General features: G+C 43.1%; 1 protein-coding gene across 1 annotated transcript; it reads left to right on the top strand.

Annotated features, from left to right (window-relative positions):
- Positions 1-498: 498 nt before the first annotated feature.
- LOC147442339 (nucleobase-ascorbate transporter 12-like) lies at positions 499-57,427 on the top strand. The gene is made up of 10 exons (XM_086528545.1): positions 499-1,595; positions 1,692-1,789; positions 1,870-2,040; positions 2,141-2,241; positions 2,403-2,538; positions 2,621-2,671; positions 3,434-3,721; positions 3,798-4,032; positions 56,314-56,597; positions 56,710-57,427. Exons 1-10 carry the CDS (start codon positions 1,022-1,024, stop codon positions 56,929-56,931), a joined length of 2,160 nt encoding a protein of 719 aa, XP_086384671.1. The 5' UTR covers positions 499-1,021; the 3' UTR covers positions 56,932-57,427.
- The last annotated feature ends 14,662 nt before the right edge of the window (positions 57,428-72,089 follow it).

A 72,089-nucleotide genomic window follows, 5' to 3' on the forward strand; every position in this document is an offset into this window, starting at 1 on the left:
AGGAAAGCCCCCCCCCCCCCCCCCGGCCCCGTCCTTTTCCGACAACCCCGACCTCCATTGCTGTGCACTTTTACAATGGGCTGCATAGAACGTCAACTTTCCGTTTAAGCCACCTATCGCTCATTGCATGGGAATGCCTAGCTTGCCGCCGTCCTTTTCTTTTAATATAGTGGCTCTTTAAGCGCTCCCCCCCCCCCCCCCCCCTCCCCAAAAAAAAAAAAAAAAAAAGGTGGCTCACTCAAGGGAATCTCTTTTAAACTGGCTCAGTAAGTCCCTATTTAAATTGCATCAACGTACCCTAATATTCAAAATCTCCAGTAAAATGGCTCATTTCTCCCTTACAAGGCCCAGCCCTAATTTTACTTGTCGCTTAAAAATAGAGGGTGACGCGGCAGTGTGTGTACGTTGAGTGCCTGTATAAAAGGATCCTTGGGGGGCGGGTATAACGGGCGCCAAGTAGAGAGAAGAGAGAGGTGTTACCGTGGTATCTGGGTTGTCTGCTACTTGCAACGGAAGTCTGGATGTGAAAAAGCGGGTCCCCTTTCACACCCTGGAGGACACTACTCTACACATCTAGCTCAGGACTTCTGTAATCTGCCTCATCAGTGTCATCACCCTCATCAGGTGGGGAGCCGTCTACCTTTCTCTCTCTACCCCTTTTATGGAAGTGAACAGAGAGAGGTAGCGGAGCTGTGTTAATGCTTGTGAGAGGGAAAGGCGTATCGGCAGAGAGAGAGAGAGAGAGAGAGAGAGAGAGAGAGAGAGGGGTTTGATTTCAAACATCCATAGTTGCTTCATGTGCGCGTCCCTGGACTGCCCACTTCTCTACGATGGTTGTTCTTACCGCAGGAGCTTCAAGTCCTAAGCAGGTCGGTAAGCCCTCTCGTAGGACGTACATTGCAGGTTTTTTGTGGAGTGGCATTGCAAACCGCCGCTCGGGCATGTGGATGGGGTCACCTGCACAGATATGTCGGTTTGAGTAGATCTGTTCATAGCCCTTGTACATTACTCTGGCGGACGGATGGCTACAAATGCAGGTTTAAAGCCACCCAGAGGGGGTCAGGCCTCTGATGCGGATCCAGAAAGTGCCGCCGCAGGGCGGAGACCTGGCCCGTGGCCTCCTCGCATTGAACCATTACCTCCTGACCATGGCCACAACCCCAAAGTTCTCAAATCATGGGCTCGTCGGACAGGTTACAAAAGCACAGTCTCTGGAGAGACTGCAGCTAGCTCAAATAGTGATGTAGAGATCAGCAATGCAGATAGCTCGTTGCCGAAACCTCTGAGCCAACTGCGACCCAAAGGTGCGGAGAAGGCAACAGTGCCTGCAAATGTGCCCAAAGGTAATCCTAAATCAAAGGCTACCAATGTGGTTAGTGTTGATGCACCCTCAGCTCTGCGGCCTCCAGCGGGTGCTGATAGAAAAGCTCCCGAACCTGATCAGCAGGTTGGAGCTCATCAAATCAGGATGGAACCTCATAGAGGATCCAAAGACTCCCAAGCAGACATGTTGTCCCAGTCATTAGATACAGAGGATGTGCTGTATGCTCGGCAATCTCATATGAAATATGAAATCAGGGAGAACCCAGGCATTGGTTAGTAGAGTTCATAAACTTATGCTTAAATGTTGAGATAAGCAAGGCTGTCTTTGGTCTTGGATGGATTGAACTTAGTTGACCAATGTCTTGCAGTGCCTCTGGTGTTTTATGGGCTTCAACATTACCTTTCCATAATTGGCTCAATTATCCTCATTCCTCTAGTGATAGTTCCAGCTATGGGTGGGAGTGATGTAAGTTTCTTTCACAGCTCTTTTGTGTTATTGCCTTGTGGAAGTAATTAAGAGCCCATATTTATTCTTATTGTGCCCAGGAAGATACTGCACGCGTTGTCTCCACGGTTCTTTTGATTACGGGGTTGGCAACTTTGATGCACACTTTTCTTGGGTCAAGGCTACCTTTGATCCAAGGACCTTCTTTTGTCTACCTTGCTCCAGCCTTAGCTATTATTAACTCTAAGGAATTTCAGAGCATATCTACTGATGTATGCATTTCTTTCCACCATATTCCTTTGGTTTCAGTTTAAATAAAAAAATGAAACAGGCTAAGTGATTTTCAATTTTTCTTTTCTATTTCGAATCTAGAGGTTCAAGCATACAATGCGTGAACTGCAAGGAGCAATTATCATTTCCTCAGGGTTTCAAGTCCTTTTGGGCTACAGTGGGCTTATGTCTGTACTGCTCAGGTTTGCGACAACTCATCACCCTTGATTTTCAAAGAGGTTTCAGCAAACTTCAGTACATTTGCTTGGCTTAGTTTTATTGCCTTTGTATGGTAGGCTGTTTGGATTTGGTAGTCTGTTTTGGTGTTGTAGCTCACGGTAACTCTGTGTAAATGCCTTTGCAGGCTTGTAAACCCTGTTGTAGTTACGCCAACAATTGCTGCAGTGGGGCTAGCCTTCTTTACCTATGGTTTTCCGGTTGTTGGGTCTTGTGTGGAGATTGGCATACCTCAGATTCTTGTAGTAGTTTTCTTTGCATTGGTATGACAATTTTGATATGTTTATTCCCTGCCATCATTGCTATTTTGCAATGTTTGAATAGATAGTTTTGTGTTTTCTGCAGTATATGCGAAAGATTTCAGTGTTTGGTCATCGCATATTTCAAGTTTATGCTGTGAGTATTCTTGACAATTACGTTTTGTCTGTCTAAACCAGACTAGGGCGTGCACATTTGTCTTGTATTTTTGGCCTCTTCTTTATTTCATCCTATCAAACTTAAAGAAAAAGCCTTTTAGATTTTGATGACTTCTAAACTTTGTCAGACAATTCTCTTAGCTTGTGAATTTGCTTTGACGTTGAGTCAAATAAGGTTTCATGAGTGACCTGAATATCTACATATTTTCACCTGTAACTTACTATTGAACTTCGATTAAAGATGGGTGCCAGTTACTCCAGATAAATTGTTGAAGCTACTTTGATATATTTGTTGTGTCCTTCCTGCAAGGACAAGCTCTTGCTCAGTAAGTGACACATATCGAAGACTTGGCAGCATCTTATTTGCTGTGTGGAGTTCAAAAATTGTGTGAAATCAATCAAGGGCTTGTAACTGTGCTTGACGGTGCCATAGGTGGTGGTAATGGCACCTGTCACAGCAGATGCATGCTCAACACTTTTAGTCGTGCTTAGTGACAGACATTCGGGTGAGGGTTAGGTTAATCAATAAGTGATTGTAGACTGCTCCTCTTTGCTGCATTTAGTGTTCTGTTGTTTTGTATTATCTAGTCATTTAATCAACAGCTTAAGCACAGTTGTCTGTTCTAGCTCGATTGCACATAGTTTTCTTTTCAATCTCCTGCATTTGACGTGCTCTACAACAGCACTTTCTTGTACCTTCCGAATTGATTTTGTTTTTTTATCTTCCTGCCCTTTTATCCAGGTGCCTTTAGGGCTTGGGATTGTGTGGGCTTATGCTTTCCTTCTCACAGAAGCTGGGGCTTATAACTACAAGGGGTGCAGTGTTCATGTGCCCTCATCAAACATCATCTCAGAAGAATGTAGAAGGCATGTTTTTACCATGATGCATTGCCGAACAGATGCCTCGGTAGCCATGAAAACAGCCGCATGGTTCAGGTTTCCATATCCTTTCCAATGGGGAATTCCTAGCTTTCACTGGAGGACTGCTTGCCTCATGATTGTAGCTTCTATTGTTGCAACTGTAGACTCGGTGAGTCTTTGAAACTCAGTGATATTTGTATAGTTAGTGTGAAGCTCACACATACTTGTCTTGGTTTTATCTCCAGGTTGGTTCATACCATGCCTCCTCTTTACTTGTGGCTGCAAGGGCTCCAACTCCTGGGGTTGTAAGCAGAGCCATTGGGCTTGAAGGTCTGACAAGCACTCTGGCCGGCATATGGGGTATTGGCACAGGTGCAAGTACCCTTACCGAGAACGTACACACTATTGCTGTTACAAAAATGGGAAGTCGACGAGCAGTGGAGTTTGGGGCTTGTGTACTTATATTAATGTCACTTGTAGGTAAGACTTCCATTTAATGAGCATTTGTTTTTTCACCAGTTTTGTAGCAATGGGGTGAACAAGATACTTGGACAAATTACATTGTCTCAGGATTAGGCTTCCAATGGCTTAGGGTGGCATTGCACGTATACCAAAGGTCCTCAATTGCTGAGCCTGCTCATGTGGTTGTGATCTGATTCTAGAAAAAAGACAAAGGGATAAATTGAGAATGCTCTGTCAATGCTTATTATCAACTGGATGAAATGTAAAGAAATCTCTTGTGTTGTATGAAGTCATCATTTGCTACTAGCTCGCCAAGGGTACCCAAAATTTGATTGTAGAGCTAGGAGACAAAGGGAAAAAATGAGAATGCTCTGTCAATGCTTATTAGCAATTGTTGACTTCATAAAAAAAGAGTTTCTTTACATTTCAACCAGTTCTTAAAATAGCTTGACAAGGGGACCCAAAATTTGTACCAAATTTTGTGATTGGTGGTAGCCGGTCAGATAAACACGGATTTTAATTTAAGGTTGAAGATTGAGACATAACTTTGAGCCCATGGAAGCTTGCAGCACACTCAGTTCCACCTCCCCGAGGGCTAGCTTTTAGATTAGAGAAAGAGAGGGAGAGAGCTTATAATCTCTCTTTAAAGCTAGAAAATAAAATTTTGTTCCGTTGAGAGAAACACTTTGTTTTATTGAGAATTCTTTTCTTAATTTCTAGAGAGAGAAAATCAGCAGATTCTAGAGGAGAGAGAGTCAGTATCTCAGGTTTACAAATAGAAAATCTTTGCTTTATAGAGAATCTAGAGAAATGCACAGCTTGAAAGGATTCTTACTTTGACAAAGAGTTCGGAATGGATCACCTCTCTAGAGAGAGTGTTTGTGTAGGCACAATGATCAGTTGTGTCTTCAACCTTGATGCTGAAATCGTAAGCGTAAAACGTGTCACATATTGCCCTCTAAAATCTAAGCATTCGTACTCCATAACAGGTTAATAACAAAAGACGAGAGAGAGAGAGAGATCGCCCTCCTTAATAAACATGTAGTCGTGGAGGCATGTGCAGTGGTGGCCACGTGGATAGAAAGATAAGCTAGCTACACATTACGGCTAGGTTCAAAAATCTTGTCTCGTATCTCAAACAAAGTGAAAGATGGCATCCACAATGCGGAAGTCAAGCTCATTCTTGAATCTTGACCTCGGCTCAAAGGTTACGAAATACGAAAACGTTCTGTCTTTGTGGCATAGCCGAAGTATACAAGCTATTTGATTGGCTCGAGCTTGGCGACCCTCTATCCTCCTCCACCACGCCCAGCTATTGGAGGAGGCCCTCGCTTAATACAATACCAGTCTATATATTGCGGTTGTGAGGACGAAGATAAGCTAGAGTCTCTATCCACTTCTTGGTTGTGTTTTGCATGGCTTTTAATTAAGCAATGAACGTCTTATTTAAGGTAACGATGATGCGTCATAAGTCAGATCTCTTGACTCCATATGTCTTGTTAAGAGAGACCTATTGGAATGAGGATGTGATCTCCATCACAAGAGGGGCAAGCAGTGCCTCCCTTGTGGTCAGGGGGATCGTCAAATTACTTGGGATGCCCTAGAAAACTAGATCCGTCCGCTCTACAAACCCCTCATGTTTCACAAAACCCTGTCTAGTCATAGGATTCTCTTGTTTTGAGGCTCATGCTGAAATTGCTGTTGATTGTGAATTGGACCTTGTTTGAGAATTATAGGCTGCTACTATTTTGAATCCTTATGTACCTTATGTAGGAGGTTAAAGATGTTTGGAATCTTTACCACAGTCGGTGCCTCCTCAACCCCAACTTTTGGTTGCTATATCTGTTCCAGTCGTTCTGTCGCGCTTGCAATGAACTTGAGCCACGTGGACAAGCTATTGCTTCAGGTTAGTGTTAGTCTTATTTAGCTTAAGATCTAGCCTAGCACCTCATGGGCCTCTAGAAGGACATGCATGATCAAACAAGCCATAGTTGCATACCCTCACTTGCACAATACAATCACTTACGCATATTGTCAGGTGCAGCGAAAGTGTTTTAAGGAAAGATTTAGTTTGGATCTAGTATTCACACAAGGCTACTTTACTTCACTTGAAAAGAGAAACTGAATTGAAGACAATGATAGAGATGACCTTGACAAATTCTGCTTAAAATGTCACTTATTAATAGTTCACAGGCTAGAGTTAGGTGATTGTTCTTATGCCTATATGCTGAACTGAATGTACTGTGCAAGAGAGGGTATGCAACTATGATCCGCCTGAGCGTGCTCGTCCTCCTAGAGGCTCACAAAGTGCCATGCTAGGTCCTAAGCTAAACTAAGACTGATGCTCGATTGTAGTAGAAGCTTGTCCACATGGCGCAACTACAGTGCGCACATGACACGTATAGGCATATGCACTATCACAAACTATTGACGTGTCAAGCCACTGAAGAACGGAGCTAACTTGCAGATCCCGACCAAGGTGCCTAAACCCTAGAAGCAGCAGAAGAAGTTGAAGTTCTCACCAACTTACAGACCCTCGTTGAGTGGGTCTATTTTTAAAGAAGTTCCCGCCAACTTATGGAACCCCGTTTGATAGGGCCTAAGTGATCTAAAGAGAATAAATAAAGCAGGACACACTTTTTTTTGTAAATCTATTTGATTAATTTACTAGTGGGAAACCTCAAAGCGAGGAAAACCCACCGAAAGGGTAATGTACAAGGGGAAGAACACAGAACTACTCAGCTGTACAGAGTAGCTAGAAACATTCATAGGAAAGCCAATGTATCTCTTCGGTGATGTCACCAACTTCCAAAGCAAACCGTAACGATGCCTAAGGGAAAGCTTGAAGAGTGGGAACGGGTCTGCATGAGTACGATGAAACATGTAAGCATTACGCCGACTCCACAGGGTCCAATAAGCCCAGTATCTGACCCACATAAAGAAGACCGCAAAACGCTGTAGTGTCGGTGAGAACATGCCAAATACCCAAAACCTTTTGTGAAAAAACCCGAGGAAAGCAGAGCCGCATATAGGCCGATACACGGCGAAGGAAGCCTCTAGTAATGCAACAATCCCACAGCAAGTGGCAAATATCCTCTTTTGCAATGGATCAACGGACGCAAGAGGAGGGGCAAATATGACGCGCCCTAAGAAAAGTGCCAGTAGGAAGCACTCCAAGCAAACTGCGCCAAAGAAACAGTCGCTCCTTCAAAGGCAAATGGCTTTTCCACAAGGCAGAGAGAAGCTTCCTCCACCAGAGATCTGCAGAAATATCTCGAAAAGGCGTTTCTCGAAGATCCCAATCAGACATGCGATCACCATCAGGTAAAGGTGAAACTTGCAAAAAGTCAAGCAGCATACTTTGAATTTTTCTCCAAAACTGACGATAATGCATGCCCAATCCAAAACGGTGAGCGGCGAAGGGAAACTCAAAAGTATATCCAGCCTCATTGACTACATCCTCAACCACACGAATACCACGACCAAAAAGAAAGCCTGCCTGGCGAGGGGAGCGGTCGACCAAAGTAAGAGAGAATGCTCGGCTCTAGTGGAGACTCTCCAAACGAATCGAATCACCTTTCTGTCGAGGATTCCATGAAAGATGAATCGTAATCTCTTTCCAGGCAGACACTAAAGTGGAAGCAAGAGGACATCCAAGAATAAAATTTTTGTAGCTAGCTGATGACATGGTAGGTTATACACACGTCCGCAATTTATGCCGCAAAACGTGTTGACAATGCTTATGTGGCATGGCGTACGGACAACCCATGGAGCGCTAGCTTTTGGGGCACTAGATGCTTTTAGAACCTCTGCTTTTCATGTAACTGCTTTTGAGTAAGGTCAAGAGCCTTTAAAAGTGTGCCATGGCTTGTTCTTTGGGTAGATTAGCTTGGGAGCTTGCCAAAGAGATGACCCTCAGACATTGTACCTACTGAATCTTAATAAATAAAGATATTCCGTGAAGGTGCGCCAATCTTTGAGGTCTACTGAATCTTAATAAATAAAGATATTCCGTGAAGGTGCGCCAATCTTTGAGGTCATTGCTGTGTCGAGTCGTCTCTCTCTCTCTCTCTCTCTCTCTCTCTCTCTCTCTCTCTCTCTCTCTCTCCCCCCCCCCCCCCCCCCCCCCCCCCCCCCCCCTAGTTCAGTTTCTCTAGCCCCCTCGGGAAGACTTTGCAAGTTTGTAAAACACTTTTTGTTGCTTCTAGGGTTGAGGCTTCTTGGTCGGGATTTGAAGGTTGCTCCGGTCTTTAGTGGCTTACACGTCGGTAGTTTGTGACAACAGGAGGGCCATGTTGTAGTTTATGAGAGTAGAATGTTCTTGCGATCAGAATGGGTTGCATAGATTTACGAAAAGGAGCTATTTGTAGTCATCCATGCTCTTACTCAACGGTGTCCTTTCTACTCGGAGCAGATTTTACATTGTTCATGGATCACCAAAGTTTGGGATACTTCTTGTCCTAGAGATAGCTCTCAGACAAACAAAAATGAGAGAGAAGAACTTGGTAAAGACGCATTGTCTCGCAAGCCTCAAATATCGCTATTTCGGCAATTCACCATCAGACCTTTAAAGATATGGTTGATCAATGATTGAGATTTTGTAGACATCTTTGACCATTTGCAGAGTTCGGAGACAATTGCAAGCTATTCTTTGAAGAAAGGTTATTTAATGCGGAAGACAATGTTGTGTGTTACTCAAGGGTTGTCACGTGACACATTGTCACAAAGTGATGACATGGCGGACAACAGAAACCCTAATTTCTGCCAAAAACCCTAAAATTCCTGCAAACCCTAATTTCTGCCAAAAACCCTAATTTCCGGAAATCGCGGAAGCGAACTATTAATTTTTTTTTTTTTTTGGAAAATGATGAGCGACCTGAATTTTGCTTTTGTTTTAAAAAAAAAGAAAAAAAAAAAAGAGAAAAGACTCTCTAAAAGAGAGAGAGAATTGATGCTTTTGATTTTAAAAGCTTTTGGGGCTCTGCTTTTGGGCATCCCTTGTAACCTTTAAATTAGTGGTGAGGGCCTCACTTCTCAGAGCATCTGGACGCAGAGTCTGAGAGTGAAACCCTAACCGCTCTCTTGTACTTTGATGATTGATTAATATAAAAAGAAATACCGAAAGGGGCGCCAGTCTTTGGGGCCAATATCTCTAGGCACGGAGCTCCGCCGGGCCAGTGCAAATCTATTGTGATCTGTGAATTGTTTTGAAGTGGTTATTTGGTGCTGTCGCGGTTGATTCTTGACTTGGAGTGTCCAAGTCTGTTACAGTGGTATCAAAGCACGGCCGATTTCTCTTCTACGGGAAATCCGATCCTCAAATTTTTTTCCGCGGCACCTATGGCTTGAAGCAATGATCAGTCGACTCCCTCTGCATCTGGAGATGCGGGCTGGGATCACAACGAAGTTTCAGACAGAGAGTATGGCCCGCCTCGACCTACTCAGGCGGAGCAAACAGAGATGGAGCGTCGTCAATTGATTGGCGATGCAACAAAGATGATGCTCAATTTTGCCAAGGACCCGAAGATGGCAAAATATATGAACCAGACCTCTTTGAAAGAGGTACAGATGGAGTGGCAGAGAACCACAACACCACTCCCGAAACCCGCTCTCAAGAAACCTTCTACCTCCAAGAAAATATACGGAGCAGGAACTGGAGAACGTGGTTGATGCACGGATTGCTCAGCTTTTTGACACGCAAAAGAAAGCCAAAAAGCACGGCAAAAAGCAGAAGAAAGACACTGACTTCCCGGGATATTTGGGTCGTCGGTCGACATTTGACAAGGCAAAGAAATTGAAGAAGCGCGTCAAGTCTTATGAACCCAGTGAAAGACCTCTTGGAAAAGGGTCTTGTCCAGCCTAGTACTTCACCGTATTGCTCCCCAGTGTTGTTGGTTTTGAAGAAAGACGGATCTTGGAGAATGTCCATCGATTGCCATCAAGAACAGATTTCCGATTCCTAGGATCGATGATATACTCGACAGGTTACAGGGATCTTCATGCTTCAGCAGGATTGACTTGAAGAGTAGATATCATCAGATCAGAATAGCACCGAGAGACGTCTACAAGACAGCTTTTCGGACGACTTTTGGGTTATTTGAGTTTTTGGTGATGCCTTTTGGCTTAACCAATGCTCCTGCGACATTTAACCGGATGATGGACAAGATTTTTCGAGAGTACAGGCTATTTGTTGGCACTTTCTTTGACGACATCATTGTTTTCTCCAAGAATGAGGCAGAACACAGAGATCATCTGCTTTAAGTCTTTCAGGCATTACGAGATCACACGTTAGTGATTAATGCAAAGAAAAGTGAATTTTTCCAACCAGAGATACACTTTTTGGGACACATTGTGTCAACAGCAGGAGTGCAAATGAACCCGGCCAAGATAGAGACTATCCGTGATTGGCTCGATTTGAGGAATCTGCATGAAGCTAGAAGCTTCTTGGGACTGTGTTCGTACTACAGGCGGTTCATACGAAAGTTTGCAGAGGTTGCTTCCCCTTTGCATACCTTGACACAGAAAGAAGTACCTTTTTCGTGGGGACCCACATAGGTGACTGCCTTTCAGACATTGAAAGAGAAATTCACTACAGGACCAGATTTGACTTTGCCGGACTTGCAGACATCATTTGAAGTATTTTGTGATGCTTGTGGTCGTAGTCTGGGTATGGTCTTGATGCAAGAAGGCCATGTCATAGCTTACAAGAGCCGTTTGTTCTCTAGACCGGAGATGACAGCACAGATCTATGGGAAAGAGCTTTTGGCGGTTATCCACGCTCTTACTCAGTGGCGGCATTACCTACTCGGAGCGGATTTTACTGTCTTTACAGACCATCAGAGTTTGCCCTACTTCTTGTCACAGAAGCAGCTTTCGGAAAAGCAGATGCGGTGGGTGAACATCTTGTCACAGTTCCACTTCCAGATTGTCCATGTGCAGGGACAGAAGAATGTGGTGGCAGATGCTTTGTCTCGGAAACCGTTGGTTCTGGCTATTTCCGCGATACATCATAGGAGCTTCGAGGATATGGTCGATCAGTGTGCCACAGATACAGATTTTGCAGATATTTTCACACGGATACGGGATGGGGAGACAGTAGTTGGATACTCCCTACGGGAAGGCTACTTGATGAAAAAGACTATGATGTGCGTTACACAGCCGTTGAGGGAAAAGGTTATGATTGATTGCCATTGTCCACCTTTTACGGGTCACTGCGGCATTGCTACCACCATGAAAGGGGTAGAGAGAGATTTCTTTTGGCGGAGACTGACGAAGGATGTGGAAGAGTTTGTGCGCAGTTGCTTGGTATGCCAGAAGGTCAAGTTTGACAGGCATAAGGCACAGGAATTGTTACAGCCTTTATCCATACCCACCCGCCCCTGGGAAAATATTGAAATGGATTTCATTTTTTTTGATCTCCCGAGAATACAGAATGATCACGATGATTTTCCGATCACATGGCACGCCTGAGACGATTGTCTCCGACAGAGACCCCAGATTTATGAGTTTGTTTTGGAAGGCAATTTGGGAGAACATTGGCATGCGGTTGCAGTTCTCGTCATCGTTCCACTTGCAGATTGACGGGCAATCTGAGATTGCCAATTCAGTGATTTTAGATTTATTGAAGTCTTGTATTTCGCATCAGAAGACTCAATGGGAAAAGAACTTACCTTTGGTGGAATTTGCCTACAATAACACGATACACTCTTCGACGGTGAAGATGCCATGTGAGATTGTTGAAACTGCTGCGAAGGTTCCATCCTTCCTGAGCACGAAAGATTAGAAATTTGAAGCGGATGAATATTCGCGAGATTTGGATACGGCTTTTTCCAAGGTTCGCGAGACTTTGCAGGAGTCTCAAGAACGACAGAAAAAGGCAGCGGATCGCTATCGTCGCGACTGGAAACTGAACGAGGATGATTGGGTGCTCTTACTTTTGAGAAGGCACGCCTAAGAAAGAAACAGGGAAAGGAGAGGCTTTTCCCAAAGCTTAGTATGTGATACTACGGACCTTTCCAGATTACTGACAAGATAAATGATGTCTCCTTCTGATTGAAACTGCTAGATACTTGGAGGATTCACAATGCATTGCATGTGAGTCTCTTGAACCCTGTTAAGGGTGATGTGCCTGATGATGGGGAGCCTGATGAGCAACCCAAAGTGGAAGAAAACGAGGAGATCCTTGTTCCTGAATGGATTTTGGCACATAATGATACGAAGAAAGGTAAAGTCTGAAGGCGGTTCTTGGTTAAGTTCAAGAACTTTCCTGCATTTGATGCGAAGTGGATGAAGGAGGAGGACCTAGCAGATACTCCTCGGATTGTGAAACTTTACCTCGATGTTTTGGTTTAGCATAGTCTACTCCAAACGGAACCCAAAATTTAGCTTGGCCGGAGATCTGGTGCAGTGGGATGCACAAGAGGGGAGTCACTCCACTCCTTTGTCAACAGATGCCTCGATTTTGATACTAAAGTCACTGATGTCTCTTTGAGCTTCAGGGATACTGAGAGCCGACAGTATTCTGCTGGATGACTTTATGAAATGGAATTCCTGATTATGATACTGATTTGTTCTTGACTTCTTGTGAGTGCAGGAACTGGTAAACGAAATGACTGCAGCATTTTGGTCTACTCGATCTCGAATAGACATGGTTGCAATAGGGGTTAGTCAATCGGACATCGATGAGGTCCCGATTGGACCTAGATGTGATTGCTAGCTACATTGCCGATAAATCATGGTCTAAGATCCGAATGAATGTTGAATGTCATGTGATGTACTGTGATGTCTGGTGATGTCCTGTGATATCGTGTGATGTGACTGTCGATTTTGTACATGTGCTAGATGTGCGTTCCTAGTACGTAGGTACTAACAGGCAGTGTCTGCTAAGACGGTTTATTGCTTTTGTCGGTTTTGCAGGCGTAATCGCGGTCGATTACAATGCTTTCAAGAGGGGGGTATGTCACAAAGTGATGACGTGGTGAACAGCAGAAACCCTAATTTTTGCCAGAAACCCTAAAATTCTTGCAAACCCTAATTTTTGCCAAAAACCCTAAATTCCGGAAATCGCGGAAGCGGATTATTAAAAAAAAAAATAATTTTTTTTTTTGAAAATGATGAGTGACGCGAATTTTGCTTTTGTTTTTTTTTTTTAATAAAAAAAAAAGAGAAAAGACTCTCTAAGAGAGAGAGAGAACTGATGCTTTTGATTTTAAAAGCTTTTGGGGCTCTGCTTTTGGGCATCCCTTGTAACCTTTAAATTAGTGGTGAGGGCCTCACTTCTCAGAGCATCTGGACGCAGAGTCTGAGAGTGAAACCCTAACCGCTCTCTTGTACTTTGATGATTGATTAATATAAAAAGAAATACCGAAAGGGGCGCCAGTCTTTGGGGCCAATATCTCTAGGCACGGAGCTCCGCCGGGCCAGTGCAAATCTATTGTGATCTGTGAATTTTTTTGAAGTGGTTATTTGGTGCTGTCGCGGTTGATTCTTGACTTGGAGTGTCCAAGTCTGTTACAGTGGTATCAGAGCTCAGTCGACTCCCTCTGCATCTGGAGATGCGGGCTGGGATCACAACGAAGATTCAGACAGAGAGTATGGCCCGCCTCGGCCTACTCAGGCGGAGCAAACAGAGATGGAGCGTCGTCAATTGATTGGCGATGCAACAAAGATGATGCTCAATTTTGCCAAGGACCCGAAGATGACAAAATATATGAACCAGACCTCTTTGAAAGAGGTACAGATGGAGTGGCAGAGAACCACAACACCACTCCCGAAACCCGCTTTCAAGAAACCTTCTGCCTCCAAGAAAATATACGGAGCAGGAACTGGAGAACGTGGTTGATGCACGGATCGCTCAGCTTTCTGACACGCAAAAGAAAGCCAAAAAGCACGGCAAAAAGCAGAAGAAAGGCATTGACTTCTCGGGATATTTGGGTCGTCGGTCGACATTTGACAAGGCAAAGAAATTAAAGAAGCGCGTCAAGTTTGAAGACCTACCCAGTTCTTCTTCTTCTGCTTCTGACAGTTCTTCTAGCTCCTCGGATTCGAGCGAAGAAGATAGAAAAGGTAAAAAGCGAAGCAAGAAGCAACGCTTTGGAAAGGGCAAGAGAAAGGCAAAGAAGGCTAAATCTCGCCCAGAGACTGACAGTTCTACTGAGGACTCGTCTACAGACTGCTCAGATTCCGATGACGGAAAGTTTTATGCGAACAAGAAGAATTTTTACCAAGCCAACCAGTATGACTTTCTCGAAGATAAAAGCAAGAAAGTCAGAGAGTTTAAGGAAGGTGGCCACTCGATCAAGTTTGATACTTTTCAGGATACTTAGATGCTTCGAAGGCTTTGTCTTTTATACAGCAGTTTGACATCGCTTTCGCGGGAGGACGCTATTCAGAGCACTCCAAGATTCGGAGAGCTGCCTCTTACTTTAAGGGGAATGCTCGTACTTGGTCTATTAAGCAAGACTGTGCCAGTTACATGGCTGAAATTCAAGAGGCTTTTTATTTCTTCTTGGTTGACTCAAGAGTTTGAGCGAGATATACGAGCTGCTTGGAACCATTTCCGGATGACCAAGAGCGATACAGTGAATTCTTATTGTGAAAGATTCTGGAGCTCTTTTCTACCCACCTCTTCATTCAAGAAGATCTCATTCAGAGAACAGATTGAGCGGTTTACCTTGGGTCTACCTATAGAGATCTGAGATCACTGCTTGGAACAGAAGTCAGCTTCTATTCAGGAGTTGATGAGTCATGCGAAGCGGGGCTTTGCCATTCACTCTGGCAGTCTGACCTACCCCACAGATGAGGCCATGACACAACGAGCCGAACAGACTTCTGGGAATGAAAGTAGAATGAAAAAGAGCAACTCAGAGAAAAAATAGGATGCACGACCCAAGCCTACTCCTGAGGAGAGAGCTCGCTTCATTAGAGAGGGGAAGTGCTTTGGATGCGGGGAACATGGACATATTTCCGCAAAGTGCCCTGATAAGGCACAGAAAGAACAGAATAATAAAGACGACAACAGGCCTGAGCGTTCGAGAGCAGCTGAGGAATGTGGCGGAAAAGGCAGATAGAAAAGCAGAACTGGTACCACATGGCGTGGGACCTGCACCGAATCTAATGAATGAAAGTACAAACTTTGTCGCTTTCGGGGCAAAGTGAAGGATCAAGAAGCTCTTTTGAAGGAGCCAAGGCCAACTTCTTTTCACTTGGAATTGGCGGCTCGATTTGGAACTACGCCCGACAGACTGACGCCATAGGCAGAGGTAGTTCGACTGGCACTCGGATGCGATGTTCCCATTACACCGAGCATTGGCAAACTTTGTTTGCAATGACGGGGGTGTTCAGGGCACGCGAGTGACGTTCTACTCGGGATCCCTTGGTACCACAAGAACTACGCCGTGGTTGACTACCGGGCCGAGAAAGCGACTTTGATAAATGAAGGGCTTAGAGATTGTACTTGATGAACTTCAGTTTTCTTACTCATTCTTTTGGGAGAACTGAACGATGGATAAAAGTTGAATATGTTTTGACCTGAAGAAAAGAAGGCCAAGATTTTTTTTTTCTCCACGCTCATGCCGATTGCTTTTGAGAGGGCCTGAAGATCATACCATTGATCTGATATCTGGAAGCACGCCACCGAATCGGCCACCTTATCGTGTGAGCCGAGTACAGAATGAAAAGATTATGAACTCAGTGAAAGACCTCTTGGAAAAGGGTCTTGTCCAGCCTAGTACTTCACCGTATTGCTCTCCAGTGTTGTTGGTTTTGAAGAAAGACGGATCTTGGAGAATGTGCATCGATTATAGCACTCTCAACCAAATCACCATCAAGAACACATTTCCGATTCCTAGGATCGATGATATACTCGACAGGTTACAGGGATCCTCGTGCTTTAGCAGGATTGACTTGAAGAGTGGATATCATCAGATCAGGATAACGCCAGGAGATGTCTACAAGACAGCTTTTCGGACGACTTTTGGGTTATTTGAGTTTTTGGTGATGCCTTTTGGCTTAACCAATGCTCCTGCGACATTTAACCGGATGATGGATAGGATTTTTCGAGAGTACAGGCTATTTGTTGGCACTTTCTTTGATGACATCATTGTTTTCTCCAAGAATGAGGCAGAACACAGAGATCATCTGCTTCAAGTCTTTCAGGCATTACGAGATCACACATTAGTGATTAATGCTACGAAAAGTGAATTTTTCCTACCAGAGATACATTTTTTGGGACACATTGTGTCAATAGCAGGAGTGCAAATGAACCCGGCCAAGATAGAGACTATCCGTGATTGGCCCGATTTGAGGAATGTCCATGAAGTTAGAAGCTTCTTGGGACTGTGTTCGTACTACAGGCGGTTCATACGAAAGTTTGCAGAGGTTGCTTCCCCTTTGCATACCTTGACACAGAAATGAGTACCTTTTTCGTGGGGACCCACAGAGGTGACTGCCTTTCAGACATTGAAAGAGAAATTGACTACAGGACCATATTTTGACTTTGCCGGACTTGCAGAAGTCATTTGAAGTATATTGTGATGCTTGTGGTCGTAGTCTGGGTACGGTCTTGATGAAAGAAGGCCATGTCATAGCTTACGAGAGCCGTTTGTTCTCTAGGCCGCAGATGACAGCACATATCTATGGGAAAGAGCTTTTGGCGGTTATCCACGCTCTTACTCAGTGGCGGCATTACCTACTCGGAGCGGATTTTACTGTCTTTATAGACCATCAGAGTTTGCGCTACTTCTTGTCACAGAAGCAGCTTTCGGAAAAGCAGATGCGGTGGGTGAACATCTTGTCACAGTTCCACTTCCAGATTGTCCATGTGCATGGACAGAAGAATGTGGTGGCAGATGCTTTGTCTCGGAAACCGTTGGTTCTGGCTATTTCCGCGATACATCATAGGCGCTTCGAGGATATGGTCGATCAGTGTGCCACAGATACAGATTTTGCAGATATTTTCACACGGATACGGGATGGGGAGACAGTAGTTGGATACTCCCTACGGGAAGGCTACTTGATGAAAAAGACTATGTTGTGCGTTACACGGCCGTTGAGGGAAAAGGTTATGATTGATTGCCACTGTCCACCTTTTACGGGTCACCGCGGCATTGCTACCACCATGAAAGGGGTAGAGAGAGAGATTTCTTTTGGCGGAGACTGAAGAAGGATGTGGAAGAGTTTGTGCGCAGTTGCTTGGTATGCCAGAAGGTCAAGTTTGACAGGCATAAGACACAGGAATTGTTACAGCCTTTACCCATACCCACCCGCCCCTGGGAAAATATTGAAATGGATTTCAGTTTTTTTGATCTCCCGAGAATACAGAATGATCACGATGATTTTCCGATTACATGGCACGCCTGGGACGATTGTCTCCGACAGAGACCCCAGATTTATGAGTTTGTTTTGGAAGGCAATTGGGGAGAACATTGGCACGCGGTTGCAGTTCTCGTCATCGTTCCACTTGCAGATTGACGGGCAATCTGAGATTGCCAATTCAGTGATTTTAGATTTATTGAAGTCTTGTATTTCGCATCAGAAGACTCAATGGGAAAAGAACTTACCTTTGGTGGAATTTGCCTACAATAACACGATACACTCTTCGACGGGGAAGATGCCATGTGAGATTGTTGAAACTGTTGCGAAGGTTCCATCCTTCCTGAGCACGAAAGATTAGAAATTTGAAGCGGATGAATATTCGCGAGATTTGGATACGGCTTTTTCCAAGGTTCGCGAGACTTTGCAGGAGTCTCAAGAACGACAGAAAAAGGCAGCGGATCGCTATCGTCGCGACTGGAAACTGAACGAGGATGATTGGGTTCTCTTACTTTTGAGAAGGCACGCCTAAGAAAGAAACAGGGAAAGGAGAGGCTTTTCCCAAAGCTTAGTATGTGATACTACGGACCTTTCCAGATTACTGACAAGATAAATGATGTCTCCTTCTGATTGAAACTGCTAGATACTTGGAGGATTCACAATGCATTGCATGTGAGTCTCTTGAACCCTGTTAAGGGTGATGTGCCTGATGATGGGGAGCCTGATGAGCAACCCAAAGTGGAAGAAAACGAGGAGATCCTTGTTCCTGAACAGATTTTGGCACATAATGATACGAAGAAAGGTAAAGTCTGAAGGCGGTTCTTGGTTAAGTTCAAGAACTTTCCTGCATTTGATGCGAAGTGGATTGAGGAGGAGGACCTAGCAGATACTCCTCGGATTGTGAAACTTTACCTCGATGTTTTGGTTTAGCATAGTCTACTCCAAACGGAACCCAGAATTTAGCTTGGCCGGAGATCTGGTGCAGTGGGATGCACAAGAGGGGAGTCACTCCACTCCTTTGTCAACAGATGCCTCGATTTTGATACTAAAGTCACTGATGTCTCTTTGAGCTTCAGGGATACTGAGAGCTGACAGTATTCTGCTGGATGACTTTATGAAATGGAATTCCTGATTATGATACTGATTTGTTCTTGACTTCTTGTGAGTGCAGGAACTGGTAAACGAAATGACTGCAGCATTTTGGTCTACTCGATCTCGAATAGACATGGTTGCAATAGGGGTTAGTCAATCGGACATCGATGAGGTCCCGATTGGACCTAGATGTGATTGCTAGCTACATTGCCGATAAATCATGGTCTAAGATCCGAATGAATGTTGAATGTCATGTGATGTCCTGTGATGTCGTGTGATGTTCTGTGATGTCGTGTGATGTGACTGTCGATTTTGTACATGTGCTAGATGTGTGTTCCTAGTACATAGGTACTAACAATAAGTGTCTGCTAAGACGGTTTATGGCTTTTAACAGTTTTGCAGGCGTAATCGCGGTCGATGACAATGCTTTCAAGAGGGGTGTATGTCACAAAGTGATGACGTGGCGGACAGCAGAAACCCTAATTTCTGCCAGAAACCCTAAAATTCTTGCAAACCCTAATTTCTGCCAAAAACCCTAATTTCCGGAAATCGCGGAGGCGGATTATTGCTTTTTTTTTTTTTTTGAAAATGATGAGCGACGCGAATTTTGCTTTTGCTTTTTTTTTTTTATAAAAAAAAAAAAAGAAAAGACTCTCTAAGAGAGAGAGAGAACTGATGCTTTTGATTTTTAAAGCTTTTGGGGCTCTGCTTTTGGGCATCCCTTGTAACCTTTAAATTAGTGGTGAGGGCCTCACTTTTCAGAGCATCTAAACGCAGAGTCTGAGAGTGAAACCCTAACCGCTCTCTTGTACTTTGATGATTGATTAATATAAAAAGAAATACCGAAAGGGGCGCCAGTCTTTGGGGCCAATATCTCTAGGCACGGAACTCCGCCGGGCCAGTGCAAATCTATTGTGATCTGTGAATTGTTTTGAAGTGGTTATTTGGTGCTGTCGCGGTTGATTCTTGACTTGGAGTGTCCAAGTCTGTTACACACATCCAACCCTATGTGCTCGTGGACAAGCTACAACATGACCATGGTTCAGTTTAGTCAAGTCAATCTAGAATAGGAAGTGATCTGGCGCTTCTGTGAGTGTTCGCAGACCGAGCATGTCCAAATACTTAAAGTAGATGCATATCCTCTGGTTGCACACAACATGATCATCAGACTTCCATCAGAACCCATCGGGAGTATTTTCCAGTGCACAGAACCTATTTTCTCTATTTTTGATATTTTTCACTTATTTATTAAGTGACTGTGTTGGGAACTAGGTAGGGCAATTTTGCTAAGAGAATATATAAGCAAACGTAGTGCTAGGCTTATTTGGCAGAAGGAGAAAGGAGAGCAACAGACACCCAGTGCAGCAGGCCCTCTGGAGCACCTTCTCAAGCAAGATTCCCCCAAAGAACCCTTGGCGTTTTCAGCTCTAGACCATAAGTGTTTTCAGCCCTAAACCTCAGCGTTTTCAGCAGTGACTTCCCAACGTTTTCAGCCTAGCAGTTCAGCGATTTCCAGCCTGCTGCCATAGCGTTTTTACAACCAGCAAGTCAGCGTTTCTAGGGATTGCAGCCAGCGTTTTCAAAGGCAGCAAGGGCAGCGTTTTTAGAGACAGCATGACCAACGTTTTGAAGGATAGCATGACCAACAAGGCAGTGATTTGCAGCAGCAGAACTCAGTGTGTTATTAGCTGTCACGAGGACGTGGCAACTGCTAACCTTAGTTGTTGGTTTCTTTCCAATGATTTTTGTTTAATTTTTGAGACCCTCTTTTTGAAGTTGCAAATGGTCGGACATTGTATGGCCAATGTGAACGGTAGTTTCACCCGTAGACGAGAAGTTGGTCGGCACTGGAACTCGTAAAGTAAAAGGATGTCTAGGCTCAGTTCAAGATCATGTAGGTACCCCCGTGGTACTTAGCAAGTTGGTGGATACTAGGAAGTGAACTCAATAAAGGCATAAAGTCAAGGTGAGATCACCAACAGAAAGTATCCGACAGTTGGGCCAATTGCACTTTTGGATGCGGTCCTAATGAGGATAGATGGTCAGATGACCAGTGGGAGCCCACGGAAGCATCTCCTAAAAATTAGGGAATTGCTATTTTGGGTCGTGAAATGTGTTTGCGTCGTTACCTTCGGTATTACTAGGGAAACATTTTATTACTCTGCTGCAAAGTCAACTGATGCACAAGTTGAGAGATTTTTAAGCAAGAAGCCCAATGCGGGAAAATTGCATGCATGAGTGCCAAGTGGCACTCTTTGGCCAATTTACCAAGTCTGGGAGAGTGTCACAAAGTGATGACGTGGCGGACAGCAAAAACCCTAATTTTTGGCAAAAACCCTAAAATTCCTGCAAACCCTAATTTCTGCCAAAAACCCTAATTTCCGGAAATCGCGGAGGCTTAAAAAAAAAAGATTTGTTTTTTTGAAAATGATGAGCGACGCAAATTTCGCTTTTTCTCTACTTAATGAGAAAGAGAGAGAGAATGCTTTTGCTTTCAAGTTTTGACTCTCTGTGAGAGAGAGAGAGCAATTGCTTTTGATTTGAAGCTTTTGGGGCTGTGCTTTTGGGCATCCCTTGTAACCTTTAAATTAGTGGTGAGGGCCTCACTTCTTAGAGCATTTGGACGCAGAGTCTGAGAGTGAAACCCTAGCCACTCTCTTGTACTTTGAATTGATTAATACAAAAAGAAATACCAAAAGGGGCGCGAGTCTTTGGGCCAATATCTCTAGGCACGGAACTCCGCCAGGCCAGTGCAAATCTATTGTGATCTATGAATTGTTTTGAAGTGGTTATTTGGTGTCGTCGCGATTGATTTTTAACTTGGGAGTGGCCAAGTCTGTTACAGTGGTATCAATGCATGGCCGATTTCTCTTCTACGGGAAATCCGATCCCCAAATTTATTTTTTCCGCGGCACCTATGGCTTCAGGCAATGATTAGTCGACTCCCTCTGCATCTGGAGATGCAGACAGGGATCACAACGAAGATTCCGGCAGGGAGTATGGCCCGCCTTGGCCTACTTAGGCGGGACTGGCAAGAGATGGAGCGTTGTCAATTAATTGGCGATGCAACAAAGATGATGCTCAATTTTGCCAAGGACCCGAAGATGGCAAAATATATGAAGCAGACCTCTTTGGAAGAGGTACAAATGGAGTGGCAAAGAACCACAACACCACTCCCGAAACCCCCTCTCAAGAAACCTTCTGCCTCCAAGAAAATATATAGAGAAGGAACTGGAGAACATGGTTGATGCACGGATTGCTCAGCATTTTGACGCGCAAAAGAAAGCCAAAAAGCACGGCAAAAAGCAGAAGAAAAGCACTGACTTTCCAGGTTATTTGGGTCGTCAATCGACTTTTGACAAGGCAAAGAAACAGAAGAAGCGTGTTTGATTTGAAGGAGTATCCAGTTCTTCTTCTTCTTCTTCTTTTGATAGTTCTTCTAGCTCCTCGGATTCGAGCGAAGAAGACAGAAAAGGTAAAAAGCGAAGCAAGAAACAAAGCTTCAGAAAAGGCAAGAAAAAGGCAAAGAAGGCTACATCTCGCCCAGAGATTGACAGTTCTACTGAGGACTCGTCTACAGAGAGCTCAGATTCCGACGACGGAAAGTTTTATCAGAGAGGGGAAGTGCTTTGGATGCGGGGAACATGGACATATCTCCGCGAAGTGCCCTAAAAAGGCACAGAAAGAACAACATGATAAAGACGACGACAGGCTTGAGAGTTCGAGAGCAGCTGAGAAACGTGGCAGAAAAGACAGACAGAAAAGCAGAACTTGTACCACATGGCGCGGAACCTGCACCGAATCTAATGAATGAAAGTACAAACTTTGCTGCTTTTGGGGCAAAGTGAAGGATCAGGAAGCTCTTTTGAAGGAGCCAAGGCCAACTTCTTTTCACTTGGAATTGGCAGCTCGATTTGGAATTACGCCCGACAGACTGACGTTTCAAGTTTTGACTCTCTGTGAGAGAGAGAGAGAGCAATTGCTTTTGATTTGAAGCTTTTGGGGCTCTGCTTTTGGGCATCCCTTGTAACCTTTAAATTAGTGGTGAGGGCCTCACTTCTTAGAGCATTTGGACGCAGAGTCTGAGAGTGAAACCCTAGCCACTCTCTTGTACTTTGATCTGATTAATTTAAAAAGAAATACCGAAAGGGGCGCCAGTCTTTGGGCCAATATCTCTAGGCACGGAACTCCGCCAGGCCAGTGCAAATCTATTGTGATCTATGAATTGTTTTGAAGTGGTTATTTGGTGTCGTCGCGATTGATTTTTAACTTGGGAGTGTCCAAGTCTGTTACAATGGTATCAGAGCACGGCCGATTTCTCTTCTACGGGAAATCCGATCCCCAAATTTATTTTTTCCGCGGCACCTATGGCTTCAGGCAATGATTAGTCGACTCCCTCTGCATCTGGAGATGCAGACAGGGATCACAACGAAGATTCCGGCAGGGAGTATGGCCCGCCTTGGCCTACTTAGGCGGGACTGGCAAGAGATGGAGCGTTGTCAATTAATTGGCGATGCAACAAAGATGATGCTCAATTTTGCCAAGGACTCGAAGATGGCAAAATATATGAAGCAGACCTCTTTGGAAGAGGTACAGATGGAGTGGCAAGAACCACAACACCACTCCCGAAACCTGCTCTCAAGAAACCTTCTGCCTCCAAGAAATATACGGAGAAGGAACTGGAGAACGTGGTTGATGCACGGATTGCTCAGCTTTTTGACGCGCAAAAGAAAGCCAAGAAGCACCGCAAAAAAGCAAATGAAAAGCGCTGACTTCCTGGGATATTTGGGTCATCAATCGACATTTGACAAGGCAAAGAAACAAAAGAAGCGTGTTCGATTTGAAGGAGTACCCAGTTCTTCTTCTTCTTCTTCTTCTGACAGTTCTTCTAGCTCTTCAGATTCGAGCGAAGAAGACAGAAAAGGTAAAAAGTGAAGCAAGAAACAAAGCTTCGGAAAGGGTAAGAAGAAGGCTACATCTCGCCGAGAGACTGACAGTTCTACTGAGGACTTGTCTACAGACAGCTCAGATTCTGATCATGGAAACTTTTATGCGAACAAGAAGAATTTTTACAAAGCCAACCAGTATGACTTTCTCGAAGATGAAAGCAAGAAAGTCCGAGAGTTTAAGGAAGGTGGCCACTCGATCAAGTTTGATACTTTTTCAGGATACTCAGATGCTTCGAAGGCTTTGTCTTTTATACAACTGTTTGACATCGCTTTCGCGGGAGGACACTATTCAGAGCACTCCAAGATTAAAAGTGCTGCATATTACTTTAAGAGGAATGCTCGTACTTGGTGGTCCACGCTTCTTTTAAACAAGACTGCGCCAGTTAAATGGCTGAAATTTAAGAAGCTTTTTATTACTTCTTGGTTGACGCAAGAATATGAACGAGATATACGAGCTTCTTGGAACCATCTTCGGATGACCAAGAGCGATACAGTAAATACTTACTGTGAAAGATTCTGGAGCTCTTTTCTACCTGCCTCTTCATTCAAGAAGATCTCGTTCAGTGAACAGATTGAGCGGTTTACCTTGGGTCTACCTATAGAGATCCGAGATCACTGCTTGGAACAGAAGTCGGCTTCTATTCAGGAGTTGATGAGTCATGCGAAGCGGGGCTTTGCCATTGACTCTGGCAGTCTGATCTACCCCACAGATGAGGCCATGACACAACGAGCCGAACAGACTTCTGGGAATGAAAGTAGAAAGAAAAAGAGCAACCTAGAGAAAAAGGATGCACGACCCAAGGTTACTCTTGAGGAGAGAGCTCTCTTCATCAGAGAGGGGAAGTGCTTTGGATGCGGGGAACATGGACATATCTCCGCGAAGTGCCCTAGAAAGGCACAGAAAGAACAAAATGATAGAGACGACGACAGGCCTGAGAGTTCGAGAGCAGTTGAGAAACGTGGCAGAAAAGGCAGATAGAAAAGCAGAACTGGTAGCACATGGCGTGGGACCTGCACCGAATCTGATGAATGAAAGTACAAACTTTGCTGCTTTTGGGGCAAAGTAAAGGATCAGGAAGCTCTTTTGAAGGAGCCAAGGCCAACTTCTTTTCACTTGGAATTGGCGGCTCGATTTGGAATTACGCCGGACAGACTAACGCCACAGGCGGAGGTAGTTCGACTGGCACCCGGATGGGATGTTGCCATTACATCGATGATTGGCAAACTTCGTTTGCAATGACAGGGGTGTTCAAGGCACGCGAGTGACGGTCTACTCAGAATCCCTTGGTACCACAAGAACTACGCGTGGTTGACTATCGGGCCGAGAAAGCGACTTTGATAAATGCAGGGCTTAGAGATTGTACTTGATGAACTTCAGTTTCTTACTCATTCTTTTGGAAGAGAACTGAACGATGGATAAAGGTTGAATATGTTTTGACCTGATCAAAAGAACGCCAAGATTTTTCTCCACACTCATGCCGATTGCTTTTCAGAGGGCCTGAAGATCAAACCATTGATCTGATACCTGGAAGCACGCCACCGAATCGGCCACCTTATCGTGTGAGCCGAGTACAGAATGAAAAGATTATGAACCCAGTGAAAGACCTCTTGGAAAAGGGTCTTGTCCAGCCTAGTACTTCACCGTATTGCTCTCCAGTGTTGTTGGTTTTGAAGAAAGACGGATCTTGGAGAATGTGCATCGATTATAGCACTCTCAACGAAATCACCATCAAGACAGATTTCCGATTCCTAGGATCGATGATATACTCGACAGGTTACAGGGATCCTCGTGCTTTAGCAGGATTGACTTGAAGAGTGGATATCATCAGATCAGGATAGCGCGAGGAGATATCTACAAGACGGCTTTTCGGACGACTTTTGGGTTATTTGAGTTTTTGGTGATGCCTTTTGGCTTAACCAATGCTCTTGCGACATTTAACCAGATGATGGACAAGATTTTTCGAGAGTACAGGCTATTTGTTGGCACTTTCTTTGACGACATCATTGTTTTCTCCAAGAATGAGGCAGAACACAGAGATCATCTGATTAATGCAAAGAAAAGTGAATTTTTCCAACCAGAGATACACTTTTTGGGACACATTGTGTCAGCACAGCTGGAGTGCAAATGGACCGGGCTAAGATAGAGACTATCGGTGATTGGTCCGATTTGAGGAATGTCCATGAAGTGAGAAGCTTCTTGGGACTGTTTTGTACTACAGGCAGTTCATACGAAAGTTTGCAGAGGTTGCTTCCCCTTTGCATACCTTGACACAGAAAGGAGTACCTTTTTCGTGGGGACCCACAGAGGTGATTGCCTTTCAGACATTGAAAGAGAAATTGACTACGGGACCTATTTTGACTTTGCCAGACTTGCAGAAGTCATTTGAAGTATATTGTGATGCTTGTGGTCGTAGTCTGGGTACGGTCTTGATGCAAGAAGGCCATGTCAGAGCTTACGAGAGCTGTTTGTTCTCTAGGCCGGAGATGACAGCACAGATCTATGAGAAAGAGCTTTTGGCGGTTATCCATGCTCTTACTCAGTGGCGGCATTACCTACTCGGAGCGGATTTTACTGTCTTTACAGACCATCAGAGTTTGTGCTACCTCTTGTCACAGAAGTAGCTTTCGGAAAAGCAGATGCGGTGGGCGAACATCTTGTCACAGTTCCACTTCCAGATTGTCCATGTGCAGGGACAGAAGAATGTGGTGGCAGATGCTTTGTTTCGGAAACCGTTGGTTCTGGCTGTTTCCTCGATACATCATAGGAGCTTCGAGGATATGGTCGATCCGTATGCCACGGATACAGATTTTGCAGATATTTTCACACGGATACGGGATGGGGAGACAATAGCTGGATACTCCCTTCGGGAAGGCTACTTGATGAAAAAGACTATGTTGTGCGTTACACAGCCGTTGAGGGAAAAGGTTATGATTGATTGCCACTGTCCACCTTTTACGGGTCACCGCGGCATTGCTACCACCATGAAAGGGGTAGAGAGAGATTTCTTTTGGCGGAGACTAAAGAAGGATGTGGAAGAGTTTGTGCGCAGTTGCTTGGTATGCCAGAAGGTCAAGTTTGACAGGCATAAGGCACAGGAATTGTTACAGCCTTTACTCATACCCACCCACCCCTGGGAAGTATTGCAATGGATTTCATTTTTGATCTCCCGAGAACACAGAATGATCACGATGATTTTCTGATTACATGGCAGGTCTGAGACGATTGTCTCCGACAGAGACCTCAGATTTATGAGTTTGTTTTGGAAGGCAATTTGGGAGAACATTGGCACGCGGTTGCAGTTCTCGTCATTGTTCCACTTGCAGACTGACGGGCAATCTTAGATTGCCAATTCAGTGGTTTTAGATTTATTGAAGTCTTGTATCTCGGATGAGCAGACTCAATGGGAAAAGAACTTACCTTTGGTGGAATTTGCCTACAATAACACGATACACTCGTCGACGGGGAAGGTGCCATTTGAGATTGTCGAAGGTGCTGTGAAGGTTCCATCCTTCCTGAGCACGAAGATTAGATCCAACAAGGATCCTTCCTGATCCTTGTTTGTGAACAGATTTTGGCACATAATGATACGAAGAAAGTTAAAGTTCGAAGGCGGTTCTTGGTTAAGTTCAAGAACTTTCCTGCATTTGATGCGAAGTGGATGGAGAAGAAGGACCTAGCAGATACTCCTCGGATTGTGAAACTTTACCTCGATGTTTTGGTTTAGTATAGTCTACTCCAAACGGAACCCAGAATTCAGCTTGGCCGGAGATCTGGTACAGTGGGATGCATAAGAGGGGAGTCACTCTACTCCTTTGTCAACAGATGCCTTGATTTAGATACTAGAGTCACGATGTCTCTTTGAGCTTCAGGGATACTGAGAGCTGACAGTATTGTGCTGTATGACTTTATGAAATGGAATTCCTGGTAATGATACTGATTTGTTCTTGACATCTTGTGAGTGCAGGAACTGATAGACGAAATGATTGCAGCATTTTGGCCTGATTGATCTCGAATAGACATGGTTGCAATAGGGGTTAGTCAATCGGACATCGATGAGGTCCCGATTGGACCTAGATGCGATTGCTAGCTACATTGCCAATAAATCATGGTCTAAGATCCGAATGAATGTTGAATGTCATGTGATGTCCTGTGATGTCTGGTGATGTTGTGTGATGTGACTGTCGATTTTGTACATGTGCTAGATGTGTGTTTCTAGTACGTAGCTACTAACAGTCAGTGTCTGTTAAGACGGTTTATAGCTTTTGTCGGTTTTGCAGGCGTACTCGCGGTCGATTACAATGCTTTCAAGAGGGGGGTATGTCACAAAGTGATGACGTGGCGGACAACAAAAACCCTAATTTTTGCCAGAAACCCTAAAATTCTTGCAAACCCTGATTTCTGCCAGAAACCCTAATTTTCGGAAATCGCAAAGGCTTATTATTATTATATTTAACTTTTAAAAAAAAAGAAAGATGAGCGACGCAAATTTTGCTTTTTCTCTACCTAATGAGAAAGAGAGAGAGAATACTTTTGCTTTCAAGTTTTGACTCTCTGTGAGAGAGAGAGAGCAATTGCTTTTGATTTGAAGGTTTTGGGGCTCTGCTTTTGGGCATCCCTTGTAACCTTGAAATAAGTGGTGAGGGTCTCACTTCTCAGAGCATCTAGACGCAGAGTCTGAGAGTGAAACCCTAGCCACTCTCTTGTACTTTGATCTGATTAATATAAAAAGAAATACCGAAAGGGGCGCCAGTCTTTGGGGCCAATATCTCTAGGCACGGAACTCCGACGGGCCAATGTACATCTATTGTGATCTGTGACTTGTTTTGAAGTGGTTATTTGGTGCTGTCGCGGTTGATTCTTGACTTGGACTGTCCAAGTCTGTTACAGTACGAATACCTCACTTTGAAAAGGACGGGATGTCACATGCAAAACTAACTCTATGTGCATGTGGACAAGCTACTTCAGGTCTAGGGTTCTGGTCAGCTTAGGAAGTATTTTGGCACCTTTGTGAGCATGTGCGTAGGTCGTGCATGTCAAGGCACTTAGAGTAGTTGCATATCCTCTGGTTACACACAAAATGATCATCAGTACGACATTTAGTACCCATCATGAGCATTTTACCGTGCATAGAACCCTTTTTCCCAAATTACACATTTTTTATTGATTTATTAATTAAGTGACTTTTGTTGAAAAAGTGAGTAGGGCAAATTCGCTAAGTCACTATATAAGAAACCTAGCGCTAGCACTTTCTGACAAATGTTGCTAAATTTGCTTTATCTGACAGAAAAATAATACTAAATGAATTATTGGATTTATAAGTGAGAGGGTTTTCTCGCTTGGAACACCAAGGAAAAATAATTCTAAATGAATTATTGGAATTTTAAGCGAGAGGGTTTTTCTCACTGGAGATATCCGAGTACAGAGTATTCCTAGTGCAAGTAATGACGGGAGCACTATGAACGGGAATATCTATAAGGCCACCAAGAATGGGTATTGATGCGTCACATCCGTTAGGTGACAGGGAGCATCGGGAAGAAGTATCTGACCATCCAGGAACGGACATCTCTGATGCGTCATAGGATGGGTGACATAGAGCATTGTGAAGGAGATTGTACCGAAAGTTCGGTAGGAAAGGACTAGGTGATGGGTATTCGTGATGCGTCACAAGGTTGGTGACTGGTGCATCGGAAAGGGGATATCCATAGTCGAGAGGAAATCCGAACTGAAAAGAGGAATACGCGTAAAAGACGCAAGCACAAGAATAAAGATGGGTTCTCAGAAGCTTTTCTTAAAAAGCGGAATATTTTAACGAGTTTTTTGGGAAGAGCAAACGTTGTCCCGCGAGGAATCTATGTCTGCATTGCATTTGTGCATGTGGTTGCATCCAGGGACGCCTGGAAAGTGTTGTGAAAAGCATTGTTTTAAACTTAAAAGGTTTTATTGAGTTTTTGGGCAGGTTCAAATCAATTTTAAAATAATGCGCCACTTAGAAAATAAAGCAGTAAAACTAGCCAGCGAATTCTCTCTTCCTATTTCGAGTAGAACAGCCAAAAAAAAAAAAAAAAAAAAAACAACGCGATCTCTACGCGAGTTACTATTCGTGCCGTGGCGAAGGAGCTATAAAAGCACCACATGCCCTCATTGAAAGGGAGTTACGAACGTTAGCAAGAGAAGACTCTGCCGTCAGATAACGCAAGAGATCGTGAGACTACGAAGCATGGAAGTCGCTTTTCCCGCGCAAGAGCGACAATATCTATTGTGGATTCGCCATACGAATTGTTGTCGCGTGTTTGCGTGTGTTTTTGCAGGTTCTTCATCGCGAAGGAGAAGCGAGAAGGCTTCGGCCTACGCTTGGGAATTCCGGAACGGAATTTGGAAATTGTCTGTGGAGTCTCGACTCGAGTACAGATGGAAAAAGGATTGAGAGCTCGTCGACCATCGAGTCAGAGATTTAGAACGGAGGGGTTTTCTCCGGTTCTTGTGCTTGTAAAAAGATTCTCCCTAATAAAGGATTCTCTTTAAGGGGGGGGGGGGGGGACCAACTCATCTTTTGGTCCCCAGTATTGTGTCGATCTTCTCACTCTCTCTTCTCTATTTATTTCTCTCTATATCCTTTGGCTTCAGTATTAAGTGATAAATTCTATTTGTCCGAATGTATTTTATATTGTTATGCGCTCCTGTTTGTGACAGCAAAAGATCCAAAAGAAGTTCCAACAACTTGCAGTGCACCTTCTCGCAAGACCGGCAAGAGGTCTAGCGTTTTCAGTCAACAGAAACTGATAGCGTTTTTGGGATTTCCTCCCCTAGCGTTTTCAGCACCAGATTCAGCATAACGTTTTTCATCAATAGCAGATCTAGCCTTGCGTTTTCCAGTTTTGCAGACCTAGCCTAGTGTTTGTAGATTCCGGCGTCAGATCAGCCCAACACATCAGCGTTTTCAGTTTTCAGCACTTAGACACCGCAAATACAGCCCTTAGCTTCGCAGATCTCATCTACCTGCAGCAGATCCTCGCTGTACCGTCGAGTCGGCCAACGTTTTCAGATTTAGCCTGCTGTCCGCAGATTTCAGCATTTGCGTTTTCAACGCATCGTCGTCACCATCGCCGTCCTCCGTCGACAATGTCAATATTCAGCAGAAAGTCAACCTTTTGCAGATTTCAGCAGTTCAGCCAACGTTTTCAGATTTCAGCCCGTCCTCGTCGTCGTCATCATTGTCGTCGACATCGTCGGCAAGTCCATTGCATCTAGACCATTGTACCAGATTTGTGCAATCTATAGCATAGACCTCTCTTGCCATAGAGAGGGGGGCCCTTGGAGGAGGGTGAGAACCTCTGGTGTCGCATTCTTCTCTCTCTCTTCTTTCAGTCTCAGCACCTTCATTCACAGTAGCATTCACTTTGTTTGTGATCATTGCATTCTCTCTCTAATGGAACGAAAGGCTCTCCCTTCCATAAGTAAAAGGAACCCTTGAGGACAGTTCGGAGCTCTCATCTTGAGCAATATCAATATTCACTTCCGCTGCACCATACATTTGTGATTAGAAGACTCTATGGGAGAAGTATTTGCCCTTTGTGGAGTTTGCCTACAATAACACAGATCCAGAAGGTTCCACCTATTTTGAGCACCAAAGATAAGAATTTTGCAGCAGACTAGTATACACAGTGTAATCACTTTTGGCGTGTGATCAGACGGAAAGACAAAATCTACACACTTGGCAACACATTTAGTACTTCAAACAACTTAAATAACAAAATGAAATAGAGAAAGAGACGACACTGCGTGGCGGAGTTTTAAGCCAAGACGCGTTGGCCCCAAAGACTTGGGGAGTGATCAGACAAAAAGACAAAATCTAATACTTGGCAACACGTTCAGTACTTCAAACAACTTAAATAACAAAAAGAAATAGAGAAAGAGACGACACGGCGTTGCGGAGTTTTAAGCCAAGACACGGTGGCCCCAAAGACTAGCGCCCCTTTCGGTATTTCTTTATGATTGCTTCAAGACCGTACAACTCCCAAAGGGTCTAGCTTTTCAACCTCTATGTCTAGATGCCTCAAAGACTGGCCCATCGAGCACTTATAAAGAGTACAAGGGGTGCCAAAAACAGAGCCCCAAAAGCGTAAGTTCTAAAAACATAAGGTTCTAGAAGCATCCGTCTTCAAAAAGCTAGTGCCAAATCTGCCTACACTTGTCAACGAAAATCGTAGAATTCCATATGTTGTCACGTGGCACTATCAACGCAGAACGCGGAAATCTGTACAGTTTGCCGGCCAACAAATTTTATATTTGTTAAATTCTCTAGGGGCCCAATTAATTTATAGGCCTTGTGGACATAACTTTATAAGTTGGGTAAACTTCAGTTTCTTTCCTTTAGGCACCTCAACGTTCCTTCCTCTAGTTTGTAGGCCCCTTGGCCAGAATTTGCAAAACACAGTCAAGTTAGTTCATGAGTCAAGCTAGTTCATGACCCTGGTCACCTAGATGTCCTAGTGCCATGCAGGTGGACACATGTAAATATCGCGTAAGATTAACTGTTCAGTGCACTAAAGGTTCTGGCTTTGATCAAGAGATTGGTATAACTACCTTCCTAGGGGAAGTGAATCTTTGATTGGTCAAATGAATGCATGGATTAGATGCGTTTATGAGTTTGACACGGAAACCCTAACCCGTCACATATCGCCTTCTTAAATCAAAGCAATCTTTCTTTATTGCAGTGTTTAACAAATCAAACAATTATCAGTCATGAATGCTTACTAATGCAATGCTTCCAATAATCATGTTAAAAAAACACATAAATCTTCCAAATGGCTAACTAAATAACATCGTACTTCCAAATATGGAGAGTATGGCATGGGTGTGCACCATTCCAATGGATATAAAATGACATCGGATTTGATGAGAGGGCAAGCTCCCAGCTGATGTCTCTATGGATGCGATCGTTCTTTCAAAGTCTGTGGAGAATCGCATATAGTGAACATCTGCCTCATGATATGACGGAAGCACGTTTTCAGTTATACCATGTCAAAGTTTATACATCCAAAACTCAAGTTAATCCAAAAGCTTTTTTCTACAATTGTATCAGATCATCATGATCTCTCATCTTTTAGGTCCTCAAAATTCATCCATTGGGCATTCATTGGTGGGTAGTTCCAGAACTTCACTAGAAATCTTCGTGTTGTTTTTCCTCTTGTGGTGCGATCTTTATCTGTTCCGGGATCAAAATCTCTTCAAGTTCCTCTACCTTCGATTGAGCGTCGTCTGAAGGCTCAGTTGGTAAATCTCATTTGAATGAGTAAGTCGATATGAAAGACATTGTAAAATTTTCAGTGAGAAGGCAAGTTTAGGCGGAAGGATATATGATTAATGCACTCAGTGACTTGGAATGGCCCATAATATCGTTGACTGAGCTTGGGATACAACCTTTCTTTGCCTTTCTTTTTCCTTTTTGCTTTCTCAAATCGAAACATGAGCCAGTTACCTATATTGATACCGAGTTGCTTCCTTTGCTTGTCAGCAGTGCGCTTTTGCTTGTCTCGAAACTTTCGTAAAGCTTCTTTCACCTTTGTGTATGCAAGATCCAAGTCCTGTACAAATTTGTCGGCCTGGAAAATCTTATCCTTTGTAAGCAGAATCGGTGGAACCTTACGAGTTCTCTCAATGATCTTGAAGGGTGCCTTTCCCATTGAAGAGTGTATGGTGTTGATGTAAGCAAATCTAATAAGTGGTAACTATTTCTCCCATTAGTTGTTATGGTTCGAGACAAGTATGATGGAGTATGATGGAGTTCGCATTTTTTGATTAGCCACCTGCCTGTGGATGAAATGATGTTGAGAATTTCAATGAAGTGTTGATGTTGTCAAAGAGAGCTCTCCAAAAGAGACTTGTCATTCGTGGATCGTGGTCTCATTGATTGAGGTATCCCTTGAGTTTGAGACAAGTATGATGGAGTTTGCATTCTCTGATTGGCCATCTGCCTCTGGATGAAATGATGATGAGAACTTCAATGAAGTGTTTATGGTGTCAAAGAGAGCTTTGCAAAAGAGACTTGTCATTCGTGGACCGCGGTCTCACTGATTGAGGCATCCCTTGCAATTGAAAGATATGCTGTAAGAATAGAGTTGCCATTCTTTCTTCTTTAATGGTTTTCTTGATGGGAATGAAATGGGCTTGTTTGTTGAAGCGGTCAATATAGTCCGAATTCCATTGCAATCCGAAGATGTAGTTGGCAAATCGAAGATGAAGTCCATTACAATGCTTTCCCAAGGTCAAGTAGGTATAGGAAGAAGATGCAACAATCTGGAAGCTTTCTGACGGTTGTGTTTCTAGCAAGTGATGCATTCAGAAACATACTTTTCTACATCTTTGCGGAGAGTATGCCAATAGAAAAATGTCTCGATGCCGAAGGTGGTTTGGTGAATACCGCGATGTCTTGCTGTCACCAGCGTGTGACTACTATCTATCCTTTTTGTTGATTTCTTTCTTATTATCTATTTACTTTCACTATTTGGAAACACCCCTCGGGAAATCTAACTGCCCTGCATTGCATAGCTAGTGTGGAACTGTCCAGAGGGAGTCCAGGCCTGAGGGCAAGAGAGCACTAAGGTTGGACAAGGACTATGGTTAGCCAAGTGGGGTCATTGACTAGCCAAAGTGGAATCCTTTGCTACAGAGGCTACATTTCAGTTCTGGATGTGGCCGCAGTGTACAAAGAGGGTCGGATGACCTAGAAAGATACAATGGCAGCATCTCCTAAAATTTAGGGAACTGCTATTTTGGGACCTGAAAATGTGTTGACGTCATTACCTCCGGAATGACAAAGGGAACATTTTCTTACTCTGCCGTGAAGTCAACTGGGCAACCGGTTGGGATATTTTTAGGCGGCAACCCCGAAACGGGAAAATGCTTGTAAAAGTGCCAAGTGGCACCTTCTGGTGCACTTGCCTTATGCAACAAGAAGTGGCGCTGAATTTGAAGGGAAGAAGGCCTCATTTTCAGATTTGTCACAGGTTAAGAGCTATGGAGTGCTTGCTTTCCCTCTTATGCACAGTGCGGTGCCAGGAGTGATGCCCTGCACGCTACGCACTGCCCTCTCTCTCCCCTTTGGCAGTATGTTATGCCCCTCTAGTGGGCTTTTCATTTGACCAATGTACAGTTGTGTGGGTTCATGCGCGATTGCCGAGGCAAGAGCCTCTTGCACAGGTACTGGATTAGCTAGCGGCTAATCCCCCCGCAGGTACAGGTGAATTCGGAGAGGTTTCACGCCAGAAATCTCGTCCGATTCAAAGGGCAAGTAGCCCTACAGGTGCGGGAGCTCGAGGACTTGCTAGGGATGCGACCGGCACGCGGAACGGAGCCCGAAACAGTGAATTACAGCCTGCTGTGTATTTTTGCAGGTTTAGGGTTTTGGCCCTAAACGGACCCTAATACCCCCAGGAGGTTCGGGGACGCAAGGGGACCGCTGTACAGGCGATCTGGCGCATTTTCAGGGCTGAAAACAGAGAATTCAGCGTGCTGCAGATTCTCGCCAGGTTTTGCAAAGTGCCCGTATGCGTCGGGAAAGTCGATCAATGCGTGGGAATACTGACCGTGAAGGGTTCTAGTACAGTTATGCTGCCGAAATCGGGCTGGAACAGTGGAAATTCAGCCGAGTTTGTGCGGGGCAGCTTGTAGGAACCACAGCGTTTATTCCCTCTTTTGAACAATAAAGAAATACCGAAAGGGGCGCCTAAGTTAGGGGCCAATCTGGTGTCTGTCCACTCATACAGGTGCAATCTAGCAGCCTGTATCCCTCTCCCCTTTGTTGTGTCTTGAAAGTACAGGTAAAATAGACGACTAATAATGGGTGAAAGCTAAATCAAGGTTTAAAGTAAAGTCTACCGCCCTGTTTGGATTGAACAGGCCGGTTTCATGGTTCCATCGACGGGATTAAATCACTTTTTCCCATAGAAGTGAGCCTTGGTCAGTTTTGGACTTGAAGACACAGGGGATCATAGACCAGACACAGGGAATTGCAATTATGGCTGACAGACCAGATGATGTGACTGAAGAGGTTTCCTCTTCACAGGGTCAACAGACACATGAAGTGGGTGAGTCCTCAAGACCACCACAGACTGATGATGATATATTCAGGACCCAGTTGGTTACTGCTGTGGCTATGTTCACACAAGTAATGCAGAATCCGAGGTTTTTAGCCTTTCTGCAACCTCCTGTTCCGTCTCAGCAAGTTGGGTCACTGGATCATATTCAAAAGCCTGTTAAGGCTCGAGCACAGGTGATTCATACCGCACAGTCAATGGAAACACCTGTACACTTGACGGAGAACATGCAGTCTCCACAACCTGTGCCTAAGGTGCAAGAACAGGTGGCTGAGATGCCAGTTTTTCAAGCTGTACCAATTCAGCCCGCCACCTTTCAACAGCCTATAGCTGGTTCTAATGGGCAGGGAAGCAATTTACAGGCTATGCAACAGGTCTTCCCACCACCTTCAGTACACCCTGGCTATTTTGGAGGTGGATCCGTATTCCAGAGCATGGCTGGTCATGCACCTGGAAATCAGTTTTATACGCCAGGAACAGTGTTTGGGGGTGCTCAAACGATGATGCCTAACCCCATGTACAGTGTCATGGGTATGCAACCAGGGTTTCAAAGCACTCAGGGCCAGTTCGGGATGCCATAGGCAAATTTTGGTATGGCTGGAATTACAAATCAGCAGCCAAATATGGCATTTCCAGGTCAAGTTAATAGCGGCCAAGGAACACAGATGAACCCTAATAGTGTTCCCATGTTTCAGTCACTTCCATATGACAATTTAACGCCGCTGGAGAGGCCAACTCCGTACAAAGAAGGTGGCAAAGGTGTGTCATTCACGACCTTTACAGGGTTTGATGACAGGAAGAAGGCTCTTTCATTCCTCCAGCAGTTTGATAAGGCCTATGCAGGGGGAAACTTTACAGAGGCTTCAAAGGTCCGCAAGGCAGCCACTTTCTTGACAGGGAATGCGGGACAATGGTGGACAACTTTATTGCTTCAAGGGCAAGCTCCGTCCACATGGATTTACTTCAAGCAGATTTTTGCAGCAGCATGGTTATCTGATGATTTCGAAGCAGATGTCATGACAGAATGGCACCAGCTTAATGCTGCCACTTGCAGAAATCTGGATGATTACAATCGGAAGTTTTGGAAAGCTCTACTTCCAGTAACTACCTATAGGTTTGTGCCATTGACAGAACAGATTGAAAAATACTGTTGTGGCCTACCTAAAGGATTGAGAAAGTACTGTACGAAGACCAAAGTCACTACTTTGACGCAGCTCATCGAGGTAGCAAACACTGGCAATGGTTTGCTCAAGGGAGAAGATTGTGAATTTAACACTGGCGTCAAGGCAGGATCAGGCAAGAAAAATTCAGCCAAGAAGCACGTTCCCAATGAGGCTCCTAAAGGGACTCAGGAGTCAGCCAATGCAGGGAAAGACAAAGCTACGGCTGAATCAGAAAAAGGACCAGCAAAGAAATGGAAAAGACGTTTTCCTCGCAAGTCAGAAGAGCAAAAGAAGGTCCTGAGGACAGAGAACAAATGCTTTATATGTGAGCAGCCTGGCCACATTGCTTACAACTGTCCTACAAAGAAAAGGCCAGTTGATTCTGAAGACAAGGAGGACAGGAAGGGAAAGAAGCCCATGGCTGGTCTAGTGCCAGATATGGTGGGCGACAAGCCAAATTCAGATGCAAGTGAGCTTTGCAGAGCATGGGGAAAGGTTAGGGATCAAACAGTGCTTATCTTCTTTGATCCAGGTGCCAAAGCCAACTTTATTTCCCCAGAATTGGCTTCAAAGTTGGGAATCAGACCTGAAGAGATGGGGTATACAGCAGAGGCAGGTTTGGCATGTCCTGGCCATACAGAGGCTGTGACACCCATCATTGGAAAGTTGCGTCTACATATCCAGTCCTATGTAGATGCTGAAGAATTTTACATCATGCCACTGGACGGATGTGATGCGTTGTTAGGTATTCCTTGGTTGTTTCGTGTACAGGGAATCATGGATGCCTACAACAAAAAGATCACTGTACAGAGCAGGGGAAAGACTCATATTCTGGATGTAAAGCTTAAAGGGGAGTCTATTCCTACTGTATCAGCTTCTGCTATTACTTCTGTAATGAAAAAGCATCTTTCTGCGTACTTGATTTTTGCACGTGAAGTGTCAGATTGTGATGAATCAAATTTATCTGTGCTAGATAAAGAAAGGTCAATGTTTTTACAACAGTATAGTGACTGTTTTTCCGATTCATTACCATCTCAATTACCGCCAGAGAGACCCGAGGACCATGCGATAGATTTGGTGCCAGGCAGTAGCCCACCAAACAAGCCTCCGTACAGGGTTAGTGCGGCTCAGCAGAAAGAGATAATGGGCCAAGTACAGGAGTTGTTAGAAAAGGGGCTGATTCAGCCCAGTTCATCTCCATTCTGTTCTCCAGTGTTGTTGGTGCAGAAAAAGGATGGCTCATGGCGTATGTGCATCGACTACCGTGCACTGAACAAGAATACCATCAAGAATAGGTTCCCTATACCTAGAATTGATGATATTATGGACAAATTAGAAGGAGCAGCTATGTTTAGCAGGATAGATCTAAAGAGTGGGTATCATCAGATCCGCATTAGATCAGAGGATGTGCACAAGACTGCTTTTAGAACAACGTTTGGCCTTTACGAATTTTTAGTGATGCCCTTTGGTCTCACAAATGCTCCTGCTACGTTTAATAGGATGATGGACAGAATTTTCCGTCCACACCAGCAGTTTGTTGGTACATTCTTTGATGACATGATAGTCTACTCAAAGAATGAAGAGGAGCATAGGCATCACTTGGCCATTGTGTTCAAAGAGCTACGCAGTCATAGGTTGCTCATCAATGCAAAGAAAAGTGAGTTTTTTCTGGAAGAGATTCACTTTCTGGGACACATTGTCTCAAAGGATGGTGTCAGAATGGATCCTGCAAAAGTCGAAGCGATCAAGTCATGGCCAAATTTGAAGACGGTGCATGATGTCCGAAGCTTTTTGGGACTATGCTCCTATTACAGAAGGTTTATCCGAAATTTCGCTGAGATTGCTTCACCTTTACATGCTCTTCAAAAGAAGGCAGTCACCTTTAGATGGACACAGAAAGAGATTTCAGCTTTTAATCTCTTAAAGGAAAAGATGACTTCAGATCCAGTCATTCTGTTGCCAGATCTTAGGAAGTCATTTGTGGTCCAGTGTGACGCCTGCGGTAGTAGCATTGGTGCTGTGCTAATGCAAGATGGCAGGGTAGTAGCCTATGAGAGCAGAATTTTGCAAGGGCCAGAGATGACCATGCAGGTCTATGAGAAAGAGTTACTGGCTGTGATTCATGCGCTCTTAAGTTGGAAACACTACCTGCTAGGTGCAGACTTTGTTGTCCAAACGGACCATCAGACCTTGCGATACTTCTTGACACAGACAAAGTTATCTGAGAAGCATATGCGATGGGCAAATATCTTGTCCATGTTCCATTTTCAGATTGTGCATGTGGAAGGCAAGAAGAACGTTGTGGCTGATGCCTTGTCAAGGAAGCCACAAATTTCAGCTGTGTCGATTCCTTATCATCATGAACTTGATGATATGAGAGAACAGTATGTAAATGATGAAGATTTTGCAAGGGTCTTCGAGCAACTAATGGATGGACAACGTCATGAACACTATCTTCTTAAAGACGGGTTCATGATGATGCATGGCAGATTGTGTGTCACAAAGCCATTGCGACGCAAAGTTATGGAAGAGAGTCATGTCCCACCGTATGCAGGGCATCGTGGTATCGATGCTACAGTTAAAGCGGTAGAGACATTCTTCTATTGGCCTACATTGAGAAGGGATGTGGATGCCTTTGTGCGAGATGCCTAATATGCCAAAAGGTCAAGTTTGACAGGCAAAAGGCACCAGGGTTATTGCAACCACTACCTATTCCAGATAAACCATGGGAAAGTATTGCTATGGATTTTATCTTTGATCTTCCGAGAACGCAGACAGGAAATGATGGTATTTGGACCATTATTTGCAGATTCAGCAAACAGGCTCATTTTATTCCTGTCAGGAAGAAGATAAAGCCAGATCAGATGGCACGCTTGTTTATGAGCAATATTTTCAAGTATCATGGCATGCCACAGTCGATTATTAGCGACCGTGATCCACGCATGACTAGTTTGTTCTGGAAAGGCTTGTTTGAGAATATGGGTACCACGCTCAAATTCTCTTCGTCATTTCATCCTCAAACAGATGGGCAGTCAGAAGAGGCAAATTCTACTGTCCTAGATCTGCTGAAGTGCTACGTGTCAGAGCATAAAGGAAAGTGGGAGCAGTATTTGCCATTGGTGGAGTATGCATACAATAATACAGTGCATTCATCAACTGGCAAGGCACCTTTTGAGATAGTTGAAGGTGGCAAGAAAGTTCCTCCCATACTGCATACAAAGGACAAGATATTTGAAGCAGATAAGTATGTTCAAGACATGGATGAAATGTACAAGAAGGTCAAAGTGGCCTTAGAAAGAACTCAGGCAAAGCAAAAGAAAGCAGTTGATCGTCACCGTCGTGAAGTGGTATATTCACTTGGTGATTGGGTGCTTCTACGGTTTGAAAAGGCAAGGTTAAAGAAGATGAAGGGCAAGGAAAGACTGTTTCCAAAGCTCAGCATGCGTTACTATGGGCCTTTTCAAGTGTGCGACATAATCAGTGATGTTGCATATAGGCTGAAATTGCCTGACAGTTGGAAGATTCACAATGCGTTTCATGTGAGTCTTCTCAGACCCTATGTGGGTGATGTGCCAGAACATATGCCAGCTGAAGATCAGCCGGAAGTCGAGGAACTTGACGAGATCTTGGTCCCTGAACAGATTTTGGCACACAAAGAAAGGAAAGTGAAAGGCAAGGTTGCTAGGCGTTACTTGGTAAAGTTCAGAAACTATCCACCAATGGATGCTAAGTGGATGGAAGAAGGTGAACTTGCAGAGTCACCAACTGTGTTATCACTTTACCTGGAAGCCTTCGATTTGCAACCTACCTTGACCCCTTGAGTTTCAAAGCTACATGCATTGTCAGTGTGACAATGGCTTCTGAAACAAATGATGTACATGGTATTTAAAGTGAGCTCAAATCAAATACCTGTTACATGAATGTTAGAGCTGTACAGATTGTCAGTTTGGCAATTGCTCTTATGGAATGTCCAAAAGTTTGGTTAGTGCTATAGAAGTGAGTATTTCTTGTCAGTTTGTCAAGGATACAATGATTGCTTCTATTCAGGAGTACATGTGTAACTGCATTCTTAAACTGTCGGTTTGGGTATGCTCGAAAGTGTTACGGGATCCAACGTGTACTATAAGACAGTGGCAAAATGAGCAGCTACCATTTTGTCATTGGAAAGTTAGTGACTCAAAGCAATGGCAGAGTGCGCAGCTACCACTATGTCATTGGGACAGGGTTCACACGCAGGCAATACATGAGTCGACGAGGTGTTGAATACACCAGGGTTGACAATGAGCATGTATGTGTCGTATATGTGTCGACAGGTGTTGAATACATTAGTGTTGACAGTAAGCATATACGACATAGATGCAAACGAGGACGTTTGAGATTTCAAGAGGGGGGTATGTCACCAGCGTGTGACTACTATCTATCCTTTTTGTTGATTTCTTTCTTATTATCTATTTACTTTCACTATTTGGAAACACCCCTCGGGAAATCTAACTGCCCTGCATTGCATAGCTAGTGTGGAACTGTCCAGAGGGAGTCCAGGCCTGAGGGCAAGAGAGCACTAAGGTTGGACAAGGACTATGGTTAGCCAAGTGGGGTCATTGACTAGCCAAAGTGGAATCCTTTGCTACAGAGGCTACATTTCAGTTCTGGATGTGGCCGCAGTGTACAAAGAGGGTCGGATGACCTAGAAAGATACAATGGCAGCATCTCCTAAAATTTAGGGAACTGCTATTTTGGGACCTGAAAATGTGTTGACGTCATTACCTCCGGAATGACAAAGGGAACATTTTCTTACTCTGCCGTGAAGTCAACTGGGCAACCGGTTGGGATATTTTTAGGCGGCAACCCCGAAACGGGAAAATGCTTGTAAAAGTGCCAAGTGGCACCTTCTGGTGCACTTGCCTTATGCAACAAGAAGTGGCGCTGAATTTGAAGGGAAGAAGGCCTCATTTTCAGATTTGTCACAGGTTAAGAGCTATGGAGTGCTTGCTTTCCCTCTTATGCACAGTGCGGTGCCAGGAGTGATGCCCTGCACGCTACGCACTGCCCTCTCTCTCCCCTTTGGCAGTATGTTATGCCCCTCTAGTGGGCTTTTCATTTGACCAATGTACAGTTGTGTGGGTTCATGCGCGATTGCCGAGGCAAGAGCCTCTTGCACAGGTACTGGATTAGCTAGCGGCTAATCCCCCCGCAGGTACAGGTGAATTCGGAGAGGTTTCACGCCAGAAATCTCGTCCGATTCAAAGGGCAAGTAGCCCTACAGGTGCGGGAGCTCGAGGACTTGCTAGGGATGCGACCGGCACGCGGAACGGAGCCCGAAACAGTGAATTACAGCCTGCTGTGTATTTTTGCAGGTTTAGGGTTTTGGCCCTAAACGGACCCTAATACCCCCAGGAGGTTCGGGGACGCAAGGGGACCGCTGTACAGGCGATCTGGCGCATTTTCAGGGCTGAAAACAGAGAATTCAGCGTGCTGCAGATTCTCGCCAGGTTTTGCAAAGTGCCCGTATGCGTCGGGAAAGTCGGTCAATGCGTGGGAATACTGACCGTGAAGGGTTCTAGTACAGTTATGCTGTCGAAATCGGGCTGGAACAGTGGAAATTCAGCCGAGTTTGTGCGGGGCAGCTTGTAGGATCCACAACGTTTATTCCCTCTTTTGAACAATAAAGAAATACCGAAAGGGGCGCCTAAGTTAGGGGCCAATCTGGTGTCTGTCCACTCATACAGGTGCAATCTAGCAGCCTGTATCCCTCTCCCCTTTGTTGTGTCTTGAAAGTACAGGTAAAATAGACGACTAATAATGGGTGAAAGCTAAATCAAGGTTTAAAGTAAAGTCTACCGCCCTTTTTGGATTGAACAGGCCGGTTTCACTTGCATATGGTGGGGCATGAGATTCAAAGTAGGATCTTGTGTTGAAGAGCACGCAAATACAAAGCTTTCCATGGAATAGAAGATAACCATCCTTCATTATGTAGCCTGGAATAGAGAATCCAGATGTTAGCCGTTCAAAGGTATGTGCAAACTCGGGATGCGAAGGATATAGATCCTTCAAGGCATCGAGCTCTAGGTGGGTAGCAATAGTGACCGAAGCGGCATATGGTCGTCGTGAAAGAGCGTCTGCTACTTTGTTTTTTTATCCTTCAACTCAGTTGATGTGAAAGTGAAAAAGAGACAAGAACCAATAATTCTTTTTTGTAAACGTTTCCAGACCTTTCTTCAAGCCGTAGGCACCGACTCTCATAGGCCACCACATGCCGATCATGCTCAAGTACTGCTCCCAAGTTGGTACTGTAGGCGTTGCATTTGACTATGAAAGATTTTGTAGATTGGAAGAATCAATAGGGGATTGGTGGAAAGTTTGTGCTTCAGTGTGTCAAAAGCTGAAGATAGTAGCTTCTTTCTTGGCTAAATTATGCAGTGGTGCGGCTATGGACGCGCAGAGTGTGCAATAAAACATCGGCAATAAGAGGCAAGGCCCAAGAAATTGTGAACCTCATGAACAGAAGTTAAGTGTGGCCACTCATGTATCATCTTGTTTGGATCCATGCGAACCCCTTGGAAAGTTTCTGCTTCAGTGTGTCGAAAGCTCTGATTTTTGTAGAGGTCCATTTGAATCATGCAGTGAAGCAGCTATAGACGTAGAGTGTGCAATAAAACATCGGTAATAAGAGGCAAGGCCCAAGGAACTGCGAACCTCATGAACAGAAGTTAAGTGGGGCCACTCATGTACTGCCTTGTTTGGATCCATACGAGAACCGCTTGTGTAGAAATGATATGACCGAGGTAGTGAATGTGTTTAATGAAGAATTCACTTTTCTTCCCGTCGATAACTCTGTTGATGTGAAAATGAAAGTGAAAAAGAGACAAGAAATTTGCCATTTGCTTCTCAGAGATTTTGGTTTGATCCATAAAGTAACGGAGGCTCAGATGATCCCTCTTAACAACAAACTCGGCACCAATGATATAGTGCTTCCAAGATACTAAAGCATGCAGTAGAACCAATAATTCTTTTTCGTAAACGTTTCCAGACCTTTCTTCAAGCCATAAGCACCGGCTCTCATAGGCTACCACATGCCGATCATGCTCCAGTACTGCTCCCAAGTTGGTACTGTAGGCGTTGCATTTGACTACGAAAGATTTTGTAGATCGGGAAGAATCAATAGGGGATTGGTGAAAAGTTTTTGCTTCAATGCGTCGAAAGTTGAAGATAGTAGCTCCTTTCTTGGCTAAATCATGCAGTGGTGCTGCTATAGACACGCAAAGTGTGCAATAAAACATCGGCAATAAGAGGCAAGGCCCAAGAAATTGTGAACCTCATGAACAGAAGTTAAGTGTGGCCACTCATGTATCGTCTTGTTTGGATCCATGTGAACCCCTTGGAAAGTTTCTGCTTCAGTGTGTCGAAAGCTCTGATTTCTGTAGAGGTCCATTTGAAGATAGCTCCTTTCTTGGTTAAATCATGCAGCGAAGCGGATATAGATGTAGAGTGTGCAATAAGACATCGGTAATAAGAGTCAAGGCCCAAGAAATTGTTAACCTCATGAACATAAGTTAAATGGGGCCACTCATACCGCTTTGTTTGGATCCATGCGAGAACCCCTTGTGCAAAAATGATATGACAGAGGTAGTGAATGTCTTTAATGAAGAATTCACTTTTCTTGCCATCAATAACCAATTTATGATTGCAGAATCCCCAAATACCAAAGCAAGATGTTGTCGTTGTTTGTTTTCATTTTTGGAGAAGATAATCAAGTTGTCAAAGAAAGTGCAAACAAAATCTCAATGTTTTTTGAAAATACTCTTCATCATTCAATTGAACGTGGAAAGAGGGGGGGGGGGGGGGGGGGGGGGGGTGGGGGGGGGGGGAAAGCTTGGGTAGAATGCTAACTTGAAGTGGATCCATGGTTTGGGGCGATCATGCCATGGCGGCCCACCATGTCAATGCACTATCCTTGAGAAAAGATGTGACTCTGAGCAACTTTGTGTCTTTGGTAAAGTTTCCGTTATCGAATAGAATGTCGAATTGTTGTAAAAACTTGAGAGCATTATGAGAATCTTGACCGCCTGAGAATGCAAAAAACTTAACTGTGTCATCCCCATCTTTAAAGGGTTTCGAACCAACGTCCGTTGTTGGAGATGCATCATAGTAGTAATAATGGTGGTGCTACCTATGTGTCGCATATGTAGGTGGGAGTTGAGTAGTGGGTGGTGGTGGAGGGGGGAGTATAAGGTGAGGATCTCGTGGGTAAAGGGGGTAGTATAAGGTGAGGGTCTTGTGGGTAAAGGGGGTAGAGGTGTCACGTGACGCATCCCAACCCTATGTGTCCATGGACAAGCTACACCACAGCAGAGTTCAGTCAGTTCAATCAAGTTAGATTAGCAGTGATCTGGCACTTTTTTGAGTCTATTCGTAGACCGTGCATGCCCAGTCACTTAGCATAGATGTATATCCTCCGGTTGCACACAACATGATCATCGGAGTTCCCATCAGAATCCATTAGCATCAGTTAGGGGAATTTTCCAGTGCATCTAGCCTATTTTCCTATTTATTGGGATTTTCACTTATTATTTTTAAGTGACTTTCCTACAAAAGTAGGTAGGGCAGTTTTGCTAAGTTAATATATAAGCAAACCAAAGTTCACACTGTCTGGCAGAAGGGGCAGCAGGAGCTTCCCGCTCAACAAGCAACTTCTCAGCAGAACCTCCCTCGCGCAGTACATCATCGCCATCTCCATCCCTTGCCTTGGCGATTCCCACCACAGAAATCCCCCGCGTCCCTTCCCTTGCATGGTCGCCCAAGCAGCCTTCATCCAGCGTTTTTCACCGCAAAAACGCCAGCAACCTGCAGCAGATCCCAGCGTTTTCATTCCCAGAAAATCAGCGTTTTGATTATCAGTTTTCAGCAGGTCTTCCTCATCATCGGCAGCGTTTTCAGCAGGTGCAGATCTGCCCTAAAATGCAGCACAGCAGGTACAAAGCATCAGCGTTTTCATCTGCAGCATGAACCCCGAAGGAAGAGATCATTTTCAGCCATAACCGCAGCCAAAAACAGTCCATTTTCAGCCTTGAAACAGCCCCAGAAATTCAGCATCTAGAAGATCTCAGATTTCAGCCCAAGTCGCCGTCGTCATCACTGTCGTCTTCATCGGCATAGTGCCATTGCATCTGTCCATTGCATTTGCATTGTACACCGTTGTGCAATCAAGTAGACCACTCTCGCCGACGAGAGTGGGGCCTTCGGAGGAGGGTTTTTTACAACCCCTCGGTGTCGTATCTCTTCTCTCTCCTTCTCTCAGTCTCATTCATTTGTACGCACAATCCACTCACTTTGTTCGTGACCACATCACTCTACAAGACGGAAAGCTCTCTCTTTCCCTAAAAACTAAAAGGAACCTTGAGCAATAAAGATCACTAATTCTGAGAAAATACAACATTCATTCCGCTGCACCTAACAAGAGGATTTGTGGCAGCATAGGAACGTTCTCTTGAAGTCATTTTCTTAAAAATCCCTCCCAAAAATTGACAGACATCTCCAGAAATCTTTCGGGAAGAGGCTACAAGTGGATTTTGGGATACAAGAGGATGTATGTGGGAGGCCTATCGACGGACGATTTGGGCCACCGGAGGATTTTAAGAGACCAAGTAATTGTGCAGGGCTTCTAAATCAATTCGGTCATGTGTTGGGTTCTTTTTTTATTTGTCTGCCAAGTACACCATTGTCAAACCACGTACTACCCATGTGTCTCATCCGGTTGCCTTTGTGTAGAGGGATTGGGAGGGTGCCCTTCTTAAATAGTGTGGTTGACTTGCTCTTCGTCCATGTCGATTGAATCGTGCTTTGATTTCAGAGGGCAAAGAAGCAAGGTGGGCTCTTCATAATTTATTATCCTTTAAAGAGAGCAATGAAGGTGAGAGCGCGCCCGACCAAGGGTGGGAGTGGCTAGGACACGAAGATTCTTTGATAGAAAAATAAAATGATTGCGCTTTGTCTTCTCTTGAAAGACCGGTATACACAAAGATTCTTTGATAGAAAAAAAAAATGATTGCGCTTTGTCTGCTCTTGAAAGACCGGTATGCACGAAGATTCTTGACTATGCTTTGTCCGTTCTTGAAGGATTGACATGCTTTTAGAAAAGCACCATTGTAATCATTTTCGGCGAGTGATCGGACGGAAAGAGAGAATCTATGCACTTGGTCTTGTTTAGTACTTAAAACAACTTAAATAACAAAAAGAAACAGAGAAAGATATGACACGGTTGGCGGAGTTCCGAGCCAAAGACGCGTTGGCCCCAAAAACAGGCGCTCCTTTTAGTATTTTTTTATCATTGCTTCAAGACGGTACAATAGTGTCAAGGTGCTTCCAAACGTATGTATGTGGCGGATATGTACGTACTATATGTTGTTCCATTAATAAAATATTTTAATGTATGTAAAAATATGTACTCTTGCAAACAAACCTCAATTTACCGAACTTTCTAGGACATTTCCTATTTAAAACAAGATTACCTGCATCAGCTTTTAGAGACATTTAAAGACATGTTTTACAAGATGTCTATGTACTGTCATATTGTGTACGAAATGGCTCGGAAACCCTCACAAAATCACTCGATAGCCTTATTTGCCCAACCAAAAAAAGACTTGTACGGATCGATCCGCATTGTATGGATCGTACATTATGGCAATGCGGTACGAATCGGACCAATACGTACGTACGGGAGCAACCTTGGTATAACTCTCGGTGGGTCCAATTCTTCAAGCTGTGTGTGCTGATGCCTCAAAGACTTGCCCAATGGGCACTTATAAAGAGTACAAGGGATGCTAAAGACAGAGTCCCAAAAGCATAAGTTTTAAAAACATCAAGTTCGAGAAGCATCTGCCTTCAAAAAGCTTGTGCCAAATCTGTCTAGACTTGCTGTTGACGCAGAACGCCGAAAATCCGGACAATCAACCCGCCAATAGATTTTAGGCCCTGTTAGCAGAACTTTGTAAGTTGGGCTTCTTTCCTTTAGGCACCTCGATGGACACTTATTAGTTGATACTCGTTCCTTTCTCTGAGTTTTAGGCCCCTTGGCCTGAATCTACCAAACACAGTCAAGTTAGTTCATGACTCGCCGAGCTCTTAGATGTCCTAATGCCATGCAAGTGGACACAGATGCAAAAATCACATAGGATTAACTGTTCACCGCACTCAAGGTTGTGCCTTTGGTTAAGAGATTGGGATATACCACCTTCTTAGGGGAATCGAATCTGGGATTGGTCAAATGAACGTATGGTCAGATTTATGACCTCGACAGAGAAATTTGGATCTGGATCTGGATCTGGATCTGGAGATTGCTTTTGCCAAGGTACGAGAGGCTTTGGAGAAGTCTCAAGCACGACATAAGAAGGTAGCAGGTAAGCATGGCCGTGACTTGCAATTGAAGGAAGATGATTGGGTGCTACTACGGTTTTAGAAGGCATGCCTATGGGAATGGAAGGGTAAGGAGAGGCTTATTCCAAAGCTAAGTATGCGATACTATGGACCTTTCCAAATCCAAGAAAGACAAATGATGTATCCTTCAGATTGAAGTTACCAGGTACTTGGGGGATTCACAAGGCATTGCATGCGAGTCTATTGCGACCTTTCCAAGGTGAAGTGCCAATGGATAGGGAGCCATAGAGATGAGTAGGGCGAGATGGAATCGACAAAGGAGGTCCTCCTTTCGAAACAGGTCCTGGCTCACAAAGAAAGGAAAGTGAAAGGTAAGCTGATCTGTCTGTATTTGGTCAAGTTCAAGAATTATCCGGCTGTGGATGCCAAGTGGATGGAGGAGGAGGATGTAGCAGATACTCCTTAGATATTAGAGCTTTACTCTGAAGGTTTTGGTTTAGCATCGACTAGTCTAAGAGTTATTGATGAATTTGGTGTGGTGTGGATTGCACAAGAGGGGAGTTACTCCGTTGCTTTGTCACAGGTCACCTCTATGGAATAAACTCATTGATTTCTTCAGAGATTTCAGGGATACTAATTGGTTGAAAGTATTTTGCTGAATGAATTTATGTAAAGAAGTATTTTGAAATGGAAATTCCTAAGATGAATTTGTTACATATGCTCTCTCATGTGTGTATTGTTAAAGTGGGTGTTTGAAAGACGAAATGACTGCAACATTTTGTCTTGTTCACTTGAGGGGTGATGTGGGTATGATAGTAATATTTAGTAGATTAAGACATCCGTGAAAAGATCAGCGCGATCTGGATGTGATTGCTACAGTGATCATGATTCTCATCGATGGGGATAGTGATATGAATGTTCAATGATTGTCGTCTACGTGAAAGTGCTGTGTATATGTGGTCTACTACGTCGGTACTTAGAGTCTGTGTTTTTGTCTTATGTCTATTTTGCAGGCGTAATCAAGGGGGGCAATTCTAATTCTTTCAAGAGGAGGATAGGGATGTGAATGTTCAGTGATTGTCGTCTACGTGAAAGTGTTAGTTATATGTGGTCTAGTACGTTGATACTTAGGAGTCAGTGTTTGTTGAATTAGTTTTTGTCCTATGTCTGTTTTGCAGGCGTAATCGAGGGCGATTATAATTCTTTCAAGAGGAGGATATGTCACGAAGTGATGACCTTGCATGGTCCACAACAATGCAGAAGAAGTTTTACCAACTTACAAAACTCCTCCTAGTGACTTCGAGGCGTTGTGTCACGTGCACATATAACCCTATGTGCATGTGGACAAACTGTTCCTATTTCTAGGGTTTAGGAAGCCTAGGAACTGTTCTGGCACCCTTGTGAGCCTGTACACAGGCTGTGCATGCCTAGGCACTTAGGGTACCTGCATATCATGATTGCACACCTATCATGAGCATTTTTTACCACTACATGCACCAAAGTTACAGTGCATATGAACCATCTCTTAAAGGGCCATTTTATTAAAGTGACTTTTTAATAAAAGAATCAACAAGTGGGTCGAGCAACCTCCATGATAGCCACACGATTCGTTAATTAAATAGTCACTTTCAAAAAATGACCCTTTAAGAGATGGTTCATATGCACTGCAACTTGGGTTCATGTAGTGGTAAAAAATACTCATGCTAGGTGTGCAATCAGAGGGTATGCAGCTACTCTAAGTGCGTGGACATGCACGGCCTATGTACAATGTACAGGCTCACAAGGGTAGATTTTTTACCACTACATGAGCCCAAGTTGCAGTGCATATGAACCATCTCTTAAAGGGTCATTTTATTAAAGTGACTTTTTAATTAATGAATCGTGGGGCTATCATGGAGGCTGCTCGACCCACTTGTTGACACCTATAAAGGGAGGGCAGGGGCGCATGGAGAAGGCAGAAGACCTGAAGAGAGAGCACAGTGCGAGCAATAGGCCCTATGTTTTTCTCAAGCTAGCTCAACGTTTTCAGCAGCAACCCGCGTTTCCAAGAGCCAGATCAGCGTTTTCAGCCATTGGCTTTTTGCCCAGCAGATCAGCCTTAGCCTATCGGTACTACACCGTTCCGCACCTGATTTCTCGCCGGATTCCGCAAGCGTCATCAATTCAGCCAGCGTTTCAGATTCTGATCCACAATTTCAGATTTCAGCCCATAAGTTTTCAGCATAGCCTCATTGTCGCCCTCGTCACCGTCGTCGTCGCCAACAGTTGCAGAATTCAGTCCTAGGTCAGCTCTCAGATTTCAGCCAGCTTCAGTTGTGGGAGCGAGTCAAGAAGAGATAGATGAAAATACGGAGCTCCACTTGAATTGGCAGCTTGACTGGAAATAACGCATGAAGAAATGGGGCCACCGATGGAGGCGGTTTTAGTGGCACCAGGAAGGGATATCGCCATTACACCTGTCATAGGCAAACTTCGGTTGCATTGCGAGGAGTATCTAAGGAACGGGATCTTCTACATCATGCTCTGGGCTGCGATGTCCTTTTGGGGATCCCTTGGTACCACAAGAATTGGATCGTGGTCGACTATGGGGCAAGAAAGGCCACTTTGAAGAACAAGAAAGGCAAAGAAATCACAATAGTCAAAGAGCGAGTCTGTCCCACTTGTATCGTCTTTTGCCATTTCTAAATTTATGAACTCTAGTCTCTTTGTTCACTCGATCTACTTGAATAAAGTTGATGAAAATAAGAAGTCAAATTTGTCAGACATGAAAAAAAAATTGACAAGAATTTTTGCAAGCTCAAGTTGATTGTCTCTATCAGGGTTTGCCTCGAGAGTAACCTCTTTTAAGACCTACAGATCACACGATTGATTTGATTCTCGCCAATTCGCCACGGAACCGGCCAGAGCTTAGAATGTGGAAATTATGAACCCAGTAAAAGAACTTGAAAAGGGTCTAATCCTGCCAAGCACATCACCTTATTGTTCACTGTGTTTGTCTAGTGTTAAGAGAGATGGATCATGGAGAATGTGCATTGAATATAGAGCTCTCAATAAAATCACCATCAAGAACTAGTTTTCAATATCGAGGATTGATGATATACTTGACAGGCTACAGGGTTCTACATGTTTCAGTAGAATTCACCTGAAAAGTGGCTATCATCAGATCAAGATTGCTCTCGGAGATGTATACGAGACCACGTTCAGGACATGCTTTGGATTGTACGAGTATTTGTTGATGTCTTTTGGTCTCACAAATGCTTTTGCAACGTTCAACAGGGTGATGGATATGATTTTTTATTCAGTACAGTCATTTGTGGACACCTTCTTCGATGACTTTCGTGTTTTCCTAGAGTGAAGCAGATTACTTACTAGTTTTTGAGGCGCTACGATGGCATTAATTAGTGGTCAATGGAAAAAAGAGCGAGTGTTTACTACCAAAGATACACTTTTTTGGGACACATCGCCCAGCAAAGGGTGAACAGATGGACCCGAGCAAGATAGAAATCATACAGAATTGGCCAGATTGAAATAAAGAGCTTTTTGAGCTTATGCTCTTATTACAGGCGGTTGATTAGAAAGTTCTCAAAAATTGCTCTTTTATTGCATACCTTGACTTAGAAAGAGGTTCAGTTTGCTTGGGGACCCTCAGAACTTGCATCAAGGAAAAGTTGACGATTGGTCTTGTTTTGATTTTACTAGATTTGCAAAAACATTTCGAGGTTTACTAGATTTGTAGAAACATTTCGAGATTTACTACGTCAAAGCCTATGAGAGTAGAATGTTTTCTATACCAGAGAGGGTTGCTCTTCCATTGCATACCTTGACTTAGAAAGAGGTTCTGTTTGCTTGGGGACCCTCAGAACCTGCATCAAGGAAAAGTTGACAATTAGTCTTGTTTTGATTTTACTAGATTTGCAAAGACATTTCGAGGTTTACTAGATTTGTAGAAACATTTCGAGATTTGCTACGTCAAAGCCTATGAGAGTAGAATGTTACCAGAGAGGGCTTCACAGGTCTACGAGAAAGAGCTATTAGCAATGATGCACGCTCTGACACAGTGGAGACATCTCCTACTTGGAGCAGATTTCAGAGTGTTTACAGATCATGCATGTTTGATATATCTTGTCCCAGAAGCAGCTTTTTGATAAGCAAATGAGATGGGGGAACATTTTGTGTCACAAACCGATGACGTGGCAGACCCCTGAACACACACACACACACACACACACACACACACACACACACACACACACACACACGACATGTTGACGTGGCAGCTAGTACGAACGCTTGAAAATGCGTCGACAAGCTGACATGGTAGCAGTGTACGGAATCTCACTTTTTATGTCACAAACTGGTGACGTGACAGGCAGTCGGACACACACACACACATACACACACACACACACACACGACAGGCTGACGTGGCCGCAAGTACGGACACTGAAAAATGCATCGACAGGCTGACATGGCAACTTCGTATGGAATCCCGCTTCTTACCTGTCTGTACGGAAATTTGTGTTTTACGGACATCTCTACGGGAAAAGCGCTGGCAGCTTTTGGGACAGTTGCTTTTGATTTTTAAGATGCTTATGGGGCTCTGCTTTTAGCAACCCTTTGTAAACTGTTTATAAGTGGCCTTAGAAGCTCATTTCTCTAAGCATGTGGACGCAAAGTACAATCGAGCCGGCGGGTGCTCGCTCTCAAACTTTGCATCTAGATGCTCTGAGAAGTGAGCCCCTAAGGCCACTTTCAAACAGTTTACAAAAGGTTGCTAAAGTAGAGCCCCAAAAGCATCTTAAAAATCAAAAGCAATTGTCCCAAAAGCTGCAAGCACTAAAAACGGAATTTCGTATAGCTGTTTGTGAATCACGGAATTTTCGTACAGCCATCGGAAAAAGCGGGATTCCGTACGCTGCTGCCACGTTAGCTTGTCGGAGCATTTTCCGGCATCCATACTGGCGGCCACGTCAACTTGTCGTGTGTGTGTGTCCGGGGGCCTACCACGTCACCAGTTTGTGACATTTTTTCGTAGTTCTATTTTCAAATTGTTACCATAATTCGCCTTTTGATGTGCATAGAGCCATCTAAAGTACCTTGAAAGGAGTGAAAGTATTTCTACTAGCCTCAACTCAAGACAAATGTGGATGAGTTTGTATGCACTTGTGTTTGGTGTGCCAAAATGTCAAGTTTGACAGACACAAAGCACCAGGGCTACTTCAGCTTTTACCTATTCCACACCGACCTTGGGAGAGTATAGCAATGGATTCGATCTTCCTAAGACTTAGAGTGGGTATGATGGCATTTGGACAATAGGCGAAAGATTTAGCAAGCAGACTCACTCATGGTTGCCAGAAACTCGTTTCTAAAATTTAGCAACCTACGAAATGTTTCTGAATATGCAGATAGCGAGATGACTGTTGGATCACAGGGTCACAACTCTATTGGAGAACAATGTATCCATTAGTCGAGGCCCAAGGCTCAGATGACCCTTCGAGGGCAATAGAATGCTGTGGAAAGTCTTTTTTATCTGGTGAGGTTTGTGAAAAAGATGATGCGACAAGAGAATGAGATCATCCTCAGCTACATCGAGGCAATACCAGACTCACGAGTACTAATGTATGCAATCCCTACTATGAAGGACGAGGAGCTACCAAGATTCTATTCAGCCATATATCTTAGTTATAATGAATCGGCTGATCAGATGACATACGTTAGAATAGTAGATTAGGTTCGGGAATCTTCTCTTGGAACCCTTCAAAGGTTGTTAGCGGGTACGCCGCAACGAACGATGGAGCACAGCGAGGACACAGACCAACAAACTGTCAATCCGAGGACGTAGCTGACCCGACTAGGGCATGGAGGCAATCTCTGGGTTGTTAACCCTGAGCTAGACACGAACAACACTCTACAGTCACTGATCCTACCACAACACTACCATAAAGCAAAGAAACAGACAACGCATCCTACGAAACACTACAAGCTCGAAACAGTCTCAAATCATATCGGAATTACTCGAAATCGGAGGGCAAGACTCACAAGGACATGTCCTATATGGTTAAACACCTAAACCCTGAAAACCATAACTGTAAGACCTCTAATCACTATCGCGATAGACTCAAAACAGCAATTTTCAAAGTGTCCGGAACTGATCTACAAAGACATCAACACGAAGAGCTTCTCCTTGATTCTAACGACTACTCGATCATTCAAAACGGATGTCGTTTGAGGTACTTACGACCAAATATAGCTCGTAGCAGGCGGGCTTGCGATGTGGTCCTCGGCTTGCATTGCTTGCGTCGACGCGGAGAGCTCCTCGATGCTAACACGCTCTTACTCTCATATTTGCAATGTGATTAGTGTGCGCGATGGTGTGTGTGCGTGAAGCTCACTACTGTGTGCTGCAGAACCCACGACTGTATATTAATTGAGATAACGTAATGTGTTTTTTACAAAGCCTTAGGTTTCAGCTTATATACAAAGCCTTCAAACTTAATGGCCGGCCAAATGACCTGAATTGTCCTTAGGCTTCTACAGAGCTTAATTACAAGAAACTGAGTTGGCTTTACTCATGATACAAGCATCTGCGGCCAAAATACAAGTACCGATTTAAAATATGAGGTTCCCGTAAACATTACAAAAGTGGTCGTAATGGCTTAAAATAATAATAACGGGATATTCGATGACGTCCATGAACTCGTATCTTCATGTTGCAGCATCCATCTTCATCTTCGTTACTTCATCACTATCTTCATGTGGAATCTTTAGAATCTTCGAGGAATCTTTGTGGAAACGTTGTTGAAAGGGCGTCCTTTCAACAAAGGTAGATATGCTTTTTACTAGATTGATTTTACTTACTTTTTGCGTACTCAACCCAAGGTGGGTTTTAGACGCTCTCCTAGTCTTTTATAAGTAATCTACATATCAAGATGTCATAAGAATAAGTTGTGCATGTGCATTTTTATGGCTTAGTTCAGTGAAACCGTTTCTATACTCATTTTATATGAAACGTTTCGAAATTTCACGGCAACTATGGACTCATGTCATTCTGGTAAAGAAGACAGCAAAGGCCAATCATTTGGCGAGGTTGTTTCTCTCTCAGATTCTTCGATTACATGGCATTCATGAAACTATAGTGTCTAAAGAGATCCTTGATCTAGGAGTTTGTTTTGGAGAGCAATATGGAGAAAATAGGCACTTGGTTTAAATTCTCGTCCTCACAGACAGATGAGCAATCAGAGATGGCCAATTTAGTGGTTTTAGACTTGTTGAAGTGCTATATCTCTGATCATAATACTCAGCGGGAGAAGTACTTACCTTTTGTGGATTTTTGCTTATACAACAACATGGTTCACACATCTACGGAGAAGGAGCCATCTGAGATCGGAGGGTGTCGTAAAGGTTCCACCGATTCTGAGCACTAAGGACAAGATTTTTGAAGCAGATAAGTAGCATATGAAGGCAGGAGACAAGAATCTATTTTATCACTTATTGTACTCAAACTGAACTAGGTTTTTCAACTTCTTACATCTCCACAGCCAGTTAGGAACTTGACAAGTTTAGGTTATCCTTGACAAGCAACTTTTTGTTGGATGCAAGCTATGCATGTAGGTCTTACTACAGTAATTAAGGTCTAGAGAAATGTTTTTCGGTCTCTTAGTCTTTGGAACTTTGCATAATCTGATGTTTATGACATGTTTCTGAAGGGGAGTTGCGATGATTTTGACCAGTTAAGACAATATACCCTTTAGCATATTGAGGTCGTTTTCTTGGATGAGCTAAAACTAGAATTACTTTTTCCTTTGTACTACATTTTGATCTTGAAGGGGGGGGGGTAAGACAGTTTAGAACATCTTGTACGAATCTACACTGTTTGAACCTTATCAGATTGTTCATGCATAGGTATGCATTCCATGTCATAGGTTGTTTAATGTTAACTGGAGTTTGGAACTATGAAGATTACTTAACAGATTGTTATGCATCAACCTAATGTTTTCTTCTAGGGACCATGGTTTTCAACACACAGACAATCTCTGTGATTGAGATGAACTGCTGAAAGGGGGGGGGGGGAAGGGCGTTGTTAAGCCAGTGTGGAACATCTTGTACAAATCCACACTGTTTGAACCTCATCAGATTGTTCATGCATACGTATGCATTCCATGTTATGGGTTGTTAACTGGAGTTTGGAACCATGAAGTATTACTAAACAGATATTGTTATACATCAACCTGATGCTTTCTTCTAGGGACCATGGTTTTCAACACAGACAATCTCTGTGATTGAGATTAACTGCTGAAGGATGGTGTTCTCTTGTGCAGGAAAGATTGGTGCGTTTATTGCTTCTATACCCCAAGTTATTGTTGCTGGCGTACTCTGCATAATGTGGACTATGCTCACGGCCTTTGGCTTATCCAACCTGAGATACAGTGAGACAGGGAGCTCACGAAATGTGATCATCGTGGGGCTCTCTCTGTTCCTCTCTCTATCGGTGCCGGTTTATTTTCAGCACTATGCAGCAGGCGCATTACCTGCGACAGTAGCAAGCTATTTTCAGCCGTACACTGTAGCTGCACATGGTCCGATACAAACTGGAATAGAAGGGGTGGGAAAAGCCTTCCATTTTACTAGTTATTTATTGCTGTATTTTTTCCCCACTTTTTTGGTTTCGTAATCTGAGACAATGTAATTCTCATGTTGTTTATGATGTCCTTCAGCTCGATTTCTTGCTGAATACGGTTCTTTCAATGCACATGGTCATAGCCTTCTTGGTGGCTTTTGTCCTCGACAACACTGTTCCTGGCAGTAGGCATGAAAGAGGGACATACGTTTGGTCCAAGCCAAGGGCTGCAAGAAGAGAGCCAGCAGTAGTGAAGGACTATTCTCTACCTCCTAGACTGGCAAAATTTTTCAGCTGGGCAAGGTGGGTGGGATTGTGAAGTTTAGAACTTCCGTTCAAGGGTGCTGGGCTAGTCTGGCAACCTCGTCAAAGCAGATGGTTGCAGCCATGCCAGCAGTAGCAGTATGCTACAGAAGGAGAATCCGTGCTCTTAAATGACGTCTTCTTTTGCAGGTTGGCATCGAAGTATGCCTTAACAAAATTCTTTAATTCTTTACCATTACACTTATAGGTCAAGAAAATAATTCTTTGCGATAACGGGGTTCCGAAGAAATTGTTTCCATTTGGAGGATTGGTGGCAATGGTATGATTACTGAGCTTGAGCTTGGAAGAGGATAGATCTACCATGGGAATTATGCTGGAATCAAGGAGTTTTCTGATGCGAGCTTACTGTATGTAAAGTTCCCCATTGGAAGTCTTGCCTTCCATTTGTAAATTTTGAGCTCTGCTTGGAAAGCCTGAAAAGCTCCGTTATGAGTAAGGGGCCCTGGGCTGGATGGTTAATTTAAATAGTAAATATGATTGACATTGGTGTCTGTCGAGTTCGATTGGTTGTGTCTGTCAACTTGGTAAGTTGTGTCTTGATTCTCAGAGCTTGTCATTTGGCTGGCTAGACTGGTCAATATTGTCACATGTGGTTGCTCCCTGTATTGGTCTTGGGGGGAGGAAGCCCATTTCGCTTTTAATTTATCGTTTATATTTTGTGAGAGACTGCTTCCTTTCTAGCCTAGTTCCATACATTGTATTTCTTTTGGGCCTAAACCCACTATATGCTTCAGTCACCTCTCTCTCTCTCTCTCTCTCTCTCTCTCTCTCTCTCTCTCAATTGCCTGAGCTATCTCTCCCTCAGTTTGTATGGTTCATACCATTATTCCCTTCTTTGGCCCGCTCCATCGTCAATCCATGGAAATTTGCAGGCTGTTTGCTTGGCTGGATCACCACTATTTTCTTGGTCTGTTGGTTGGAAATTTGCTTGGTGTCATTTAGACGCTCCTGTTTCTTCTCTCAAAATCATCGAAAAGTCATCGGAGCTACCATCTGAAAGAATGTAGGTAAAATATATCAAGGTCACAAACTGGACCAAGTATCTGTGATTGTTGCTGAATGCGAACACAATCGTAGGGTACTGGAACATTCCGAGGGTTTTGTGAACGTGAAGCTCGGCATGACGATGCATAAACAACAAAGCAGACACTCTGAATGGTTGGAGAGAGAGAGAGAGAGAGAGAGAGAGAGAGTGCATGTAGCACCTTGAAACCTTTGAAATTATAAGGAGCAACAGTGAGTTCACTTTTTCTGTGTAATTTTGTACAATGTTTGAGTGATGACTTCTCAATTCTCAAATTAGAACTCATCCCTTACAAGAGCTGCTTTTGTCACAAAAGCTCGGTGAAGAGTCCTCCATGCACTATGACATGATGATTCTCTCCCTTAATGCTACTATACATAGGTTTGTGTGAGTTATGGGACTTAGTTATCAATGATAAAAAACCTCAACTAGTTGACCATTTAGTTAGATGAACAAGAAAGAAGGATAAAATACTTTTGCATGTCAATATCTTCGCAATTGCTCCCGCTGTATTGTGTGTGCATGTGCGGGTATGTACATCTTCCATACCTTCTCTCATGTTGATCATTTCTATAGTGATTTCCATGTTCGTGTTGTTCATGACTACTAGGATTGCCATCTACATCTCTTCTCCCACTCTAGTGTCTGTCTTCATCATCATTGTCACGCCAGCATGTGTCCTTTTCCTTGAATTGATTTCTCCAAGCACAACTAATATTAGGTTCTCCTGGACCAGTTAAATTTTAAGCTTGTAAATTGAAAGACTTTGTCTTTGGTCCTCTATCAATAGCTTGGACCCTTGGCCAATTGTGGGTTTCCATCATTCTGATCTCCCTTGCTCTGGTCTTTGCGTTCATCATCATCGTCACTACCAGCATATCGATTGTATCTGTCCATGCAATCATCATGCTCTATATGAGTCCTCCGATCACCATCAATCTCTTCTCTCTTCATCCTCTCTATCATGCTCTCTTCTTCTTTCATACCTTTTCCCAACATGCTAGGAAGGGCATTTGCTGCTCTTTTTTATTGCTATGCTACTTATGCCGGCGGCTACAGGCTGTTCTTTGGTCAAGGGCTCACCAAAAACTTATTTCCCAACTCGAAAGGAAAAGGTCATATTTAAAACTCCTCCGGGTTTTAGGTCAAAATTTGAAGGATTTGCCGGTTTTTAGACAAAATTTTTACCAGCTGTCTTGAAGGCAAACTCATAATCCAGCTTGGATTTTGCAATTTTAGCTTGTTAAGAATATACTTAAGCCGGTTTTGTGCGAACATTGCTCTGGTCTTCCTACAAAAGGCTACTCGACTCTCATGGCTTCACCTTGCGAGCATTTTGCTGTTGCTTTCCAACAAGGCTGCTATTAAAAACTTCTACACAAAAAACAACAAAACAAAAAATATTGCTTTAAAAAAACAAGTTAGGACTTGGCCGCCATCACCTTTACATGAATACTATTTTATCCAAACAAGTTGCTACAATGCAAGAACTTATGGACCATTGCAGTCCAATACAACCTTATGAACGGAAGACTAGAGTCTACTACAGAAAACCAACCGGCAAATAATCAAAATCCTCAACCACAATGAACAAATCCTCGGGATTCTTGTGAAACTCCAACACAAAGGCCTTGTTTGACACCACAACAACGAGACACTCTATTGCAAGAACGCTGATGTTTTGGATGCTTTCAAATAGGACATAAATTTTAGACATGTCCTCAAAGAGCCGATAGACCCTTAGAGCCAACTCTTGCTCAAACAGCGGCAGATAGAACCTCATGACAACCTCCGGCTAAAAGAGTTAAAGCTGCGGTTGAACTTGTTCTCGCATAAATCTTCTAAGTTCTAGTGAATTGTGCAAAGCCTATGGAAAAATCAAAGGCTTAAACACACTTATTTTCTTTAGCCTGAGAGCTATCGAGAATTTCATCCATCGAGACTTCCTTAAGCAAATGGACTAGTATGATTAGTTTGCTACATTAAGTATGGTCAGTTTGCTAGAGAGCTTAAAGCTGAGTTAGCCACATGGAAAACTCAAAAGATTGTACCGCTCATTGGTTCTCTTCCAGTCTCTATCCAAGGGTACCATGGAAAAGAAGACTTCCACATTGTGAAGTTAGGCAATTGCGATGCTCTTTTGAGCATGTCTTGGCATGACAAGAATGATACGACATTGTTTTCTAAGTAATCATGACACACAGTTTTTTTTGGTTAGAAAGAAAAGGATTATGCGAAAGGGATTATATTGATTGAATCAAGAAAGGGTTTACTATAGTTATAAGATAGTCACAAATAATGATTTTCAAAAACATGCCTAGAATGGATACTATAATTATGGCGAATCCATGGATGTAAGAAGAAGATTCTTTCTTCTTGAAAAATCTTAAAATGAGGAGAAAATCTTGCAATATAATTGTGTTTCAATGCAAAGGAAACAAATCCATAGACACAAAAATTTCACCTTGCAGAAGCTACAAAAAGTTACTTAAGAAGCTAAGTAACTAGAAGCTTTGTTAATGCTTATAAGTAACAAGTACAAGAATGACTAAGATAGAGTTATGTGGATCTCTATGTACATTGCACCACCATATATGCATGTAACAAATCTTTTTTTTTTAATTTTTTTTTTGGGAGGGGGGGGGGGGGGGGGGGGGGGGACCCTCTACTTATACTGACACAAGTGAATGAGCCCAAAAATTGTCGAGATCATATCCTTGGAATAGACATTCGTTTATGTGTCAGTGCAAACACCGGTATGAATGTCAGTATCCTTGATAGTATGAGCATTGTGATAAGTGAGGGGTGTTGGTTATTAGTGACCGTGAGTGGAATTTCTTTTGGGGCAATGTAGGTAGGGATTTCTTGCACTTGTAGCAAGGTGCCAATGGTAGTAGCTGCAACAGGATGTCCCCAAAGAGGTCTATAAATTTGTTTAGAGCTAAGTTGGGACTAGTTCACTCTCATTTGATTGCATAATAACATTGTGGCCAGTAGTGACCATTTTGAACAATTTGACATCAAAATAATCAAGCTGGTTTATTTGGATCTCAACCTAGCTACCCATCATGCCTTGTGTGCTCCTAAAGATATTTATGATGCCCTTGGTATACGATCTTCTAAAGCATTCTTGAGTAATGTGCTTCAAGACTTGGGCCACATAACTGGTAGCGCGATATTGAAAGACCTTAACAATGATAAAAGAATCTTTATTCACACCTCAAAAACATCACTAAGGGGACATAGAAGTAAAACTTCTCAAGGATCACAATGATTATCTGAGCATTCTCCATACCTTGGCGGATCGTGCATTGCCCGCATGAGTATTTCTTGCACTCAAAACTCCCTCTTGGGACTAGAACATATCCTTCATAGAAATTAAGTCCCATAACATGCATAGCTCATCCACAAGCAATGCCATATGCATATTATGTTTTTAACCTTATACTCCCTGGTACAATCAAAGGCACTAGCAAGTGGTCTTCTTGATATCAACCTTAGCAAAAGATTCAGTTTACCAGGAACATTGTCCACGATGAGAAGATCTGAAGCCCAAATGGACGTATTTCATCCATTGCCAAGCCCAACCATAGGCTCTTCCTTGAAAGAGGGCCACTAGTTTACTATATGTTTACAGGTGTTTCACAACTAACTTGCACTCTCAAATCATCATATGTGGACCTAGTTGAGGTGCCATGTCATTATCTTCAAAATTTTCTTGCTCTACCACATGCTTTTGATTCTAAATACAATGGGGAAGTGCCATAGGACCTTCACAAGTATCATCTTGTATAGAAGGTCGTCCTTGAGCGTTTTTGCACCACACTTTGGGACTTCTTCCAAATGCTCATGCTTGTTGCAGAAGCGCGTGGATCTTATTGTAATTCATGCTTGTGGATGTGAGGAGCTTCTTCACATTTTCTCAAGTGGGTGAATTTCATTGCCTACTGGCAAAATCTACGCTTTCAATAGCTTGCCAAATTTAAAGACCCACAAATATGATCGATCAAGTTTAGTCATCCATTAGTCTATCAGACAATGCGCATGGTCTTAAATCTATTTCACTTATAAAGTTTGCCAAAACTACTATTAGACCATATGTAGATTGCAAATTAAGCATAGCAAGTTATGCTTGCAAAACACATCGTAAATTGCAAATCAAGCATAGAAAGTGATTCTCACAAATAAGAAATCCTTGATCCATTCTATAGTGCATGACCCACAAGCTTGTGTAACCACGTGTCCTCATCCCCAAGGGTTGGATCTACCTAAGATTATGGGTTGAGTGCATCTTTAATGTTTGCATGACGTAGCACTACCTTTGTGTCAAAACTCTTTTTCCAATGACATCTGTCCCTCTCCCTCTCTTTCTCTCGATCCATCCATGCCCTTCCCCCCTACTCCTCCTCCTCCTTCTCTCTCTTTCTATTATTTACTCCTTCTTTTTTTGTGGTGGAAATGTAATATTCTTTTATGTCATGTTTATAGCTCACTCATCACCTTATGAGCCAATTCCCTCATCCTAAGATAGGGAATAGCACATACATCTTCTAACATCCTAGATTTAATCAAATGATAGGGAAATGATGTATGTTTGGATGTGAAATTAATGATCAAAGACAACATGGTTTCTAGCTGACCAGATAAACCATATCGTGAATGATGTGAAACAAATGGACATTCTTGCATCCTCAACAACTGTAGTTCCAAAAGTGATAGAGAACTTAGTAATCTTAATATCCCAAGCAGTAGACCACTAGTCTTGACACCATTTCCACCATTAAAAAACCATAGAGCATGAACAAAAAAAATGTATGACTGTCTCCTTCTTATCATAACTACGAAATTTCCGATCAGACCTTTTTTAATGAAACATCACTGCCACAAGCAGTGCTTCACACATAACATCCTTGAACATAAGACTTTGAACTCAAAAATATATTGAAGGTTCCACACAATTTTAACTTTGGGAGTCCACCACTCATGCTTCTAGCTTAGTGTGACCAATCCTTGTTCCATTTGACATATATTACATTCTATGGGATAAGCAAACTATAAAACTTCTTTGTGGGTGAGGTCCACTAGTTGGCAGTTGTAGCATGCAGGATCCAACCCTTGTATTCGTCTTCTACATTGGCAACATGATGTACTTGCATATTGTGTACATGTGCACAAATCACGTTCCATGAAATATTGAAGCCAAAGTGAAACATGTGTTGCCTCCTTACTGTCAAAAGAAATAAGAAATGGCTCTATACTCCAAAACACATGTTTTGCCCCAAGTGAGTTCCTAGTGTACCCGACTTTGCCTTGCCATATCAAAATTGAACATACATATTTCCAAGATCTAACAAGCATCTGAGAAGGTCAACTGAGTTTTAAGAGTGTATCACAAAATAGTTTATCCCATCCATCAAGCTCCAATTGCAAAATAGATGCATCTATCAATTGCCACACACATTTTGACAAGCTAGTATCTCTACTGAGCATTTGTTTCAATAACAATAGTGCTTCTTGCATGCCCATGGATTAAGAGATAAAGTAACCCTAATTATCCCATATGATATGAAATAGCTGACAGGTCCCAAGCCACAAGAGATGCAACCTTATGTTTACAGCCACATAGAACTCTGATCATGATAACTCTAAATCTGTGTAGTGCTTTAGGATTCCAACCCAACAAAGGTATAAAATATATCAAATAATCTATTATTTACTCTATGTAGGCTTTTGTCTGTGTGTCTCTCTTTGAGATCTCTTGGGATTGTTGCACTTTGGCATTTAAACTTTCTCATGGGTGTGCGTGTGAATACGAGAAGGAAACTAAAATAACCTATTGGTTATCCTAGTCCCCCCTTGAGTAATAGGTGTTGAGGTCAAGACTCATTGGAAAGATCTTTTGGGTCCCTTTGGATCGTTCCTAAGATGTCAACACTTCTCTTCTTCTTCTTCTTATTCTTCTATGTGTGTGTGGGTGTGATACTGTCTCCATAGTATGCACTATTGGTTGTGTAAGTGTGTGCTTGCAAGAGCTCAAACTCTCTCCTTCTCTATCCCCGTTACAACATGAGAGAGAGAGAGAGAGAGAGAGAGAGAGAGAGAGAGAGAGAGAGAGCCCATATTAGGCTTTGTTTCCTTCCAACTATAGAGGGAATGATAGGAATACTTTTCATGTCTGGCTATATATAGTGGCTTGCTTGTCCACACTAGTCCGTTGTGTCGTGTCGTGGCACATGCATAATAAAACTAGAAGTATCTACCTCACTCCTAATGATTTTATTATGTGGACCAAGTGCTGAAATGTACATAGTGTGATATATACGAAAATGGATGCCACGGTTGTAGTTCTGTACATACCTTGCGGCACAAGGCCCTAGATGTGACACTATGGAATGTTTTATCACATAATGATATTTCCAATTTTTTTTAGAAATGTACATATGTCAAGCGCATAAGGATGGCACACTCCTTTTGCCTAGAAAGTTCAGTGCGAACAATTTTGATCAAAATAGCAGGTTTCATGTGCAACCATAAATGATGCATCTAGAGTGCTTACCAAGTGGAAAAATGAGGTTCAATATGTAATCGAGACCAATGGGATTTTCCACAATTTTAATGATTTTTCCTAGCTCGTTTGGGCTCTTTACGGGCTAAAGGGAATTTTTGGGCTAAAAATGGCCAAAATGGTCATAAAATGGTAAAAAATGACCCAAAAATGGTAAAAACTGGCTCAAAATATCACATCATGAATGATTCTGTGAGTATGAAAAGTGAAGCAATGTTTTTGAAGTAGAGGATCAGCACTTGAAGCCTCTCTATGAAGGGATACATAGCCAGCTTCTATCGTCTACTAGTGCAGTCCCACGTTGTTCCACTGTGTCTTTGAGACTGTGAGGCCACCAATTAGGGTTTTCCATCTTCAAAAAATCACTTGTGCTTCTTTAATGAATTTCTAAAGCTTCCATGAAATTTTCACAACAAAGGATTAAAGTGTTAATTTAGGGTTTTTATCAGGGTGAACGAGCATTGCAACTGTGCAATTGGGAGCGAGGCTACACCAAATCTTCACACACATAAGAGTTTTGAGTTGATTTTGGTTCTTTTTCAAAGTGAAGCTTTCATGTTTGGAGATGTTTTCTTTTTGAATGTGTCTTTAGCTTCAAATATTCTACGACTCGCTTGATTTTGTTGTGAACCCTCATAGTCAGAGGCTCGACGCTTTCCTAGCCGCATTGCACACTTCTTGACATTGGCCTCTTGGGAACCCCCTTGAGGGTGCCCTCACCCATGAACCTTGCATGCTGCTGCATTTTGGCACATAGAATTGATGCCTAGTCAAGCCTCGACTGCGTAACATGCCCCCCCCCCCCCTTTTCCCCCTTTTCCCTTTTCTCTCAAGAAGAAGTTTTGTCCTAAAAGGCTATATGATATCTTTTAGTATGAATACTTTGACATTCCCAAATGTTGGGATCAACCCCACTTGGGTGGTCATGATGTGTGAACACCTTGTACAAGCCTTTAAAAGGCACAGAACTTAATTTAATATCTCTCTTTATTTTTGTGTCCAATCGTGCACCTTATCTCCTCTCTCTCTCTCTCTCTCTCTCTCTCTCTCTGTGGTCTGCTCCCTTCTTAGTGCCATGTTTGTCAGAGAAGCAGTAGACTTTCGCTACGCATGCACTACAAGTGGTATCAAAGCTTGGGTTCCAACACACCGTACTCCCTCTCGTGTGTGTAGCTATCTCAACCAGATTTGTAGAGAAGAAGGAATCATCAACAAAATACACAAAGGGATCGGAGCAACAGAGCAAAAAAGTATACTGCAAAAGGAAGAGCGCAACCTAGCTGCATATTTGATTGTTGCTTAGCATCCCCGCGGGCTCACACTGCGAGGGAGAGAGGAGACGATGTTCGAATAACGTTGGGATTAGATACTTTTGATACCTTGCATAGCGCATCTAGGTGGAGATAAGGGAGAAAAAATGCTAGGTTGCTCTCTACCCACCACTGTTAAGTTTTCAAGCCCAACATGTGCCCGTGGGAACATGCTTTTATCTCATGGAGTTAAATCTCCAGATTGCATGCATTTTGCATGTCTAATGTTAGCCTTAAAAGCTATATATGTAAAGCTTTTAACATATCAATAAAAAAAAGGCGCGTGTTATTTTCTTGTCAACTCGTACTACTCTCTCTCTCTCTCTCTCTCTCTCTCTCTCTCTCTCTCTCGTTCTGCTCGCCATGGTCTCTGCATGCCTGCATCCACCCTAGCTGCACCCAGCATTGGTATCAGAGCCTCCTCGAGGGCCTGCACTCGAAGAGCTTCGCAAGAACCACCGCTTGTAGAGGAGAGAGGAACGTCGTCGACCTGCGCAAAACCCAACACAACTGGTGGCAAAACAACATCGAATTCGTTTTTCTTGTCGTCTGAGTTAGAAAATTTGACCTTTTTTTTTTCCTCAAAAATTGGTAGACGAGACAAGTCTTAAGATCAAGACTCTGAAAAACATAAAAAAACAAAAGAAAATGAGTGTTTGTAGACACTTTCCACAACCCCATTGCATGAGAAACTAGGAGTAGGGTAAGTAGGATCCGAGGTGGATTTCATAGCATTGCTCTCTCTGAAAGAATCAAGTGTGAGTTGTTATGTAAAGTTGCAGAATTTCAGGTCTACGGCTAGAAATAGCACGAAAAGACTCGAATTCACTCAATCCAACTGGGCAGTAAGCCTAAGAGTTGTCTGAACCAGTGGGTAAGCTCAAGGACAGTTCGAGGTAAAAATTTCAAGAAGTTGACCAAAACTCAGATTATTTACTTTTTCTCGACTTTTTAGGCCAAACTAAGTTTTGACTTGATTCATAGGCTTAAAACACATTATAAAAGGAATGTCCTTGAGAAAATTTCAAAAAAGTGCTCATTTCAAGCCTCAAGTTAATAATCGCGATTATTAACTTTTTGCTCTAAATTAGCCAAGACTCATATCATTGACTCATTGCATGTGTACAAACAACTTTTGTCAAGGCCCAAGAGATTTGGATCACTAAACTGACAAAAAACTGGGTGAAAACTAAAGTTTGTACTAACTTTTTGAATCTTGAGTGTGAATTGAGGAAAAAATTATCTAAACTTGTTGAAAATTGATTCATAGGCTTATATTGATGTGATAAACATGTGTATATGCTCAATAGACTAAAAACTTGCAAAATTTTGACAAAAGTAAATAATCACGATTATTTACTTCTGCCCTGTTTTTGAACTTTTTTGACCAAGTTGGCATACCACTAGCTTTACCCTGTTGTAATAAGCCCACAAACCAAATCTGGTAAGATTTGGATCACTGGAGTGAAAACTGTGATAAAAATTGCAAAGTTAGTCTGTGGACAGATAATTGATGACCATTTGACCAAAAACTATCCAAACTTGATGAAAATTGGCTAGTGACCTTAACATAAGGTGCTTAACAGATCTGTGTCAAAGTTGGGACATAAATTTACAAAAAATTGTCAAGAGTAAATAATCGCGATTATTTACACTTGCTTCAAAACTTGGTGATTTTGCAAATTTGAGTATACCACAAGGTCAAGCACATCAAGTAGACCCCACAAATCAATTTTGGTGAAATTTGGACCACAAAAGTGAGACTGAAGCCAGATGCTCGAAATCAGAGTCTGCGGACGCGGAACAGTGGATAAACTTGATCAAATTTTGTCCAAACTTGTTGAAACTTGCCCAAGGGCTATAACCAGTTGTATACTTGCCAAACCAATCCAAAAAGTGGAAAAAAGTGACAAAAATAAATAATGACGATTATTTACTTCTGCTATCTAGAGACTTCAAATTTGACCTTTGGGCTTATACAGTGTTAGACTAGCATAATATAAGGCCAGAGGGAAATTTTGGGTTCAATCGGATCAAAATTGGTACAGATACACTCAATTTACAGATTGTAGATTAGACCTTTGATTTTGCTAAGCTGAATCTGAAAGTCAAAATTTTGACTTCCATAGCACGAATTGAAGTGAAATACAGAGACCAGTCTCACTGGAGTTCTCAAGAGCTCTACTGTCCTTATAGAAAAATAGCTAATTTGATAAATTTTGTACAGGAATCGGGTTGCAGACAAGGAATCAGTGGCTTGACAGAAGTTGCAATTGAATCAAGTGGACATTGACGACAAGTCAATCCCAGGTGAGTACTCTATCCAGGGATTCATACGTCTATATGAACCTTAGATCCGGTCGTGTAATAGGAAATCAAGGCCTATTCGGGGAAAACATCAGTAGAGTATCCACTGAAGAAAGTGTGAATCAAGGCAATTCCTTGCACACAATTCCTGAAGAAGTCTCGGACACTTTTTTAGATTCAACATCCGAAATGTCTTCTTACTCAACTCACTTGGAAACGGGAACGACAATGCGCTATAAGCATATACTATCTTTTTACAAGACTAATCGTCATGGAGCCCAGGTTTACTTGGATCCTAATGAAGAGTATGCTATTCGCATTGATGATCATGGTATTGAGTTCGAAAAAGAGGTTAGGGCAAACAAACAAGGAAAAATGTACATAGATCGAAACGGAACTCAATATGTACAGGTTGAAAATCCGAATGTGATAGACAAATGGGGCTTAGAAGTAAACACTATAATCCCAGATATGTCAACAAAAGAAGGACCACCAACTTTGGAATTCGAGGGATACGATCGAGTAGACTTGAAGCCTTTGAAACGGCTTAGTACGGATAATCTTAGGATCGGAGTCTATTGTTGGGAAGATAGAAACATAAAAGATCTTTTGTGGACTTCTCATGCTAGACCAGGGTAATTAACGGCCATGAAGATCATCTTTATCTTCAAAATCAAAGATAAGGGATCTGCGGATCTACCGACTTACTTGTTTAGGGATTGTTATAACAATAATGTTGCTATGATGACTCCTGAGGAAGTAGAACAAATCATATACTAGGGGTATTCCATACGGGATTGGATATTGGGTCAAGGACCAGAAACCACTCCAAGAGATGAACATCGTGAGAGATCATCTGAGAGTAATGTGAAGAGACCAGAAACCACCTCATCACGTAGAAAAACGGGTGACACTAAGGCCAGCCCAGGGCTACATGAGTCACTATTTTCGACAGACTGGTTTGAAGGACTCAGAACATGACCAACTCCTAGAAGACTTGGAGTTGAACCAAATAGACGTGTCAGACCAGCTGATTTCCAAAAATGGGTCAGAAAATACAGTGGGTCAGGGGATCCATATGACCACTTAGCAAGCTTCAAGCAAGTGCTAAGAGCAGAGTGTATATTCGACTTCCATACTCAATTCGAGGGGTTTGGAATGACATTAGAAGGAAAAGCTTTGACATGGTTCCAAAACATTCCACCAAGGTCAATCATGGATTTGAATACATTAGCTCAAGGATTTGTAGCTGCTTGTTCTAAAACGGGGATTAAACGTAATACGGTAGCTCAAATCTACAGCTTCAAACAAAAACATGGTGAGTTTGTTAGGGATTGTGCAACTCGAATAAGACAATACATTGCCAAATGCCCAGATACGGAGATACCTGTAGAGGAGCGACTTGTATCATTGTTTTTGGAGGGATTGCTAAACAAAGAACTTCATGCTATACTCTATAGTAAAAAGCATACAACCCTAGAGGTGTGTGTGTCTGATGCTATCGACCTAGCAGACAATTGTAAGATCTTTAATGAAGGGGATGTTCCTAAGGATAACCAAATCAAGAAGACTTCATCCACAAAACCAGCACAAGTGGGAACGACTGCTGTGGCACCACTCTCAGCCATAGAAGATATGCTAAAAAGGATGAATAACATGATGAACAATATGCAAAAAGCACCTATGAGAGGACTAGGATAGGGGATATCCCCACAAGGACAACCAATTAGGCCACAAAAATGGTGTGCAATCAAGGGTAAATGGACCAACCACGAGACCCACGAGTGCTACTTCAGACCAAAGTATGATGGGAATGTTCAGTACTTGCCCATGTGGCCACCAGGACAACCGATGTACAGATATCAACCTAATATGGCTCAAGTTCAAAGACCACCAATGGGTATGGAGAGACCTCAATCTGTGTTGGGACAAAAACCTCCTTATCCAGGACATAATGCGGTGCCTGTAAAGTACATGCACTCAGAAGGAGTCATAGATGAACAAGCATTAGTGCCTGTTACAACCTATGCAGAGTCCAGTCCATCTACAGTAATGGTAGAGGGAGATTGGTATAGTCCACCAGAGCTCGCACCAATGTATTATGTCACCAATGGAGGAAACCATGACTTATGCTCCACCAGAGCTCGCACCAATGTATTATGTAGCTAATCAAGGTGTCAGATCTCCCATGGGAAGACCCATGATGAAGCCCAAAACAGGAAACTGTCATAAATGTGGTGCTGATGACCATTGGAAGAACGAATGTCCATAGCCTGACAAAAACCTCAAACCAATTGAAGCCTATTGCATACAATGTTGCAAAAAGGGAGGACACTTTTCGGAAGATTGTCGTAATAACCCTTTGAACAACGGAAAAACTGTAGTCAACGTAGTCCAAGTGATGCCTAGTAGCTCATCAGAGAGCGAACCAATTGTTCCAATCAAGGTAATCACTAGAGCCCAGGCAAAGAAAAAGAAACACAATTCCTCTGATGATTCGGAGAACATGAAAGTTTCTTCTCAAAGAATCAAAAGGATCAGAAGTAAAATATATGAGGAGAGAAAACAAAAACAACGGGTTCAAAACGAAGAGAAAGCAAAAATTCTAGCCCAGGACAAGTTGAAAGAAACTGGCAGTGAATTCAAGGAAACAACCGTGAAATCTGGAGGATCCATTCTGGTTGATAAAATTTTTGATCCTATCAATGCTGCCTTAGAAGCCTTCCAAGTAGGACTTAAAGCAGGCCAAAACAAGGAAAACAAATGGAAAAACTATCCATCCCCAGACATGGAAGCAGCTAAGCTGGAAGCTTATCAAAATTTGATAAGAATCACGCAAGAAATGATGGATAAACAGAAACCCAAGCTTGAAATTATTGCAAAACCGGAAGAGCTTGCGATAGAAGAAACGAAAGCAAAATCCGAGGTGGTGGCAAAACCCCACCTTGAAACAAATGAACCAGAGCTCATAGTGCCGGACAGTAAAGATGCCTTAGACGGAATTCCATTCGTGGAGGAAGACTGGCCAGGACACTTATGGAAAAAGGTAAGGGAGATCAATGATGGGAGCCTAACTTTAAAGTCGGCTCCTATAGAGGAAGTCTGGTTGGATAACCTACTATTTGATATAAACATGGATATACAATCCTTATACGGGGATTGCGGATCAGAGGCTTCAGGGATATCTAAACCAATGACATTAAAAACATTACCTTCTTACTTGGTAGATAATAAAGATGAATCTATCATTTGTAAAACCACTCAAGTCAAAAGAGCCAAATAGACCCTAGAAGTGGACAACATTCATGCAATCATGTCTACACCTATCCAATGCACCCTTACTTTGGGAGAACTGTTGAAACTCAGGCCATACTTATGGAAGGATTTACAGAAAACCCTAGAAAAGGTGGGGATAACGGGGTTAATCTCTAAGAATTTGGGAAACTAGAAAAATGAAACGGGAAACAAAGAGATACGATCAGTTCCTATGAACAAGGTCGGAGAACATTATGAAGGGGAAGAAGGAAACACTACCCTCCCAGTGAAATATAATGACATTGAAACCATGGAAATACTGGATAGCGGAGCGGGCATAGCCATAGCAACTAAAGCAGTATGGGAATCCTCGGGACATTCAACCATTAGACAAACGTGAATGAAATTGCAGTTGGCTGACAGACACATTGAAAGACCACTAGGGCTGCTAGAAAAAATGATAGTCAACTCTTGTGGAATTGAATATCAACACACTTTTGCCATAGTAGACTTTGGAAAAAAACTCAACTATGAAATCATATTGGGAAGACCTTTCATGCGATAGATACAGCTTATCCAAGATTGGGGAAACGACTATCTGTAACTTAAAGCAGGTGGGATCTATAACAAGGGTCAATGTAAAGGACAACACCTATAGAGACGTCTTGAAAACACCCATCCAGGAGTTTGAT

Source organism: Adiantum capillus-veneris, chromosome 14, assembly GCF_014529385.1.
Source record: "Adiantum capillus-veneris isolate H3 chromosome 14, ASM1452938v2, whole genome shotgun sequence".
Classification (NCBI taxonomy): domain Eukaryota; kingdom Viridiplantae; phylum Streptophyta; class Polypodiopsida; order Polypodiales; family Pteridaceae; genus Adiantum; species Adiantum capillus-veneris.

Coding starts and splice junctions, on each gene's coding strand:
- LOC147442339 (XM_086528545.1), top strand. CDS start 1,022: ATGGCTACAAATGCAGGTTTAAAGCCACCCAGAGGGGGTCAGGCCTCT. Junction 1,790..1,869: donor CAGCTATGGGTGGGAGTGAT/GTAAGTTTCTTT, acceptor TATTGTGCCCAG/GAAGATACTGCACGCGTTGT. Junction 56,598..56,709: donor TACAAACTGGAATAGAAGGG/GTGGGAAAAGCC, acceptor GATGTCCTTCAG/CTCGATTTCTTGCTGAATAC.